Source organism: Lactuca serriola, chromosome 2, assembly GCF_051521515.1.
Source record: "Lactuca serriola cultivar US96UC23 chromosome 2, Lser_US96UC23_V15, whole genome shotgun sequence".
In the NCBI taxonomy this organism is placed as follows: domain Eukaryota; kingdom Viridiplantae; phylum Streptophyta; class Magnoliopsida; order Asterales; family Asteraceae; genus Lactuca; species Lactuca serriola.
In genome coordinates, this window is record NC_136409.1 from 21,825,812 (window position 1) to 21,897,900 (window position 72,089).

Genomic DNA, 72,089 nt, shown 5'->3' on the forward strand with positions numbered 1-72,089 from the left:
GAGTTCCGAATAGACTTGTTGACAGGAATGACACCAATAGCGAAAGCACCATGCCGATTAGCACGGACGGAGATGAAGGAGCTTATGATGCAACTGCAATAGTAGTTGATAATGGTTTCATTCGACCTAGTTCATCACCCTAGGGAGCTCCAGTGTTATTCGTAAAGAAGAAGGATAGAAGCATGAGAATGTGCATAGACTATAGATAGTTGAACATGGAGACGGTAAAGAACAAGTATCTATTGCCAAGGATTGATGACCTATTCGATCAGCTGCAAGGTTCAAGCTATTTCTCAAAGATCGATCTCAAGGAAGGATATCATCAGCAGAAGGTGAGAGAACAAGATATTGAGAAGACCGTATTCAGAGCGAGATACATACACTATGAGTTCTTGGTTATGTCATTTGGACCAACCAATGCTCCAGCAACATTTATGGATTTCATGAATACCGTTTGTAAACCATTCCTCGATAAATCTATAATAGTGTTCATAGATGACATTTTGATTTACTCATAGAGCCAACACGAGCATGGCAAGCACTTACAAGAAGTATTAGAAGTTCTGAAAAAGGAGAAGTTGTATGAAAAGTTCTCCACATGTGATTTATGGATTTGGGAAGTACAATTCTTGGTTCATGTGGTTAACCAATAAGGGATAATGGTTGATCCAGCAAAGGTTGAAGCTATGATGAAATGGGAACGATCAAAAAGTCCCATAGAGATTTGAAGATTTCTAGGATTAGTTGGATATTACCAAGTATTTATCTAAGGATTTTCTTCGATAGCTGCTCCATTGACAACTTTAACCCATAAAGGAGCTACATATACATGGAGTGAAAAACATGAAGAAGCATTCAAGATATTAAAGAAGAAGTTGTATGAAGCACCGATTCTTTCTTTACCTGATGGAGTTGAAGACTTCAGAGTCTATATCGATGCATCTGGAGTTGGGTTAGGTTGTGTTCTAAGGCAAAGAGATAAATTGAAAGCATATGTATCTCGACAATTGAAAGAGCATGAGAAGAACTACCCCACGCATGATCTGTAGTTGGCAGCAGTAGTATTTGCATTAAAGATATGGTGGCTTTATCTTTATGGCATGAAGTGCAAGATCTTCACTGATCATAAAAGTCTACTGTATCTTTTTGATCAAAAGGAATTTAGTATGAGGCAATGATGCTAGCTAGAGTTGCTCAACGCGTTAAGAATTGAAGTTGTCTCAACGATTATGGAAAGCGTCAAGAATGCTCAGGAAGAAGCTTTGGGGAAAACTGACCGAAATGAAGAACAACGTTGGTATTCGGTACAAATAGTCAAGGATTGAAGGTATTCCAAGATAGGAATTGGGTACCTAAGATGGGAGGAATGAGAGATCTTATGATAGAAGAAGCTCACTAGACCGTGTACTCAATTCACCCTGACATCACTAAGATGTATAGGGATCTGAAACCCTACTATAAGTGGCCGACAATGAAGCTCGCTGTTGCAAAGTATATGGTAGAGTGTGTAACATGTGCGAGAGTTAAAGCACAACATTAGAAACCGTATGGGAGTTTAGAACCTTTACCTATACCCATGGGTAAACGGGAAGACATCACCATGGATTTTGTGACTACACTGCCTAGGAAGAAGAACGATCATGACATGATTTGGGTAGTCATGGATTGGTTCACATGGAGTGCACACTTCATAGCCGCCAATGAGAGATGGTCTATGGATAAGCTTGCAAATGCTTACATGAAAGAGGTAGTAAGACTTCATGGTGTTCCCTCAACAATTGTATCATATCGTGATAGTCGTTTCACATCAAGATTTTGGAAGAGTCTACAATAGGACATAGGTACGAAGTTGTGTCTGAGTACAACCTACCATCTACAAACTGATGGTCAGAGCGAAAGAACGATTCAAACCTTGGAAGATATGCTAAGAGCATGTAGAGTAGAATTCCAACATAATTGGGATGAGCATTTACCCTTGGTAGAGTATTCCTACAACAATAGTTACCATTCGAGCATTAATATGGCACCTTATCAAGCTTTGTATGGACAGAAGTTTCGTACATCGTCTTGTTAGATTGAGGCTGGAGAGAAGCAGTTTATGGGCCCCGAGATAGTCCATCATACTGCTAAAAAGTTAAGAGTAATTAGAGAAAGGATGTTAGCAGCTCAAGATCACCAAAGGAGCTATGTTGATACAAAAAGCGACCCTCTTTAGCTACAGGAACCGCAGTCTGATAAGTTATTGATACTGCAGTGAAAAGTGATACAGCAGTCTTGTTAATTTGTCTACCGTAGTTGAAGAAGTTGTTTTTTGAACCGCAATGAACTGCAACCACTATTGCAGAAATGCATGATGAAGACTTTTTAGTTACGTTACTGGCTTAGCGTGTTAGCTTAGCTTTATCTAGTAAACCTTGCATGGTCACTGAAGTCACTAGGATATTACTTGTTTATTTCATATGTAACTTTTTGGAACTCTATTAATAGAGTATCCGACTTCATGCAATACACATCTTCAAGATATTTCTGAACTTTCATTGAAATACAAAGATCACTTTTCTCTATCTTTTTATCTTCTGAATTCCCAAGTTCCTCTTCCCCTTAAGTTGTTTACATTTACTAACTTGTGTTTGAATGCAAACCTTGTTACGAAACAACTTGGTGTATACTTGATATAACTTGTTGTCACTTATATTTCCTTTACATTTTTGCAATTTACAATCTAACACATCTAACTTATTATTGTTAAGCTAACTTGATCCTTGAGATTAACTAATTCCGCAACTATTATCTTGTTCTTGATGGGTTTTGGTCATAAGAACATCCTATGTGCTCATACAATCCCTAATGCTTGGATCTAGGTTTCTCTATTGTATATGCAATTTATCCAATACTATAAACCCTAGATCTAACATATGATAATCAATATAACATATAATTAGGGTTTAGATCATACCTTGATTGTTATGTAGCAATAACAATCCCAAATCCTTCTTGTATTGACTTTAGAAAGCTTAGAGTCACAAATGTCACTCCTCTAATGGTTCACAAACACCAAGAGCAAGAGGATGAAGAGGAGAGGTGAAGGAGGCTGCCCAAAACGTGTACAAACCCTAGAAGGAGTCTTCCCCGCGTTTTTGGGGCATAAGGGCTCTATATATAGTGAGGCTATTAGGGTTATCTAACAAGGAAACCCTAATTTGGATGCTTAAGCCCTAAGCAACACATGGACTCCTTTCCTTAAAGGCCTTGGACGATTTCTAATGGGTTTCCCCATAGAATTCGTCCACTCCTTAATATAAAGCAATCCATAGCCCAAATTGCAATTATCTTATAATTACAATTCCAGTCCCTTAAGATTAATTAATCTCTTTTAGTCACAAACTTAATTCTTATTAATTCTTGACTAATATTAATTAAACAATATGATTTCTCCTTTAATATATTATTCTCATAATATATTAATAAATCATATTTAATCCTTTCTCTCCATAATTCATCCTATCAAGTTACTTTGGTGAAGGCAACCCAAAAGGACCATGCACCATCGGGTCAAGTACATACCAAAATAGTTATGGACTTAGACACTAATACAACAGTCTCCCACTTGAATAAGTCTAATAACTATTATGTGTATAACTTCAGATCGTGATCTGCAATCGTAGCTTTCCAAAGCCGCTGTCAACTCTGATCCTATCAGATACGTGTGTCCTTTAGATAAGGGATCATATATTCCTCCATTATAGATATCGTATGAGACATGATTTCTAATCATTCTCTTTGTACTATTTCTCGACTTCCGATTTATGACGACTGACTAATTGAACAAATCAAATTAGCCCTAGCCCGACCGAGCATTTACGTTTGTCATAACTAAATCATCGAGGGGCCCAAAGATATCGCTTTTATCCTACTTTGGATAAAAGGAACGTATAAACTGTGATTCAATGCTTGCTTGCACTCACTCACCGAATCACACACAATAATATGTTTTATGACACCAAGTTACTGGTGCGTTTATATATTATCAATGTGCAACCGATTTGCAAGATACAACTCACACATCTCAGTTTCAAGAATATACGACGTTATCGTCTTACCAATCACTTGTGATACAATTCATGGAGTGATCCAAGTGAGCACGGGTTTAATCCAATGCTCAAATCATATTCATAAGTACTCATGAACGTTGCAGCAAACATTTGCTTATGTCTAATACTCTTTAGACAATCCACACACCAATTCACGACAGTCTTCATTCATACCTACTTCCAACATATGAACGACTGTGGCCCTTTCGAATAATTTGACTGTTCTAAACCATTTAAATTATTCAGGAAGTCAAAACATGCAAAGTGAAACACAAGAATAATACTAATCACATATGGCCTCAAACCTTTGAGCATAAATAAAACACCTTTTATTTATCACCATATCGATTACTCATTATTTGTTGTTTCGGGTAATCAACTTCTTGCTTGAATTATTACACTTGTCCCATGCTCTTAGCATGCACACAATGTTTACCTATGGTTCTTACTTTGTGAAGTAGATCAAATGAACACATTTCCAATCATACTCATTTCACAACTCCTAATCCTTTTTCACAAGTGAAAGAATATCAAATTCTTGCCACTTATAGAATATGTTAGATTCTAACATTTTATGCAATGATCCTTTCGTAATGTCATAGCACAAAAGTCACATTGACTATTACCAATGATATTACGAAGTCCTCTATCATATATTGTTACAATACAATTCCTTAGATATGATGTCTCTCACTCAAAGCACATTCCTTTGAACATCCTTTTGCATTTGCAATCGATCTTATACCCAAAGCATATGTGACACGATGCATAATGTCTTACATAAAGATTTGATACTTTATCAATCTTCTGCCATAATATTTTATTTGCTATGTTCTCAAAATTCGAATTGTGAAGAGGAATGTCGTAATCATAATCGAAATTAGAGAACATACTATGTACCTTTGACTAATATTATTAACATTCCACAACCTAAGCCTTTAAATTTGAAATGAAGCATAATATTCTCTCCCTTAATTATAGCAAAACAACTATTCAACCTTTACAACTTTGCAAAGTATGACTCTTGTTTTGTATAATTAATATTGCTAACTTGCAATTCTTTCTTTAATAATCATACAATCATAACATTTATGCTCCCACTATCATGATGATTATTATAAACATAACACTTATGCTCCCACCAGCTTTGACATGTATTCAGAAATAGCTTAACTTCCAGAAAAACAATACTTATTGAATTTCTTAAGTTCATGTTTCTAATACCTAGTGCTTTGATAATCCTTTATCAAGGCTTCTTGAACTTATACACCTTTTTCTAAGATAGCTCATATGTGTGTCTAAACAATTCAGACTAATTGTCAAACCTCACAATTCAAATCATGGAAAGGGATACCGCAACCATAATCGAATTCGAGAATACAATTTCACAATCACTATCTTATTACAATCTTTCTTGGTGAAAGCATTTCCTCATAGTCACTTTGATGAAGGAGGGAATCTTGCGACACTTAGATTTTAATGGTGTATGTGTTCCTATCCATGTGAATTTGTCAAAACTAAAGTTTACGACAAATTCAAACTCATATGGACCGAACTTTCTTAATCTTGATTTCTTGCCTTATGGTAACACAGCTGCGCACCATGTCTTCCAAGTAGTTAAGCAGGTCACCTTTTCCTATCAATGTACTTTTCATTGATCAAGGTACCTGCCTTTTGTGACAACCATCAAATTCTGGTCAATTCAATGTCAAATAAAGTCAACAAGTCAAACCGGTGAACTCAACTAACCCTTGTGTACTAGGGATTACGTTATGTATTTACTAAACAACTCGCTATTCTGATGAGAAATCATAAATCGAAAAGTACGTACAACTAGATCTCCTTAACCTAAAACTGTGGTAAGTGGCAAGCAAAACCGATAAAACAATGTTGCATACCCTCTCTCCTCTCGGTCTCTGTCTCTCTCCCTTCTCTTCTCTCGGTCTCTCTTCCTCTCTCGGTTTCTACCCTCTCTCCTCTCGGTTCCAACATCAGAAGACCGAAACTCGGTCAGATTTTGGAATTTTGTCACTTTTAGCCCATTTTTGATATTTTTAACATTTTAAGCCCGTTTTTCGTGATTTTAAAGCGGGATTTTCTCCAGAAATTATATTTTAACATAATACACCCTAAATATTCATAATTTGATCATATTTTTATGAAAATCATTATCTAAATGATAAAAATCAAATGGGTGATTTATTAAAGGTGGAGTGTTGACTTTGTCTTAACTTATGACACAAGTAACCACCCCACACCCACTCTATGACCAGCCATACCTCCCCACCTTACCTAGGTCACTTCAATGTCCCTTACACTCAATTTACACTCATTCCCATGTTTTTAGAGCTGGAACAAAACACCATCTCTCCTCATTTCTCTTATTTGCTCTCATTTCACTAAGTATCAAACACCACTTTTCTCTCAAACTTTTTCTCCACCAAACTCGAGATTCAAGGCTGATTATCAAGTGTTCTTCCACATTTGGTAAGCATAATCCATTCTCCTTATGATTATCTCACTTATTTCCACACAAATCAAGGATATCTTACACAAACTCCATCATATTTGTGTTAGATCTTCAAGTCTTCAAGCAATCTTCCCAAGTGTTCTTCAGTTGAACACCTCTTCTCTCCATCATCCATCCACTGAAATAACTCAAGGTGAGTTCATACCCCTCTATTATCATGTTTTCTTAAGTTTTAAGGGGGAGAATACAAGTTAAAACACCAAGAACATAACTAAAATTTCCTAACAGCTTTCATCAGAAAAGTTGGACTCCATTCACGGACTGTTTTGGTCAACTTAAACATTTTAGTTTTTAAAACTGTTTTAGGTGCATGTAGTTCAAGTTTCTAGCTTTAAAATGTCTACTTGCACATCTACATACGATTTTTCTATAATTTATGGTGAATTTTACAAAACTGCCTATCATTTCAAGCACCAATCCGGACCAGTCTGTGATTTTGGACTTATTCGCCCAAGTTTGAGGTCATTAAAAATCGTGATAAAAATTATGAGTAAACTAGACACATTTTGTGAACTCTCAGAAATTACGGATCTAGTTTTCGACTTCGTATGATTTTTCTATGATTTATCTAAAACAGTGCAGAAAGATTGAGAATTAGTTAACAGCTTCTAACTATCAAACCACTTTGTAACATGTTGAGCATAGTGTTAAATCTTTGATAACTCCATATATTACATGTATTTCTTGTTATGATATATTTATATAATAGGAAATTACTTACTGAATTTATAAGAATCCTCCATCATAATCAGTAGTACAAAACAAAGCAAGTTAATCATAGCTATATCGTACTATACGTTTGACTTACATAGGATGGGATTCTTAAACACCACAAAGAAATATACTAAACTATAATAGGTATAGTTAGGGTACATATACATTTCAAACATTTTAATAAACTATAATAGGTATAGTTTATGATCATTTACATAACACACTCGTACAAAAAGAAAGGGTACAAATACAAAGTACCGGGTTTTTATACAAAAGGGGTACAAATACAAAGTGCCGGGTTTATATACAAAAAGGGGTACAAATACAAAGTACCGGGTTGTTATACAAAGGGGGTGCAAATACAAAGTGTCGGGTTTAAATACAAAAAGGGGTATAAATACAAAGTGCCGGGTTTTTATACAAAAGGGGCACAAATACAAAGTGTCGGGTTTATACAAAAAGTGCTACAAATACAAAGTACCGGGTTGTTATACAAAAGGGGCACAAATACAAAGTGTCGGGTTTATATACAAAAGGGGTACAAATACAAAGTACCGGGTTTTTATACAAAAGGGGCACAAATACAAAGTGTCGGGTTTATACAAAAAGGGGTACAAATACAAAGTACCAGGTTCACTAAGATAGTTATTATGATATTAAAACTATATTTCATCTAGAATTGTTAGACTTCAACTATAATAGCTGAGCGTATATGTTTGAGTCGTATAAGAATTCAGTCTCGATTGGGTTAGAATTGGTGGGGCCCGCCTTATCTCCTGTTCCTTGTTGGGTTGTGGACCTAGGGCAGACCCACTATATTCAACGTTTTATCTAACTTAAATCTTATATAACTTATATACGCTGGACGATTATATGGGAAATCTACGAGTCATTCTAAGGTTCATTAACACGTCATATAGGAATATTTTGCTCATACTTAACTAAGAAAATATTGAATTATCTGGAAATCAAACTCTATCGATTTTACAAGGAAAACGGTTTCTACTGCAAACAAAACTCTTATGAACTCACCAAATTAATTGTTGACACTTTTCAAAACTACTTGTAATCTCAGGAAATTAGTGAAACAGGAAAACTTCATGCGCTTTGAGGATGGGACGTTAAACCGTCAACAATTTATTTTTGTCATCATAATGTAATTGATTTTGAAACATGTAAACATATACTTTGGTGTAACTTTTTCAATTATATTTATGATGGTTGTATTTACTTTGAGCACTATTATACACGTTGTTGTGATACTATACATGAAGTCCTCCACCCCCGGACGTTTCCGCCATCCTTGGTCTGGGGGTGTGACAGATTAGTATCAAAGCATTGCTTATAGTGAGCTAAGTGTATCGAACTACATAAGATATACAAACTATAAATGCATTGGGACTAAGGTCTCTGATTTAAAGTTTTCAAAACAACTATACCTTTAGAAATAAATAGCTTTTTGTTAAAAGTATACATGCATGCATACATACTAAGATCAACATCATTTTAGGACAAAACAAAAGTAATGATTGTTGGATATCACAGGTAAGCTTGGGGATGTATGGTCAGTCTTGGGAGTGGCATAGCCTGATCAACTATGCTGGTCCGAGGAGTGATTAGCATATGCCCAAGAATGGTTGTGATGTGGCAACAAGTCTAAAAACTTACCAACACTACCACAATGAAATACCATAGGGGTATTTTGGCATTATTATAATTACTTATCTGAGAACTAAATAGATTTTTATCAATAAGTCAATAATTGCTTAGGGGATACATTAAAATTATATGTATCCAGGACGTCATAGACTTAGAATCTGTGGATCTTTGCTTTACTTCCTATTCTCGTTGGATTGGGGATTTAGAGTTAGGGTCGCTTATTCGAAGGTCTATCCTGTCCCGAATACATATGACTAGTATGCACTAAGCAATGCGTTGAAGTACCTGATAAAGATCATCATATAATTATCTAATTAGTACGTCTACTTAGTTATTTCTTATATCCCCATTTCTCGCATGGATATCATGGCTGAATTTCCTTCCCCACGATGACCCGTGTTCCAAATCCCAACCCTTGACCGGCTTTTCAAGGCCCGATGCCTCCATGGGTAGATTGCTTGGAAACCTAGAGCAAAGAGCAAGACCAACCTATGCCGTTTAATGAAGACCGAAGCTTCTACAACATAAACGAAGGAAACTTAGCAGATAGAATTTTTCCAATCCTGGTCCGTAGAGTTGCCCGAAACGAGATTCAGGGCAGAACAACTCTCCATAGTATCGCAGAGGTTGATGCAAATGCAAGAATACGTACAATCCGCACCAATCGCCTTGAGCACACTCGTGAAAAGTCTGAGAGAGACCATAAAACCTTGCTGCAAGCACTGGTTGAAACACGAACCGAAGTCATAGAACTCCGAGTATGCTAGAGGGTGTACGAAAGGCCCATGCTTGATGTGGAGCGGCAACTAGCTGAACTGAGGGTTCACCAAAGGGATGACCGCCTCCAGTAGTAGATGCCTTACTTTCTTCCCTGTTAAAAAAAAAGAATCGTTTTTCCTATCTATGTCCTGTCTGGCACCCTCTATGAAACCAACTTGTACTGTAAGTACTTTTAGTTAGGCCTTTAGGCGGCCAAAACTCTCCTGCTCTAGATGTGATGTAAGACCCTCTACAAAGTCAATTTTTCCCAAGCCTGTTACATTTTAAACATCAATGACGTTGTCAGTCAGATAAATTCTGTGACACTCTTTGTTCGAATACCTCCTTATGAGTCTATCTGAAACCCACTTTAGTCAAGTTGTTGGACTAGAGTAATTTAGCTCCGGGATCGTCCCCAATTTCTTTCCAAGGTTGGATCATGTTATTCACCTACCAATGGAACCCGACTTTGAAACGACAAACGTCATAAGATCATTCTCCGAACTTACTCCTACTCTGATATAAGACTGCATCATAGGGATGTGGGTCAAACCCTCGAGAACATACTTCAATTGGTTATAATAAGGACCTAGCCTGGGTCAAGTATAAGGCTTCACTTGGATACAAAACCTACTAAACTAATGAAGTTCATTCATATGGACTTCCTTTATGAATTACATATAAGGCATTCTTAAATCGGAGAATAATGCAGAAAAATCTAATTCTATAACAACTGACTTGTCTTTGCTAGTAGGAACTTACCATATGATCATTTTTTTGCAAACTCATGACAGAACGATGCCACCAAGGAAAAGACCCAGACCTTCCGGCAGCACAACGCCACCACCTCCAACGCCACCTCCTCAGTTTGATCCCGAAATGTTCCAAGCTGTAGTAACAGCAGCCGTGGTAGCTACAATGTCAAAAATTGGTACAAATAGCACTGGTGGTGCTGGATCTGGAGCCACAAACTCTAACCACGGAGATAGTACAGGACGCACAAAGGAATGCACTTACAAGGACTTCACAAATGGCAAACCCGATTCCTTCGATGGAAGTGGGGGTGTCCTCGCACTAATTCAATGGTTCGAGAGAACCGAAGCAATCTTTGAGATTTGTGCTTGCCTCGAAACGAGCAAAGTCAAGTACGTGGCATTCACCTTCATCGGAAGAGCTCTCACTTGGTGGAACGGCAGAGTTAAGTCGCTTACGCTTGCAGTGGCTAACACGTTAAGTTGGGAGGACTTAAAGAAGATGATGCTGAAGGAATATTGCTCAAGAGGTGAAGTGCAAAAGAAGGAGCAAGAACTGTGGAATCTCAGAATGGCAGGCTCCGACCTTACAACTTACACCAACCGATTTTGTGATCTAGCACTCCTTTGTCCCGCTATGGTCACCCCGGAAGACAAAAAGTTGGAGCGATACCTCTAGGGATTGTCCCCCGAAATTCAAGATAGCGTGCTGGCCTCAAGACCAACTACCTTCGACAGCGCCAAGGAGTTGGCACAACAACTCATTGACCATCATGCCAACCATGACCCTATGACAACCACCCTTACACAAGCAAGAGGAGGGAACAACGAAAGAAAGTTTTGGGACAACAAGAAGGACCAATCAGCCCAGGGCCTCGCTAAGAAGCAACAGATCTTTGCTGTTCATGCTGCCACAACCCTCACCACGCCAACTCCCATGAAACCATACGTTGGAACCCTTCCGAAATGCAACAAGTGTAACTTCCATCACACTAGGGCTTGCCGGAAGATGCATTGCAAAAACTGCGACAAAGAGGAGCACACTGTTCGTTTCTGGAAGGCACCAGCACGACCCATCAACCAGGTCCCTGGCTTTGGAGTAAGCCCAACCTGTTACAAGTGTGGAGAAAAGGGACACTTTAAAAGGGACTGCCCAAGAACAAGAGATGCCGGTGGTGGTGGAAGGGTGCTTGCAATCACAGAAGGAGAAACCACCCCGGAACTGCCCGCAAATATCAGTACGTGTTTCTAATATCGACATTTAAATTCTAAATTTCTTTATATGTTAAATCTGGCATCGATTAAAGCACGCATAGTAGTAATCATGTGATATCGGGCGAGTTATTCCTCACCAAAATCAATTTCTTGTACTACGAACAGTTTCCCCCATCTTTCCTCTAAATTCTTGGATCCCCATTCGAAGTGCAAATTTCGGGACGAAATTCCCTCTAACAGGGGGATGATGTGACAACCGTCAAATTCTGGTCAATTCAAAGTCAAATAAAGTCAACAAGTCAAACCGGTGAACTCAACTAACCCTTGTGTACTAGGGATTACGTTATGTATTTACTAAACAACTCGCTATTCTGATGAGAAATCATAAATCGAAAAGTACGTACAACTAGATCTCCTTAACCTAAAACTGTGGTAAGTGGCAAGCCAAACCGATAAAACAATGTTGCATACTCATCGGGAGTGTGTAAGATCCTTAAACAAGGCTTAACAGGGTTTACAAACCTTGCATTGTGAAGCCGGACACTCACAATTGTCTCACATGGAACCTCTCTCAATCGTTGTCACTCTATCTCTCTCAAATATCTCTTTGTAAGAGAAATCTCTCTAAGAATGTCAAATCTCTCCCAAATCTCTCCAAGTATGTGAAATCTCTCTCAAATATCTCTTTGTATGAGAAATCTCTCCAAGAATGTCAAATCTCTCCAAGTATGTGAAATCTCTCTCAAATATCTCTTTGTATGAGAAATCTCTCTAAGAATGTCAAATCTCTCCCAAATCTCTCCAAGTATGTGAAATCTCTCTCAAATATCTCTTTGTATGAAAAATCTCTCCAAGAATGTCAAATCTCTCCCAAATCTCTCCAAGTATGTAAAATCTCTCCCAAATCTCTCTCAAAAGTTTCCCGTAACTTTTTAGAATCATTTGGGTCATTCCGACCCTTAACCGGGTCAAAAACGGCTTAAAATAGGGTAAAAACGAGAAAAATGGACCAAAGGAACCGAAACCCTTCTTAGGAACCGAAACCAAGAAGAGAGGCCTCTCGGGCCGAAACTCGCGAGGACAGAGCCTTTGTTCTCGGTCTCTGTCCCTTCTCAAGACCGAGCCTCTGTTGGCTGAAGCTGAAGAACCGAGCCCCTGTAGCTGAGACCGAGTCTCGGTCTCTGTCGCCTTCCTCGCGCCTCTCTGCTCCGTCTCTCGGTTCCCTTGCCCTGCTCTCGGTCTCTGTCTCTCTCCCTTCTCTTCTCTCGGTCTCTCTTCCTCTCTCGGTTTCTGCTCTCTCTCTCTCTTCCTCTCTCGGTTTCTACCCTCTCTCCTCTCGGTTCCAACATCAGAAGACCGAAACTCGGTCAGATTTCGGAATTTTGTCACTTCTAGCCCATTTTTGATATTTTTAACATTTTAAGCCCGTTTTTCGTGATTTTAAAGCGGGATTTTCTCCAGAAATTATATTTTAACATAATACACCCTAAATATTCATAATTTGATCATATTTTTATGAAAATCATTATCTAAATGATAAAAATCAAATGGGTGATTTATTAAAGGTGGAGTGTTGACTTTGTCTTAACTTATGACACAAGTAACCACCCCACACCCACTCTATGACCAGCCATACCTCCCCACCTTACCTAGGTCACTTCAATGTCCCTTACACTCAATTTACACTCATTCCCATGTTTTTAGAGCTGGAACAAAACACCATCTCTCCTCATTTCTCTTATTTGCTCTCATTTCACTAAGTATCAAACACCACTTTTCTCTCAAACTTTTTCTCCACCAAACTCGAGATTCAAGGCTGATTATCAAGTGTTCTTCCACATTTGGTAAGCATAATCCATTCTCCTTATGATTATCTCACTTATTTCCACACAAATCAAGGATATCTTACACAAACTCCATCATATTTGTGTTAGATCTTCAAGTCTTCAAGCAATCTTCCCAAGTGTTCTTCAGTTGAAAACCTCTTCTCTCCATCATCCATCCACTGAAATAGCTCAAGGTGAGTTCATACCCCTCTATTATCATGTTTTCTTAAGTTTTAAGGGGGAGAATACAAGTTAAAAGACCAAGAACATAACTAAAATTTCCTAACAGCTTTCATCAGAAAAGTTGGACTCCATTCACGGACTGTTTTGGTCAACTTAAGCATTTTAGTTTTTAAAACTGTTTTAGGTGCATGTAGGTCAAGTTTCTAGCTTTAAAATGGCTACTTGCACATCTCCATACGATTTTTCTATAATTTATGGTGAATTTTACAAAACTGCCTATCATTTCAAGCACCAATCCGGACCAGTCTGTGATTTTGGACTTATTCGCCCAAGTTTGAGGTCATTAAAAATCATGATAAAAATTATGAGTAAACTAGACACATTTTGTGAACTCTCATAAATTACGGATCTAGTTTTCGACTTCGTATGATTTTTCTATGATTTCTCTAAAACAGTGCAGAAAGATTGAGAATTAGTTAACAGCTTCTAACTATCAAACCACTTTGTAACATGTTGAGCATAGTGTTAAATCTTTGATAACTCCATATATTACATGTATTTCTTGTTATGATATATTTATATAATAGGAAATTACTTACTGAATTTATAAGAATCCTCCATCATAATCAGTAGTACAAAACAAAGCAAGTTAATCATAGCTATATCGTACTATACGTTTGACTTACATAGGATGGGATTCTTAAACACCACAAAGAAATATACTAAAATATAATAGGTATAGTTAGGGTACATATACATTTCAAACATTTTAATAAACTATAATAGGTATAGTTTATGATCATTTACATAACACACTCGTACAAAAAGAAAGGGTACAAATACAAAGTACCGGGTTTTTATACAAAAGGGGTACAAATACAAACTGCCGGGTTTATATACAAAAAGGGGTACAAATACAAAGTACCGGGTTGTGATACAAAAGGGGTACAAATACAAAGTGCCGGGTTTATATACAAAAAGGGGTACAAATACAAAGTACCGGGTTTTTATACAAAATGGGTACAAATACAAAGTACCGGGTTTTTATACAAAAGGGGCACAAATACAAAGTGTCGGGTTTATACAAAAAGGGGTACAAATACAAAGTACCAGGTTCACTAAGATAGTTATTATGATATTAAAACTATATTTCATCTAGAATTGTTAGACTTCAACTATAATAGCTGAGCGTATATGTTTGAGTCGTATAAGAATTCAGTCTCGATTGGCTTAGAATTGGTGGGGCCCGCCTTATCTCCTGTTCCTTGTTGGGTTGTGGACCTAGGGCAGACCCACTATATTCAACGTTTTATCTAACTTAAATCTTATATAACTTATATACGCTGGACAATTATATGGGAAATCTACGAGTCATTCTAAGGTTCATTAACACGTCATATAGGAATATTTTGCTCATACTTAACTAAGAAAATATTGAATTTTCTGGAAATCAAACTCTATCGATTTTACAAGGAAAACGGTTTCTACTGCAAACAAAACTCTTATGAACTCACCAACTTAATTGTTGACACTTTTCAAAACTACTTGTAATCTCAGGAAATCAGTGAAACAGGAAAACTGTTGGATTAATGTCTAAGTCCATAACTATAATTGGTAAGACTTGACCCGACCCAGCATGGTCCATTTGGGTTGCATACCATCATGCACTTGGATAGACTATAATGAGAGAAATAAGACACTTATGGTTATTAATATATTATAAGTTCTAGTATATTAATAATAAGAATAATAAGATTATTTAATTAGTATTGATCAAGAATTAATATAGGATTAATTAAGTGATCAAAAGAAGACTAATTAAATATATGGGTTGATTGTGTAAATCATCCATACTTGTATAGTGGGCTAATGCTCCATGGATAATCAAGTTGGGCTAAAACCCATATGATGGTCCATGGATGCTCCATGGTGTATTTGTACCCATGGAGCATGGAAATGAAAGGGCATGTCAATTAGGGCTTACATGGTGTAACCCTAACTATATAAGCATCTTATTCTTGACCAAAATCGGCCACTAGTGTGTGAAGTAAAAGGGCTAGCCGATTTCATGAGTTGTAGAATTCTCTCAAGTTATTCTAAGTGTTTTGGTGATTGTGATTCCATTTGAGGCTTCCACACTATTGGGGCTAGGCACTCAAGCTTCATGAAGACTTTCTACATCAAAGAGGTATGTATTCTATCTTGTTACACTCATTGTTTTTGTATGCTAGATTAGGATTATACCTTGGATGTTCTTATTTGTATGTATAATAGAGAAAACATAGATCCAAGGTATTTAGGGTTGCATGTACTCTTAGGAGTGTTAGAATGCTCAAAACCCAACAGTGGTATCAGAGCCTAGGCTTGTTTTCTTGTTATACTTGCAAAACTGCTTAAAAAAATTGAATTTCTTGCTGTCTGATCATCAGACTCGGCGAGTCCATCAGGAGACTCGGCGAGTCCATGCCTAAAAAGTGATGAATTCGATCCAACTCGCCGAGTTGGTTCATGCACTCGACGAGTTGGACCCCCAGACAGCATAAACTCGACTTTTTTGGCTGGAATTGGACTAGGAACATTACCCAAAGATGTTTTGGACTTATAAACTTGTTTTTGATGTGGTAATGTTCATGCTAATCCAATTTTAAAGATAATTGTCAATAGATTCATGTTTTGTATTAGTTTAGTGATTAGGCTAATTACATGGAAAAGTTTGATTTGGATTATCTTGTTCTTATGAGTTGCTTAGATTAATAGAAAAGTTAATTGATTATGTGTTTTCAATCCAAATTAATCTAAGAGTTGATTCTAAAATGTGTTTTTGTAACTTGTCCTCAAGTTATATGAAAAGTCACATTTAAGTTTCATAAAACTCATAAAAGTTGGCAAAGGTTACAAAAGATGAAGAGTCTTGTCCTTAAGTTATGGAGGTTCAAGAGTCACTTCATTAATAAATAAATAAATAAAGTGTAACCTTAATTAATTTCATAAGTTATAAAATAAAGGAAAGTTAATTCTTTTATTAGTTTAAAGTCTTCCATAACTTGTCCTCAAGTTATGGAATTAATTAGTTTTGAATAGTTTCAAAACTTGCCCTCAAGTTTTGGAATTTGAAAAATTTTCACTTATGAATACTTTAATTCCAAGTTAGCCCTTAGAATTTTAAAGAGTTAAAATTCAACCCTTATACTTTATAATATTATAAGTCAATAATATATATATATATATATATATATATATATATATATATATATATATATGTATAAGAGTAAAGTCAGTCTTACCGCTAGTACGCCTCATTCACGAAGCCGGTCTATAAGGTGGGTATAAGGTTGTTGCCTATAAAATGGCAACTTAATGGGTGTCCACTCTCACCCACCGCTTGCTTGACTGGTGGAGGGTCGTTAGCCGAACGGGTTTGACAAGACTATAATTCTCCCTTCATTAAAAGTATTAATGATAAATACTAAGTAACTAAACTCTTAATAATACCCAATCTTAGTTACTTAGGAAAAATGTGAATTTGGTGCTAGCCCATGGAATTCACACTTTGTACCTTACCAAGTCGTTGGTGGAGCGTGTGTGGTTAACCGACACACTAACTTGGACTAGTAAGGATCACGAAGGGTGACTTAATGTTTGTCATAGATCAATGGAGCGTGTGTGGTTAACCGGCACATTGATTGGGTGATAATATTAAGGGTACCAAGTGAATTGGTATGGTTATTCACACCTTGTTTTGTGATCCTCGGCATCACAGTCACAAAATTTGAGAGGGCACACTCGAGATTGAAACATGCCATTGAACAGTTTAATGAATCTCAAAGATCTAGGAGTTTCAAAACCAATTAAAACCTAATAATACATTTCGTTTATCTTGGTGGAAATTGGTGAATCGTCATTCACCTACCTTCAAATATTTTATAGCTTGGATTACGGCATCCCTCTTCTAAGTTATAAAATAGTTTGTAGGGTCCTAGCCTTAATATTTCAAATTGGGTGTTATATTAAGGACTTAAGATCAACTATCTTGAATATCTCCCAAAAGATGTCTGGTTTAGACATCTATCATCTTCCCAAATCTCTTGAAACAATCTTTCCTAAATGAAGATGATGTCCCATGGAAATCATACTTCTTTCACCTCCTTCAATTATTCTCCCTAACCCACAAGTTCAAGGTCACTCAAGTCCTATTGGCAAGGCAAGGTCTAGGTGTGATCACATCTTGGAGATGTAGTCACATATTGACAAGCCGGGAGAGTTGGGTGTCAAAGTCTTGAGAAAGTTGGTGGTTCAACTACTTTCTAATTCACATAGTGAGTTCTTTTGGAACACCTATGAAATAGACTATGACAAGACCCTTAATGATCTTATCTATTTGATAAGATCAACTTCCTAAAACTTTATGGACATTGACAATGATGACATTGGGTATCTAGTAAAGCATTCTCTTCCCAATGGAGAGGGATCGGCCATAGTCAACTCGGTTGACCAAATGGTAAAGAGAAGAGCTAAGTCTATGATAGTCTCGTGTACCATTATCAAAGGGTCCATATGTTTATATTGCCAAAGGAAGGGGCATTGGTTGCGAAGCTGCCAAAATTTACCTAAGGATGTTAAAGTCAATAAGTTTGACTCTACTTCAGGTAAAGTCCACTATCTAACTCTGCTAAGTTTCTATTCTGAGATTCTTGATACATGATGTGACTGGGTCACATGGTGATGTTTTAAGAATCAAAGAAAAGTGAAGAAACTTAAAGAAAGAATATGCTGAATCTGATCGCGTAGATGGATTTCTAACGCATAGTTTGAAGATCGGATTCTTGAGCTACTTCTTAGGAGTTATGATATATTGCTTAGGAATAGATAACAACAAGTTTTCATATGGATTGTAAGGATAAGTTTTCCGCAAAGTTTTAAAATAAAAGAAAATTTTTGATTTTATTTATTTTAAAATATCCTTACAATGGCATTTGAGGAAAAATTGTTGCTTATATGATTCCATTAATAGCAAGAGTGGAAATATGAAATTGATTCTTTCATTTGTGGTAATGTCTAAATTTACCAAATAAGGAACGATTCTCATCACCCAAGTTTCAATTGGACCGGAACTTGGAATCATGCAAGTTGTATAGCATGATGAATGAGAACTTTCAAGTATTGGAAAAATTAAGACTAATTACTCGTTCACATGGATGTGTGAGTCAAGTAATGGACTAAGGGATCGAGTACATAGTCTTGTGCATTGATTAAGTCCACCACAAAAGATTGATAAGACTATTCGTCATGATTTACTTAAGTTCAGTAAATATGATTATACTTACAAGCTTAAGTGTAACTCTGAGACATTGGAAAAGGTTTCAATGTACGGCAGAGCGAATAAGAAGAATCAAATTAGGCAGAAGGATAAAAGTTTCTCAAATCTGAAAAGATGGGAGAGTACTTTAGTATCAGTTTTGTGATCATCTTAATGATTAAGAAACCATATCAAAATTAGTTCTCTAAGGAAAATCTTAGTGCATTTTTATGTCTAAGAAAAGGAACTTGAATTGTTGAAATGGTTAAATCAAGAAGATGAGTCATACTTCGTTCCAATACAATTCTTAGAGTCATACTCCAAGATTGTAATTTGAGTGACATGTCTTAAAGAAGGTTTAAAACACTTATCAAATGTAAGAGTAAAAGTTTTATACTCTTGTACATTTGAAATTGGTAAGTTGTGATGTTTTGGATAAAACAAAGACCAACTTAGGCCAATTGTGTGAAGTGTTTGTCTTGATAAGAATCCACACTATCTCTTGGATGTTTGACAAGGGAGTCTTATAGGTCAAGAGGACAGTGGGAGTCTTAAAGGTCTTGAAAGTCTCAAGAACTAATCAAGAATAAAACCTAAAGTTCTTCTCTAGCACACAATTTGAGGTTTATAATCTATTGTGTTGACATATTCTGTGCCAATTCCAGTTAAAGTTGGCTTTGCATATGAGTTCTTAGAGTTCTCAATTGGTTGCACAACAACTTGGAAGCAATGGTAGGCGCTTGAGCTGCGAGGTGGCAAGAAATTAAGATTGAGTTCAATCCATATGGTTTTGGATTTGTCATTATCTTTGTCTTGTGTCTATGGTTTTGACAATTCACATGGATAAGAACTCATACACCATATAAATCTAAGTGTCATAAGGTTTCTCTCCGATTCATGAAAATGATGGTGAGGAAACACTTTCACTAAGTAGATTTTATCTAGATAGCAATTGTGATATTTGCATTCTCAAAGTCGTTAGTGGAGCGTGTGTGGTTTACCGGCACACTAACCTGGACTTGTGAGAAATGGCAAAAAGGTCTAACCATTATGATTACGGCATACCTCTTCATAATTGTTTAGACACACAAGTGTGCTATCTAAGGGAAGGTGTATGATTTTGATAAAGTCTTATCAAAAAAATCTAGTATCAGAAATTTGAACTTTGGTAAGAAAGTCAATGAAGTATTGATTTCTATAAGTCCAGCTGATTTCTGAGTACATGTCAAAGCTAGTGGGAGCATAAGTGTTATGCTAATAATCATCATGTTAGTGGGAGCATGATAATTATGATAAGTATTGCAAGTTAGCAATGTTAATTATAGAAAACAAAAGTTTCAATTGGGAAAGAGTTGTTTTGCTATAATTAAGGGAGAGGAAATTATACTTCATCTCAAATCTATAAGCTTAGATCGTGAGGTTTTAATCATTTAGTCAAAGAAATATATATGAATTTCATGTTGGAATGGCTCAACATAAGGAAATTCTGTATATGGGTCCATTATTTGCGTTCTAAAATTTGATTATGATTACGGCATCCCTTTTCATAATCTGAATTATGAGAACTTGGCAAATTGAAATGGAAATGTTGTAGCAAAAGACTGGTTTAGTCTTTATGTGAGACATCATGAATTGATTCCCATATGCTTCGGATATAGGATCGATTACATGTGCTATATTCATCCTTTCTAAAATTTTCCAAATGCCTGGGGCATTAAGAAGGGAAAAGGTTTAGAACTGGATATGACTAAAAGGATTAAACAATTGTCGAGAACAATCTAAGGTTTACCAAAGATTGGTTGCTCAAGGACAGTTGGAAGTATAGTGATAATTCTGAAAGTACCATATTGACATAGTCTGTAAGGAGGCAATTCTTGTTCAGAAGTGATAGTCAAAATGGAATCTGGAAATGTTTCAAAGTTAGAATTCTCAATCTGTTTAAGATTAGGAAACTTAATGCAAGAAGGATGTTTCCAAGGAGTTGATCTCCTTTGGAATGCTCTGTAATGATTGTTGTCAAGTCTTTCTGACTTTGTGCATAATCATTACAAGTAGATCAGTGCATATAAGTTTAGAATCTAATAGATTTCAGTAAATGGCATGAATTTGGAATTCTTGCATTTGCAGTAAGGATTTGGGAGTGTGAAAAGAGAATCATTGAAGTTATGTTCAATTGATCTAGTTCACAAAGTAAAGATCATAGACAAACATAGTATGCATACTTGGTGTGTGGCATGACTAGTGTTTTGAAAAAAACGTAGTGTACATGATTGGAGCATGGGACAACTATTGTTTTAAATTCAAGAATAAAGTTGATAGCTGAAACAGTATACAATGAATAATGTGTAATCATATGGTGATAAATAAAAGGTGTTTTATTTATGTTCATAGGGTTTGATACCATATTGGATTCATATATTATTGTGTTTCACTTTGCATGTTTTGACTTCCCGAATAAACTAGGTTATTCTTCCGGAATGACTAAGTTATTCAAACCATCCACAGTCGGTCATATGTTGGAAGTAGATATGAATTAAGACTGTCATGGGTTGGCTTGTAGAGGTCTAAGGTGTTGGACAAAGGGCTACAACACTCATGAGTGCTCATAAGTTCTGAGTATTGGATTCAACCCGCGCTCATTGGAATCACTTCATGGATTTTATCACGAGTGATCATGAGACGATAATATATTATATTCTTCAAACCTAGAGATATGAGTTGTTACTATGAGTTGATAGTACATTGATTGCACGAAAACGCATTTGGTAACTCGGTGCTATAAAACGTGCCTTTGTGTATGATTCAACAAGTAGTAGAACAAGCCATATGAGTCGAAGTTTATCCATTCCTTTTACCTTCGGGATAAAAGCGATATCTGTGGGCCCCTCGATGATTTGATGATGACAAATGGAAGTGCTCGGCCGGGCCATGACTGATTTGATTTGTTCAATTAGTCAGTCGTCATAAATCGGAAATCGGGAAACAACAAATGGATAGAGAGAATGATTATAATCCATGTCTCAGTCCATATGATATCTAGAATGGAGGAATATATGATCCCTTATCTAATGGACAAGTCATTGACAAAGGTCAGAGTTCATCTACAAGGTCAGAGTTCGACAGAAGCTTTTGAGAGCTACGATTGCCAGTTGGTTCCTGAAGTCATACGCAATAATATTTTTAGACTTATCCAAGTGGGAGACTGTTGGATTAATGTCTAAGTCCATAACTATAATTGGTAAGACTTGACCCGACCCGGCATGGTCCATTTGGGTTGCATACCATCATGCACTTGGATAGACTATAATGAGAGAAATAAGACACTTATGGTTATTAATATATTATAAGTTCTAGTATATTAATAATAAGAATAATAAGATTATTTAATTAGTATTGATCAAGAATTAATCTAGGATTAATTAAGTGATCAAAAGAAGACTAATTAAATATATGGGTTGATTGTGTAAAACATCCATACTTGTATAGTGGGCTAATGCTCCATGGATAATCAAGTTGGGATAAAACCCATAGGATGGTCCATGGATGCTGCATGGTGTATTTGTACTCATGGATCATGGAAATGAAAGGGCATGTCAATTAGGTCTTACATGGTGTAACCCTAACTATATAAGCATCTTATTCTTGACCAAAATCGGCCACTAGTGTGTGAAGTAAAAGGGCTAGCCGATTTCATGAGTTGTAGAATTCTCTCAAGTTATTCTAAGTGTTTTGGTGATTGTGATTCCATTTGAGGCTTCCACACTATTGGGGCTAGGCACTCAAGCTTCATGAAGACTTTCTACATCAAAGAGGTATGTATTCTATCTTGTTACACTCATTGTTTTTGTATGCTAGATTAGGATTATACCTTGGATGTTCTTATTTGTATGTATAATAGAGAAAACATAGATCCAAGGTATTTAGGGTTGCATGTACTCTTAGGAGTGTTAGAATGCTCAAAACCCAACAAAAACTTCATGCGCTTTGAGGATGGGACGTTAAACCGTCAACAATTTATTTTTGTCATCATAATGTAATTGATTTTGAAACATGTAAACATATACTTTGGTGTAACTTTTTCAATTATATTTATGATGGTTGTATTTACTTTGAGCACTATTATACACGTTGTTGTGATACTGTACATGAAGTCCTCCACCCCCGGACGTTTCCGCCATCCTTGGTCTGGGGGTGTGACACCTTTTATGAATTCAAATGAGAACTCATAGGGCTCACATGCATAATTAACTCAATTGGAACGGCACAGAAACAAAATAATGTCAACACGATAGGTTGTAAACCTCAACTCGTGTGCTAGTGATGATCGATAAGTTTTATTTGATTTGTTCTTGAAACCTTTCAAGACCATTAAGACTCCCACTGACTCCTTGACATGTAAGATTCTCTTGTCAATAACCATTTCTTGACAAACAAATATTCAAGAGTTAGTGTAGCTTTTATCAAAACACTTCATAAATTGGTCCTAGTTGGTCCTTGTCTTATCCAAGACATCACAACTTTCCACATTTGATGATTGTTATAAACCTTCTTAATACTTTTTCACTCAATGTCAAAATCTTAACTCTAAGACTTGTTTTGGAACGAAGTATGATTGACTTCTTGATTTAACCATTTCTTCAATTCTTGATTCCTCTTCTTAGACATACAATTGTACTAAGACTTACTTAGAGGATCAATTGAGATATGGTTCTTAATCATTAAGACCTATCATAAAGCATTAAAGCTACTCTCCCTTCTTCTTAGAATGGAGAAACTTTTATCTTTCTGCCTACTTGATTCTTCTTATTCGTTTTGCTATTGATTTAAACCTTTTTAATCAATTCCGAATTACACTTAATCTTATAAGTATAATCATATTTACTAAACTTTTAGTAAATTATGATGAATATCTTTGTTACTCTTATGGTGGACTTGATCAACACGCAACTTTGTATATTCAATCTCCTAGTCCTTCACTTGACACTTTGTCAATGAATTAGTCCAATTTCCAAATATGAAATTTCTCATTCATCGTGCAACCAAGTTGCATGATTCCAAGCTTCTGACCAACTGAAACTTGGGCGATGAGAAACTTTACTTATTTCGTAAATTCTCGACATTTCCATAATTAACATAAATAATAATCATATCCATTCGTTGTAGAAATATGCAAACAACAATTTTCATAACGATTTCATTGCAAGGAAATAAACAAATAAATATGTCAAACAAAAATTTATTTTATTCTTAAAAGCAGCGGAAAACATTTCTCCTTACAATGCAAAATCCATTGAAAACTATGTAGTCAAATATTCCTAACAATTCTATCATAATTATCTAAGCTCAAAATCTAATCTTCAAGTCCATGCGATCAAGATCCATTTCTTTGTGATTAGACTTATCTTGCTCTTTCATCAAGCTTCCTTTCTTTTCACCGATCCTGCAAAACATTCAATGCAATCTTATCACATCATGTATTAAGAATCAACGAATAGGAACTTAATGGAGTTCGATAGTTGATTTTACCTGAAGCACAACCATACTCTTTGACTCTCCCATCTTCTGGAATCTTCATGCTCTTAGGGCAGACTTCTATCCAATGCCCTTTCTCTTGGCAACAAACGTAGGTCGCTTCTCCTAGAACGTCCTCGGAAGAATGGTTGGTTGACTTTCCCAACAAATACGCTCCATTGCTTTGCCAAATCATTTATGATTCAACAGCAATGAGCATGTAAGTTAGGTCAATGAGGTTATCGTCATGATCCATCATATAATACTTTCTTTTGAACTCATTATATGATTCAGGAAGCGACTGCAGAACCCAGTTCACAGCCAACTTATCGGGGAATGACGCACCCAACATTATCAACCTATCGATGTGTGATTTCATTCCTAGAACGTGGGCACACACGTGTTTACCATCTTCATGTTTCATTTCCAATAGGGCTTTAGTGATATTGAACCTTTCAATTCTTTGATCTTGTGGGTTAGGGAGAACAATTGGAGGAGGTGGAGGAAGTGAAGCATTATTTCTTGTTCCTCGATCAAATCATGGAATACCATCTTCATGTGGAATGCTTGTTCCACGAGATTTGGGAAGACCATAGTTCTCAAACTTTGACATCTACAAAACGGGAGAAACAAATTCAAGTTAGTTGATTGATTGAGTCCTTAGTAAATCACCCAAATGAGATACTAAGGCTAGGATCCAACACAATACGCTACAACCTAGAAAAGGGATGCCGTAAGCTAGTTGCAGAATATTTGAAGGTAAGTGAATGACGATTCACTAATTTCCACCATGAAAAACGAAAAAGAAATTTTTGTTTTAAATCTATGAAAACTCCTAGATCCTTTGAGATTCATTGAACATTTCAATGGCATGTTTAAATCTCGATATGCCCCTCTCGTTTGTGACTGGGATGCCGAGGATCACAAAGCGGGTGTGAATAACCATGCAAACTTACATGGTGCCCTCACATGTTACAGTCACCTATTCGATGTGCCGGTAAACCACACACACTCCACCGAACTATGACAAACATTGAGTCACCCTTTGCTACCTTTGCTTAGAGCCATTTGTGACATCCCCATTTTTATGGCCAGAAAAGACCGATTTTGTTTATGCTTTATAAAAAAATCAGAGTACTTCTTTAATAAAAGTGTTGCGGAATTTATCCCCAGAAAAGCATGATAAATACGTTATTAAAACATTTTCGAAGAAACGTATTTTATTCATTTTAAAACGTTTGGGATGTCATCGTCAATACAGGAACATAAGCATAAACATAACTTACATTTATTTACACTAATGATTTACATCTCCTTTATTCTCTCAGTGAATTATGTCTTCGTATTGATACATGTGATACAAAGAAAACTGAGTGGGTCAGGCTTGGGAGCCTGGTGAGCATATAGGGTTTTCAACCCACAATAATACATTTATTATATTCAATTATCAACAATCCACCCAAATACCCATCCCCATTATCTTCTTTATGGTTTTACCCTAAGAATCGATTATACTTTCTTCATTCATTCCTAAGGGTTTACCTGAGGAACTGGCACACAGTCCATTTTCTACCACAGTTTATACAATAGGTACTACGTCGCATAGTCACCAGGGTTCATACAATTGGCACTACGTCTCATAGTCACCAGGGTTTACACAATAGGCACTACGTCTCATAGTCACCAGGGTTTACACAATAGGCACTACGTCTCATAGTCGCCAGGGTTTAAACAATAGGCACTACGTCTCATAGTCACCTGGGCTTACTCATTAGGCACATCGTCACCAAGGTTTATCAAATAGGCACGAAGTCGCATCGTCACCAAGGCTTACTCAATAGGCACGAAGTCGCATCGTCACCAACTATTCCATCTACCCATGTTCTACCTAATATTAGTGTAGATATAAATACAAACACAATTTAAATCATTTAACACCCGTATAAAAACATCAATTCCGAATCCATCTCAAATAGATAACTAATATATAACACCTAGCACGTATTTCATAGCTAATACTTTATATTTATGTATTAGGAGAAAGTACTATGCACTCACGCATATAAACAACAATATATATATATATATATATATATATATATATATATATATATATATATGTATACACATAACACGTATTTTATAAAATACTTCATATTTATGTGTAAGATGAAAGTGACTATACACTCACTTGATCAGAAGATGATCCGACAGCACTACGGCTTGCAGAAGTAGTGTCTCTTCGTAGATCTGGAAGATTTTCACAAAAAAACCGGCTCCTCGCGGGTAGGGCTTCGGCTCGGGAATAATGCTCTTCGGGATTCTCGGGGCTTCGGATCTCGCTTCGGGGCTCGGGAATATTACCGGGGCTTCGGGGTGCAAACGGCACGCAAAACGAGGCAAAGGACTAGAGAGAAGGATGAGATTGTGTGTGAAGAAAGAGCTGCCTTCGGATCCCCTTTTATAGGCTGACCCTCGCACGTACGCGGGGCGTAACTTCGGGGTACGCGGGGCGTACGCCTCGGAGGTCGTCAGCGCTTACGTCATCGACCCTCATACGTCATTGCATACGACTTCAGAATACTCGAGTGCCCCTCGCTGTACGCGGGGCGTACAGCAGTACGCGCTGCGTACTTCGGATAGACCGACTGATCTCTCTTCGGATAATATCGGATGTTAATTAAAAATAAATATTAAATATTTATTAAACTTCAAAAATTCATATCTCCTTCATACGAACTCCGTTTTCGACGTTCTTTATATCCACGCGAAGGTGAGACTACGCTCTACAATTTTCGTTTAGACTTTGTCGGCTAATTTTGACTTTCATTTTTATTAATTATTTTTAGAAGGCCCGGACAGGAAAACTTCGTTATAAAATCATAACTTCTTCGTCCGATGTCCGTTCTCGCCTATCTTTTCATCGTTTCGCTACTAACAATGAGATCTTCAATTCTCATTTAGATTGTTTCGGCTAAAAACCGCTCGATCTCAAATCGAGTATTCGGGCTGCATACTGCTAAGTCGAAACTTAGAAAAATCATAACTTCCTCATACGAAGTCAGATTTGGGCGTTCCTTTTATGCACGCTCTCGGTTTAACGAAACTACGACTTTCGTTTAGATCGTTAAGGCTAAATATCGCTCTAACATAAATTCACTTTTTACGTCATTCAGCGTCGTGCCGGTTCTGTCGCGAAACTTCGACAGGTCATAACTTCTTCGTTATAATTCGGATTTCGACGTTCTTTATATGTACGGAATCCTTGCAACATATACTATAACCTAGTTAAGATTATTCATTCTAAATAATCTTCTATCAAATACTCATTTTTGACGCTTATCGTCTTTAAGTTGACTAGCCCTGATCTACGGGCGTTACAATTATCTCCCCCTTAGGATGATTACGTCCCGGAGTCATCAATGAAATAGGGCTTGTATAATGATTCCATATGTCATCCTTCCATCCTAAGTAATCACCGTGATGCTTAATTTTGCACCTGCTCTTCGTACTATGTTGGGCTTTCAATCGTAACCTTCGAGTTACAAAATAGGTCCTTATTGAGGACTCCTTCTTCTTCTCAGGATAAATACTTTCCCTTATCTATTTTAACAGACCGATGGGTCGTGCTCTACCGACCTCTCATCGCACGATGCAACGCTTAGACTCGGTCTTTAATAAAGTTATATTCCATAATGGAATATACCTTCCTTCATATTCTAATGTGATATAATCACATTTCAGCATGTAGCATTTCTACCTACAAACTTCTTTCAACAACGAGCGCGACACTATCAACCGCATTAACTTCAACCCTCTGACTTAAGTCAGATGTTACATCTAACTTGGTCCTCTAGACCACGTAACATATTCCTCGTAGTCGAACTCAAATTTAAACAGGACCACTTGGGTCGGAACAAGAACCATCTTACTAGTCATTACCGAAACAATGGTAATGACATACCAGAATAAAATGGAATCAATCACTAGCTTCTTGGTAACCTTGTGACTTTCCCTGATCCAAGTGCGAGTCATGTTCTTCCGGGAGTATATGCATCTACTACCTTTCACACCTACTCATACTCGTCCCAAGTATTGTCTCTCAGTCGAACCAAGTCACTATACAAAAATCACACAATCATTTAACACATCAGGTACTAAAACCATAAATATCAAAACCAGGGTTTACAATATAACTTGAAATGATTACACAAAAGTTCAAGTTCACCCTATACTATGCCTTTAATTGGCTACATCATAATTTGATCCTTGGATATAAATTCCTCATTCTTGATTCGCTTCGTCGAGGATCATGTGGAATGCCTTTGGCTGTGGTGGTGCGTTTTTCTTTGGGCAGTCTCTAGAAATATGCCCTTCCTCGTTACATCCGTAGCACACCCTTTTGTTGGATGCACACTTGTTGGCGTAATGCCTCGTCTTCCCACATTTGTAGCAAGTCATATCCTCGCTACACTTCCCGAAGTGTTTCTTTTTACACTTCTTGCACCACTTAGCTTCATCTCTTCCTCCAGATTTCGAGAATTTGGTTTCTTTGTTGATTATTGAAGATCCTTCATGTTTCCTTTTCTCTCCAACTTCAGCTCTCTCCAGACCGTTTTCTTTTATTTGGGTTTCAATATTTTTGGCTGCCCAGATGGCGGCTTTCAAAGTGGTTGCTTGCTTGACTATCGGACCGAAGTCCGCTGGTAATCCATTGGCAAACTTGTTGACCTTGGAAAGTTCAGTTGGAACTAGGTATGGAATAAGCTTCATCTTTTCCGTAAAGCTTGTGGCATATTCAGTGATGCTCAATTTTCCCTTCTTCAGATTCTAGAACTCATTGTTGATTTCCAGGAGATCCTGCTCAGAGCAGTATTGCATTTTCAATTGTACCACGAACTCTTCCCAAGACATCTTGCTAGCTTCCCCCTTGGGCATTGAACCGGCCAGTAACTTCCACCAGCTCAGTACTCCATATTTTAATAGAGGAATTGCAAGAGCGGTCTTCTGTCTGTTACTACACTCGCAACTTTCAAACATAGTCTTCATTTCGAAGACCCAGTCCATAACTTGTACCAGCGTCAGGCTTCCGGATAGACATGGTGGTTCGGATGCCATGAAATCCTTATACTTGCACCCACGACCATCATTTCCTCCATACTGGTTATTGCGTCTAACCACTGGTTGTTCGTCTTGACCAATGATTCCACTAAAGTTTTCTCCTTCAGACTGCCCTCCATTCTCCTCGGGCTCTTCTGCTTGAATTGACGGTTCTTCACGATTCTGCCTAAGCTGGCGTCTTGTTTCTTCCATCTGACGATCCAACATCATTTGGATCATCATTTGTACACCAGCCATTGTTATCGGCTCAGGTGCATCAGCTACGACAGGTACTTGTTGAATTACAGGCGGTTGATTCCTATTTTCATCAGCATTTCCAACTCCGCTTCTTGTTCTCACCATTTTTGATCTACACACCGAATAATTTCACTTTATTACTCCCAACGATTACATGCTAGTTCTAATATCGTATACATACGCTTAGAATCCTAAACACATAAGGTCTCCAGATCTGGTCGGCAACAGACCATAGATCCGAAAAAATAATAGCACCAATATAGCTATCACACAAAACATTTAGCACATAAAAGCATTTTAGGCATCATTCCTAAAATAAACTAGTGCTTGTGTCAATTTAGGTGTACTACCTAACATATTTTAGACACACTCCTCACAATCATTACTTAGCATTCTAAGTTTAAGTCTAGAAATTTCCTACAAATTCCTAGTTCGCTTAAACTAATGCTCTGATACCAACTGTGGCATCCCCATTTTTATGGCCAGAAAAGACCAATTTTGTTTATGCTTTATAAAAAAATCAGAGTACTTCTTTAATAAAAGTGTTGCGGAATTTATCCCCAGAAAAGCATGATAAATACGTTATTAAAACATTTTCGAAGAAACGTATTTTATTCATTTTAAAACGTTTGGGATGTCATCTTCAATACAGGAACATAAGCATAAACATAACTTACATTTATTTACACTAATGATTTACATCTCCTTTATTCTCTCAGTGAATTATGTCTTCGTATTGATACCTGTGATACAAAGAAAACTGAGTGGGTCAGGCTTGGGAGCCTGGTGAGCATATAGGGTTTTCAACCCACAATAATACATTTATTATATTCAATTATCAACAATCCACCCAAATACCCATCCCCATTATCTTCTTTATGGTTTTACCCTAAGAATCGATTATACTTTCTTCATTCATTCCTAAGGGTTTACCTGAGGAACTGGCACACAGTCCATTTTCTACCACAGTTTATACAATAGGTACTACGTCGCATAGTCACCAGGGTTCATACAATTGGCACTACGTCTCATAGTCACCAGGGTTTACACAATAGGCACTACGTCTCATAGTCACCAGGGTTTACACAATAGGCACTACGTCTCATAGTCGCCAGGGTTTAAACAATAGGCACTACGTCTCATAGTCACCTGGGCTTACTCATTAGGCACATCGTCACCAAGGTTTATCAAATAGGCACGAAGTCGCATCGTCACCAAGGCTTACTCAATAGGCACGAAGTCGCATCGTCACCAACTATTCCATCTACCCATGTTCTACCTAATATTATTGTAGATATAAATACAAACACAATTTAAATCATTTAACACCCGTATAAAAACATCAATTCCGAATCCATCTCAAATAGATAACTAATATATAACACCTAGCACGTATTTCATAGCTAATACTTTATATTTATGTATTAAGAGAAAGTACTATGCACTCACGCATATAAACAACAATATATATATATATATATATATATATATATATATATATATATATGTATACACATAACACGTATTTTATAAAATACTTCATATTTATGTGTAAGATGAAAGTGACTATACACTCACTTGATCAGAAGATGATCCGACAGCACTACGGCTTGCAGAAGTAGTGTCTCTTCGTAGATCTGGAAGATTTTCACAAAAAAACCGGCTCCTCGCGGGCAGGGCTTCGGCTCGGGAATAATGCTCTTCGGGATTCTCGGGGCTTCGGATCTCGCTTCGGGGCTCGGGAATATTACCGGGGCTTCAGGGTGCAAACGGCACGCAAAACGAGGCAAAGGACTAGAGAGAAGGATGAGATTGTGTGTGAAGAAAGAGCTGCCTTCGGATCCCCTTTTATAGGCTGACCCTCGCACGTACGCGGGGCGTAACTTCGGGGTATGCGGGGCGTACGCCTCGGAGGTCGTCAGCGCTTACGTCATCGACCCTCATACGTCATTGCATACGACTTCGGAATACTCGAGTGCCCCTCGCTGTACGCGGGGCGTACAGCAGTACGCGCTGCGTACTTCGGATAGACCGACTGATCTCTCTTCGGATAATATCGGATGTTAATTAAAAATAAATATTAAATATTTATTAAACTTCAAAAATTCATATCTCCTTCATACGAACTCCGTTTTCGACGTTCTTTATATCCACGCGAAGGTGAGACTACGCTCTACAACTTTCGTTTAGACTCCGTCGGCTAATTTTGAATGTAATTTTTATTAATTATTTTTAGAAGGCCCGGACAGGAAAACTTCGTTATAAAATCATAACTTCTTCGTCCGATGTCCGTTCTTGTCTATCTTTTCATCGTTTCGCTACTAACAACGAGATCTTCGATTCTCATTTAGATTGTTTCGGCTAAAAACCGCTCGATCTCAAATCGAGTATTCGGGCTGCATACTGCTAAGTCGAAACTTAGAAAAATCATAACTTCCTCATACGAAGTCAGATTTGGGCGTTCCTTTTATGCACGCTCTCGGTTGAACGAAACCTACGACTTTCGTTTAGATCGTTAAGGCTAAATATCGCTCTAACATAAATTCACTTTTTACGTCATTCAGCGTCGTGCCGGTTCTATCGCAAAACTTCGACAGGTCATAACTTCTTCGTTATAATTCGGATTTCGACGTTCTTTATATGTACGGAATCCTTGCAACATATACTATAACCTAGTTAAGATTATTCATTCTAAATAATATTCTATCAAAAACTCATTTTTGACGCTTATCGTCTTTAAGTTGACTCGCCCTGATCTACGGGCGTTACACCATTTAGTGTGCCAGTAAACCACACACGCTCCACTAACGTCTTCCCAAGGGCACAAAGTGTAATTTCATGGAATTGAATCAATTCACTTTTGCCTAAGTAACTAAGATTTGGAATTTGTAAAACATTTAGTTACTTTTGTACTTCATTATACTTATAATGGAAGGTTTCGTCCTATCCTACCCGTTCGGCTAACGACCCTCCACTAGTCAAGAGTGCGGTGGGTAAGAGTTGATACCCATTCAATCGCCATATTATAGGCAATTTCCTTAAACACCCCTTATGGACCAACTTCGTGAATGAGGCCTACTAATGGTAAGACAAACATTTACTCATACATATATATAATGTTAGACTTTTAATGTTATATATAGTATAGGGTGTATTTTACATTTTTAAAATACTAGGTGGTTAAATTTAACAATTATACTTTTAATTCAATTAAATTGTAAACCAAAAATTTTATGGATTTATTAAACCTCTTTTAATTATACACCTCAATTAATTAATAAAACCATAAGGGTGTGATTTGAACTTTTCAAAACACTACTAGGGTTTTGGAATTTAACATTCCTAATTAAACCTTTAATCAACTTTTAAATTCCAAAACTTGAGGTCAAGTTTTGCATCATTTCAAAACATTTACGTTTAGAATTTAAACATACATCAAAATTAAACTTTTAATCAAAATTTAAATTCCAAAACTTGAGGGAAAGTTTTGAAACATTTCAAAACATTTGGGTTTCAACTATTTAAATTTCAAAACTAAACTTTTGAGTTCAAATTTAAACTATAAAACCTAAAGGGGAAAGTTGAAACTTTTCATAACACAAGGATCAAATAACAAATAATCTATATTAACATTTAATCACATAATTATCCATATATGATTTATTTAATCATTTTTTGCAAAACAATTTACCAATTTAATCAAAATAATTAATCAATTATCATATAAGGAAATAAATATTTTAATAAATGATAAATATCTTCAATTAGATCAAGAATATACTGATATATATATCATAAAATCGGATTTATATTGATCTAATATGATAAAGGCAAGTATCTCAAAGATAAACAACAAGAAATCCCGAAAATAGCTCTGTCTGACGCACCAACTCGCCGAGTCACATTGTGGAACTCGCCGAGTAGGGCTGACTCGCCGAGTCCAAGAGTGACTCGCCGAGTCAGGTTGAACAGTGAGGCCAAAAAACGATTTTCAGCAACATAAAGCATCAATACAATAGAAACCAATCAAGGCTCTGATACCACTGATGGGTTTTGGTTATAAGAATATCCTATGTGCTCAGAGAAACCCTAATGCTTGGATCTAGGTTTCTCTATTGTACATGCAATTTATCCAAGACTATAAACCCTAGATCTAAATATGATAATCAATATAACATATAATTAGGGTTTAGATCATACCTTGATTGTTATGTAGCAATAACAATCCTAAATCCTTCTTGTATTGACTTTAGAAAGCTTAGAGTCACAAATGTCACTCCTCTAATGGTTCACAAACACCAAGAGCAAGAGGATGAAGAGGAGAGGTGAAGGAGGCTGCCCAAAACGTGTACAAACCCTAGAAGGAGTCTTCCCCACGTTTTTAGCGCATAAGGGCTCTATATATAGTGAGGCTATTAGGGTTATCTAACAAGGAAACCCTAATTTGGATGCTTAACCCCTAAGCAACCCATGGACTCCTTTCCTTAAAGGCCTTGGACGATTTCTAATGGGTTTCCCCATAGAATTCGTCCACTCCTTAATATAAAGCAATCCATAGCCCAAATTGCAATTATCTTATAATTAGAATTCCAGTCCCTTAAGATTAATTAATCTCTTTTAGTCACAAACTTAATTCTTATTAATTCTTGACTAATATTAATTAAACAATATGATTTCTCCTTTAATATATTATTCTCACAATATATTAATAAGTCATATTTAATCCTTTCTCTCCATAATTCATCCTATCAAGTTGCTTTGGTGAAGGCAACCCAAAAGGACCATGCACCATCAGGTCAAGTACATACCAAAATAGGTATGGACTTAGACACTAATCCAACAGTACTAACATTTGTTCAAGTGTTTTTCAAAAGTTTTTCTCTCAAAAATTTGTATCAGAGCCAAAGTGATTGCTTTTTAAACAAAACTCTGATTTTGAAAAGCCTTCTATACCACTAAAGCTCGTTCTTGAAAATCAAAAAAGGAAATATGGCACAAGCTTTATCATTGAATGTTTCCAACAATGTTGGAGGCTCTAATAGAGCACCAATACTTGTTGCAGGTGAGTACCACCATTGGCCACAAAGAATGGAATGGTATCACAAGAGGCTTGGTAGAGATATATGGAGGTCTGTTAAAGAAGGACCCCATGTCCCTGTTATCACTCTTGTTCAAGCAGATGGTACTCAGGAATGACTAGGTGGAGGTCAACCAGCAATGAATCGACCAACAAAAGATGATCTTGACAAAATGGAGAATGATGCCATAGCCTTTTATGAAATCTCTTGCTGTGTGGCTCCAGACAACTTTGACATCATAATCAACTGTAAATCTACCAATGAGATCTGGGATGTGCTAAAAATTTTTTATCAAGGGTCTGAAGAAGCTCAAGACAAGAAACTCATCATAACACTAAATGAGTTCAACAACTTTAAAGCTCTTCCTGGTCAAAGTCCTAAATATCGCTTCAAAAGGTTCAACCTCATCATTATAAAGCTATCAAATGATGTTACGGTTCGAAGCAATCATGAGACAAATCTACAATTACTAAATGGTTTGGGTAGACATTGGACCAAAACAAAGATGATACTCCAAGGAGATAGAAAGATCCACACTCTTTCATTTTTCAAACTCTACGGTGAATTGCAAGCACAAGAATCTACTATGCTAAAAGATTGTGCTGGCCTTGGTGGACTACTTGCCCTGATAGCTTAAACTCCACAAGTCAAAACTCGACAGTATTCATATCTCACGAAGTCATCCTATCAACTTCTGTATGACAACCCACCGTAGTCATATGAACCTGATGCTGAAATCAATCAGAAGAAGAATTTCAAAATGTCGTTGCCTTGGTTAGCCAACAATTCAACATGCTACCACCATCATCATTTTGTAAAATTCACCAGTTTACCAAACCACCTTTTAACCAAAACTTTAACCCACCGAATAACCACTCAATATATCCCTGAAACACTCACCATCCACGTCAACCATAGAATGCAAATCACACCAGAGAGGCAGCAGAGTCCAACAAACCATCATACTCCGGTACCTCAACTGAAGAGAAAAATGAAGTCATTATTTGCCACAAGTGCCATAAAGAAAATTGTTTCACCAAATATTACAAAGCAAATATGGTTAAGGACAAGGCATTATATCTTAGAATAGCCCAACAAATGGAAGAAAAAGAAAAGGCAAGAGCGTATGTTGCCCAATTGAAGAGTGATCATCAAGTGTGGTCATCCAGATATGAAGATGAAGATTTTGACAACAACAAGAGAAAACGAAAGATCTGCATGGTTGCAACTACTGAAGAGGATGTATCAAAGAATTTTCAAAAGAATTACTGCTATATGGCTAAAGATGGCACTCTCAGCATCGTTGAGCAGGTAAAATTCATGATCCAGTCTAATAATTTCAACATGCATGACTATGAACCATACTTAGAAAGACATAATGACACATGTGTTGTCGTCCTTTCAGACTACAACAAAGCACTAGATGAAAATAATATAGCTTCCTAAGAGCTATATCATGTGAGAGGAAGGCCTTAGGATAAGAGACTTAAGGTTGCCATGCTAGAAAATGATTTGTTGTTAGGAAAGGATGCTAAGATGTTGAATGAAACTCAGGTAGATATTGCTTTAAATCAATGGAATCTTACCCGGAAAGAAATTGTAGGTTTAAATCAATTAATAGAATTTTTTTTAATGAGACTGAAGCAATTGAAAATTTTGTTAACAATAGGAACGTAGAAAACACTTATAACTGGCGATGGTACATTGGGTACTCAAATGATGATAACTCTACTTCCTGGAACAATGCTGATCGTCCATATGTTCCACTGGGTCGTGAGTTTCATTACCCAGTCAATGAAATAACATTCCCCCAATACATAAGGTGTCACTTTGGTAGACTTCATGAACTAAGTAACAACTGTGTTATTGAGGAAATTCTTCCTGAATCCTCGGGTAATCCAAGTGTTCAATTACCCATCATTGGCACAATTTGTCTCGATTTACAGTCCACTTCAGATATATATGAAGAAATTATTACGGAAAGACCAGAGTTAGTAGTAGATTACCCATCCTTTCCTTCCATAATGTGTCCCAACAAAAAATCATCCTTAACATATTCTGCAGTAGTAGAGTCATCTGGACCGCATACCCTAGTGAAAAGCACAGTGACTATTCTACCCATTATACATGAATTACCAATTGAAAACTTTGAATTTGGCCAATGTTCACAGACTCCTGAACTTTCTAGTTTGGATGACTCAAGTCCTCATTCTTCCAGCTCATTCAAAGGTTTTCAAGAAACCGTAGTTGAATATTTCTGATTGCGGTTCTCCAAAGACTCAAGAAAAATTGGCTTTCAAAGAGGAACTCAGATCCCGAGGTAAAAAATAGGATACTGATCTCAAAAACAAAACTTTCAAACAAGCCAAATTTTCAAATCAAAAGAACTTCGAAAAACCCACTGCTGCCAAAAATCTTTCAAAAAATACGGCAGTCAAATGATCAAACAAAAATGAATGTACAATGACAAAATTATTTTCAAGCACTCCTGCAAAATTCCAAAAGAAAGTCACGTCCTTTAAAAAATACTCCTTAAATGATCCAAAGTGTTACAGTATTTTACCAACTCCTAAACATTCGAAAACACATTAATCTATCATAGGTCAAAACCTAGGAGCAGTGCACGTGCCAAAACTTTTTCAAGTCCTAAGAGCACCACAAAGATCCGACTCCTTGGTCTTCTCCTGAACACCATAAAGATCCAACCCTTCCTTCTTCACCGTAAAAATCTCCATAAGAAACCCCACCGCAACAAGATCCTCATCAATCTCCACAACAGACTCCTCCTCATTTCAGAAATTGAGAGCCCACAATGTCTTCGGACCATTCCAGTGACTCCTTGGCTACTCTTCAAAGAAAACGTGACTGGAGGGCTGCAAGGTTTGTTGAACAAATATGGAGGGCACATGGATTTGATATAACCGTGGATGAGTCTTTAATAAACTCTTGGGTAAACCCTACCCACAAGCTTCTAGATGATGATTATAGGCCAATCTTAACTTATGTTGAACCTCCTTCTGATGGATATTGAGACATACCAATCTCTCTAAACTCTAAATTTTTTCGTGTTTTTGAGCAATACAATCTCAGCCTTCCGGATGATCAAAGACTCCCCCCTGAATTCAAATGTTTAAATATGTTTCATGCCAAGCATGGTACTGACTTTGAAAAGATCTGGTCCAATGACAGACTAGTAGGGATTAAGAATTATAAATTGAGGAAGTTAATGAAGACTGCTTTTGTTCAATATACCCTCACCAGGAGAGGAGATGACTACATCAAAACACAGACTTATTTCGTTTGCATGAACCCATAAGAGATTTTTCTGATTATAAGGGTTTTTCAAATCAAATATGAAAAACATCCAAAGAAGAAGACGGCGTGTGAAAAAGCTTGTGAATGTCTGAAGGTTTTCAAGACATGTCACTTGGAGCAACAAATTATCCATAGTTAGGAGTTGTATATAAGAAAGCCAACAATGATCTCAAGTACTTCATACCTGTAACCGCAATGCATTGGTTAACCAAGAAGCAACTGGATACCACCTTGGCTTCGGTTCAAAGATCCAAGAATACAACAGATGAAGTCAAGTCTGAGATGACAAGGACAATCTAGTGGCTATGTGAAGTAACAAGTTTCTGGTGGATCATTATCAAATTCCTAAAACTCAAAAAGTTAAGAAGAAAGCTGAGATGTCACTTTGGGGGAAATTGTTGACACACAAAGTGACCCTCTTTAGCTAAAGGAACCGCAGTCTGATAAGTGGTTGATACCGTATTAAGAAGTGATACAGTAGACTTGTTTGTCTCCCGCAAATGGAGATGCTATCACAATTGAAGTTTTTCTACCGCATATGAAGAGGTTGTTTTTTGAACCGCAGTGAACCGCAACCACTATCTCAGAAATGCATGATGAAGACTTTTTATTTACATTACTGACTTAGCATGTTAGCTTAGCTTTGTCCACGAACCTTGCATGGTCACTGAAGTCAGTAGGATATTATTTGTTTATTTCATATGTAACTTTTTGGAACTCTATAAATAGAGTATTTAACTTCATGCAATACACACCTTTAAGATCTTTTTGAACTTTCATTGAAATACAAATATCTCTTTTCTTTATCTTATTATCTTCTGAATTCACGAGTTCCTCTTCACCTTAAGTTGTTCACATTTACTAAGTTGTTCATAGATGACATTCTGATTTACTCAAAGAGCTAGGAAGATCATGTCAAGCACCTGTGAGAAGTGTTGCAAGTTTTGAAAAAGGATAAGTTGTATGCAGATTTCTCCAAATGTGATTTTTGGATACGAGAAGTCCAATTCTTGGGTCATGTGATTAACCAATAAGGGATAATGGTTGACCCAGCAAAGATTGAAGTTGTGATGAAGTGAGAACGACCGAAAAGTCCCAAGGAGATTCGAAGCTTTTTGGGAATAGCTTAATATTACCGAAGGTTTATCCAAGGCTTTTCTTCAATAGTTGTTCCATTGACAACTCTGACCCATAAAGGATCTACATATACATGGAGTGAAAAACATGAAGAAGCATTCGAGAAGATAAAGAAGAAGTTGTGTGAAGCACCGATTCTTTCTTTACCGAACGGAATTGAAGACTTTGTAGTTTATAGTGATGCATTTGGAGTTGGGTTAGGTTGTGTTCTGAACCAAAGAGAAAAGGTGATATCATATGCATCTCGGCAATTGAAGGAGCAGGAGAAGAACTACCCCACTCATAATCTGGAGTTGGCAGCGGTAGTATTTTCCCTAAAGATATGGAGGCATTATCTATATGGCACGAAGTACAAACTTTTCACTGATCATTAGAGTCTCCAGTACCTCTTTAATCAGAAGGAATTGAACATGAGAAAACGACGTTGGCTAGAGTTACTCAGGGACTACGACTGTGAGACACTTTATGTAATGCCGTGTTCTGAATCAATTCCTAGTCTGAGGATATGGCTTGAAAGTTGGTCATTATAAAGATTATGGCTTTTGGGAAGGTAAGATCTAGGCCCATTTGGGTGTGGGTGATGTATTAGAAGTGATCTGGGTGTTCGATTCATGTTTTGGAGCCTAGGGGTATTTCGGTAAAGTGGCAGTTCGAGCTTTTGTGGAAAATGGATTTTGTTTGGAAGGTCTTAAGAAAGGTTGAGTTGTTAGAAGTTTAGGGCTTCTCGCCATCTTTACGTGGATATAAATTTTATCAAAAACGAACTTAGAACGAGGAAGTTATAGTACTTTGAAGTTGTTGGCAGAATTGGTCCTTAAATGGAAATGTTTCGCAAGGAAGACCATGCATACAAGGTGATAGATGCACGAGTATGCCGAGCGTAGTAGAGTAAATGATCGCGGGTGTGGGAGGAGTACATCCAGCGTACTCTTTGAGTCCCTAAACCCTAATTTTAGGGTTGGCACACTATTCAAAGCACCTTAAGTCTAGGGGTGAGCATAGGCGGCTACCCGCCCTAATTGTATGGAACCGGAACCGGAACCAGAACTGCTGGTTCATGAAACTTTGGAACCGGAACTGACTACATCGGTTCCTTAGATTTTGGAACCGGAACCGGAACCTCCGGGACCAGTTCCGATACCGGGTACCCGGTATCTAATTAAGTTTCATAAAATTTAATCATTACAATCCCTAAAACTAACCATCCTTTAAATTTTATTAATAATCATTATTATTCACGGACATAACATATTAAAATTTAAGTTTAGTATTATTGTTGTACTCGTCAATATGTCTCTTTTGGCAGCATACTTCAAATATGAACAATACGAGAAAGAAAGGTAATTGTTTAAAAAACTTGCTGTAATGATTTGATGCTTGACATATAACATTAGAAATAATAACATAAGAACCAAGTATTATCCATTTTTTCAATTTTACACACGTGAATGCAAAGTGTTAATTATTTAAATGTGGTTTATAACACATTGAAATTAAATTTATTATTTAACATAAATTCATGATTATACGAGTTAGTTAATATATAAATCGGTTCCGGCGGTTACTCGGCGGGTAACAATTCCGAAAAAACGAGAACCGGAACCGGAACCGCTTAAGGAGGTTCGAAAACTTTAGAAACCGGAACCGGAACCACTTAAGGCGGTTCCGGTTCTGGTACCAGCAGTTCCGATGCGGTTTCGGTTCCGAAAGCGGGTACCCTATTCCGATGCTCACGCCTACTTAAGTCCAAGGGGGTGCGCTTCTCTTTCATTTTAAAATCCTTAAACCCTAATTTTGAGTGGTAGCTTCATCCAAGATTGTTGTGAGCTTTGTAGGTGCATTTTGGGAGGAGTATTGTATTGTTCATTCCTCGGGCGCTTCATTCCCTTAATGGGTTTTATAATCATTTTTTGAGTATAAAAAGGGGGAGAATGATGGGTATTCGAAGTGGGTTCCTTGGATATTCATTTGCGGATTTGAAGATCGGTGTTAATTCAAGGGGGAGTTTTGGTCTTGATCGTGCTAGCTCGTTGGAGACTGAAGCCGAGGCATCCAATCCTAACTTTGAGGGGGAAAATGTTAGGTTCCAAAGGTACGCTTGGATGAGGCTTTACCCACATGTATGCGTAATGAGTTGCCTTTCCTTTATATGGAAGTGAGTGACACTCATTTTATGTAAGGAACCATTTTGGAGTGTTAGACTAGAGAGAGAAACGTTGTACAAACCCATTTGTATATTCTTTGTAGATCTAATATGAGCTTACAAAGATTTATTTAATCCTTGTTGTGTTCTTGATTTTATATGATGATTCACTAGATCTTTCTAATTCCACACATGCCATCATAATCTACACCACTACAGGTTTTGGTGCATTTCAAGAAGATGGAACTTGTTGCAAAGATGGGAATCAAGGAGCAGCTTATGGATCTAGCTTTTGGAACTCATTCTCAGCTTGATGAAGGTATAAAGTTCTGAACTTGATCATTCATCTCTTAGATCTATTATTGTGAATTTTAGTTCATTTTGGTCCCAAGGATGGAACTGTTGGATATAGTGTCTAAGTCCATAACTATATTTAGTATGTACTTGACCCGACCCGGCATGGTCCATTTGTGTTGCACTTCACCCGAACAATTTATGGATAATCTTTTGAGGATAGTATAAATTATGATTTATTAATATATTATAAGTTGTAATATATTAATATAAAATCATATTATTTAATTAGTGTTGATCTATAATTAATTTAGAATTAATTTAGAGATCAAAAGTATGACTAATTAAATATGAGCTCTTGTATTTATATAGTGTGGGATAATGCTTATTTGGAATGGGCTATGCTTGCATGGAATGTCCATGGATACTCCATGGAGCTTTAACCCATGGATCTCACGGAAATGAAACGATATGGGTATTAGGGTTTACATGGATGTAACCCTAATCCACCACACTATATAAAGGAGGCTTTGGTTCTTGAAATGGTACGGGTTGATGTGTGTAAACTAAGAGGGCCAATTTCAAGAAGGTTGTAGCTATTCTCTCAAGTTTTCAGGTTTGTGGTGATTTGTGACTTCCATTTGAGGCATCCACATTATTGGTGCTAGGCTCTCAAACTTCAAGCAATCAACTACTACTACAAGGTAAGTAATTCTACTAGCTTTATTTGATTCAAGTACCCGATGCCATGCTAGTTAGGATAAGAACCTTGGACAAATAACTATTAGCATGTATCTTAGTCAAACATAGATCCAAGGTTTCTAGGGTTGAATGTACACCATAGGAGTGTTAGAATGCTCAAACCCCATGTAACGATCCAATTTTTGATGCCAAAAAAATCATTTTTGAATTAACAATTCCATAAACATTTTTACCAACATGTTGTCAAATAAACAACACGTCACAAAATCATGTTGTTGTGTCCCAAACCATAACATCAAAAGTAATGAAAATGATAGTACAATCCCAAAAACTCCTTGCGGAAACCATGTGTGTGTGTGTGATGCGCTGCTACACCGCCGGCTCCTTCCCCTTCGATGAAGAGGTACCTAAAACCAATACAAAACTTTAAGCACAAAGCTTAGTGAGTTCTCCCATCATACCACATACCATACAATATCATCGGTATCTTTCAACCGGTAACCTTCATCGGTATCTTTCAACCAGTAACCATCATCGGTATCTTTCAGCCGGTAATAAACATCGGTATCTTTCAACCGGTATCCGTCATCGGTATCTTTCAACAAGTAACTGGGGACTATTTCACCCCCTACCACTAGTATACAATCAACGGATATAAGCATACAGTCAGGCATATCCGGGTACTGACTTACCCTTGGGTCCTAAGGACCACTGTCAGGGAACCTAATCCCTACTATATACATAACATATCATCCAGATAAATCTCATAACCGATACATAACCAGACCAAGATAATTATCACAAAGACCATTATCTTCCAAATACCCCTTTTTGGGGGGCCGACATTGTGGCCTTAGACCCACCCCCACTGGAAGGTAACTCACCTCAATGTCGTGCAACTTTTGAATTATCCTCGGCGCACAAGTCGACTCCCTACGACTCCTTGATCCCTACAAGACAACCTTCAAGTCAACACACAGCACGTACAACCCTAAAAAGGGTTAGTCCAAGTCCAGTCAAAGTCAACTTCAAGTTGACCCGACTCGCCGAGTTGGGCCATCAACTCGCCGAGTCCCTCACCCTTTACTCATCCTTATCCACGTCTTGACTCGTCAAGTTTGGCATCGACTCAACGAGTTCCTCTCTCATATGAAATTGCATGAAACTCATCTGACTCGCCGAGTTGTATGAACACTCGTCGAGTCCATGTTCATCTGATGAACAAATCCTGTCCTCGACTCGCCGAGTCGTATGAACAACTCGTCGAGTTCATCTTCAATCTTAAGAAGATTGCCTTGGACTCGCCAGGTCTGTTCTAGTACTCGTCGAGTCCCATGAACTCCAGGTCTAAAATCACGTCCAATGCGTTGGGTCACTCTTTTTGTCCGGTTACAACCTTTCTAATACTCAACTAGGTTCCTTTGACCCTCAACAGATATGTGACTCAAAGCCTCGGACTCGTCGAGTCCCAGGAATGGACTCGCCGAGTCGGTCACGTCCACACTCTAAATCCTCGATTTCTGATGTACAACCTTTGATCAAAAGATAGATCCAAGCTTTTACAATTGATCTAGCACGTAAAGTTAAAAACCTTACATGCTTGCATGGGACTTTGAGCTCAAAAAGACATAAAACAAGCTCCTATGATGCATGGGACCTTTCATGGGTGCAAAAGCAACCCAAATCTGCCTAGTGACCCCTTTAATGATGTAATTCAGAAGCTTTAACCCCCAACCATGTTTGCAAACATGGTTGGCCACCAAAAATGGCTTATAAAAGCCCTAAATCTCCCTAAAGAGGGATCTAACAAATGAGTGAGCAAGTTAACAACATTTTACCTTCAATGAACTGCAAATGAAGAACCAAACTCGAATCCTTCAGTCCCCTCTTGATCCTTCTATGCTCTTCCTTCTTCTTTGAGGTCAAAACCCACAACAATCTCTCACAAGCTTTAGATCTTGCACCAAAACGTTTAGGGTTTACTATGGAGGGTTCCTGGGAGCAATAGGGACGAGTGGTGGCTGAAAGAGATTATTAAATAGGGTGCAAACCCTCAGATTAAGGTTTTTGTCCAGACAACGTCTACTCATCGAGTCTGGGGTCCGACTCATCGAGTCCATCGCTTAAATCCCGTGTCCCATCCCGCTTCTACTCGGTGAGTTGGTCCTTCAACTCGCCGAGTCCAAAGACAAAATACAAGATTTAGTATAATTAATAAAAAGAAATACGTACCAAGAACAAGGTGCTACAAATCTACCCCACTTATTTTAGATTTCGTCCTCGAAGTCTGCTGCTCTATCCTGAAACAGCTCTGGATAGTGTTCCATCATCTCGTCCACCAGCTCCCAAGTCCATTTTGAGCCCTTCCGGTGCTGCCATTGCACCTTCACGAGGTCCACTCTCTTGTTCCTCAGATCCTTCGACTTCCGGTTGAGGATCGCCATGGGCCGCTCGATGTAATTCAGCCTGTCATCAACCTAAATGTCCTCCAAGGGTACCACTGCTGAGTCTTCCACCAGGAACTTTTGCAGCTGGGAAACATGGAAAGTGTTGTGTATCTGACTGAGTTTGGCTGGCAGATCCAGCCTATACACCACCTTGCCCACCCGGGCTATAACCCTGAACGATCCAATGTACTTAGGGCCCAACATGCCCTATTTCTTGAATCGGATAACGCCTTTCCATGGCGACACCTTCAAAAGACTCATATCCCTGACCTAGAACTCCAGGTCTGATCGGCGCTTATCAACATAGCTTTTCTGCCGACTCTGAGCAGTCTGAACCCTGCTCCGGGCCTGCTGAATCTTCTCTGTCGTCTTGAGCACTACCTCAGTGCTCCCCATTACCCTCTGGCCAACCTCTCCCCAACATATCGGGGTCCTGCACCTCCTCCCATACAGCATCTCGAAGGGAGGGCGGTCAATGCTCGCATGATAACTATTGTTGTAGGAGAACTCTGTAATGGAAGGTAGTTATCCTAATTACCTCCAAAGTCCAACACGCATGCTCGTAGCATATCTTCCAAAGTCTAGATGGTCCGGTCGCTCTGACCATCCGTCTGCGGGTGAAAGGTCGCGCTAAAATGCAGACGAGTACCCAGCTTGTCATGAAACTTCTTCCAAAACTTGGAAGTGAACCGCACATCCCTGTCTGAAACTACCGAAACTGGCACCCCGTGCCATGCCACCACCTCCAGGATATAGATGTCAGCCAACTTCTCGGCCGAGATACTCTTCTAAATCGGGATAAAATGGGTGCTCTTGGTCAATCGATCGATGATGACCCAGATCGAATCCACTCCCCGCGCGGTCCTGGGAAGCTTTGTGATAAAATCCATCGTGATGTCTTCCCATTTCCACTGCGAAATATCCAACAGTTGCATCTTGCCGTGAGGTCTCTGATGCTTGGCCTTGACCTTCCTACAATTCAAGCACCACTCCACATACCATTCCACATCTCACTTCATGCAGGGCAACCAATAGTCCAAGACGAAGATCCTTATACATCTTCGTCGCCCCAGGATGACTGGAGAATTGAGATTTTCGCGCCTCCTCCATCAGAACCTGGTGCACTCTCTCAAGGTAAGACACCTACACCCTACGGTGTAGTGTCAATAGCCCTCGGTTATCATAGTCGAAGGAGGAAACTTGCCCTACTATCCTCTCACTCTTCCAATGTTCCTCCTTCATGGCTTCCTGTTGGGCCTGCCGAATCCGCTTCAACAACGGAGTCACCACTGTCATCCTCAGACAGACATCCCTAATCGGCGCTGCCTTACGGCTAAGCGCGTCGGCCACCACCTTGGCCTTCCCCGGATGCTAGAGGATCTCACAATTGTAATCCTTCACCATGTCCAACCACCGACGTTGCCTCATGTTTAAATTTGGCTGATCCATAAGGTACCTCAAACATTTATGGTCCGTGTAGATGGTACACCGAACCCCATAAAGGTAATGACGCCAAATCTTGAGGGAGAATACAACAACCCCAGCTCCAAATCATGTGTCGGGTAGTTCGCCTCGTGAGGCTTCAGCTGCCTCGAAGCGTAAGCAATGACATGCCCTATTTGCATCAATACTACGCCCAAACCCGAGATGGACGCATCGCAGTACACAACAAAATCCTCCATGCCCTCCGGCAGGGCTAAGATTGGCGCCTTGCACAATCTCTGTCTCAGTGTCTCGAACGCAGTCTGCTGCTCAGGCCCCCAACGAAAGACCACCACCTTCCTTGTTAGCCTGGTCAGGGGCACAACTATCTTGGAGAAATCTTGGATGAATCTCTGATAGTAGCCGGCTAATCCTAGAAAACTACAAATCTCAGATGGAGACTTCGGAACCTCCCACCTCATCACGGCCTCCACCTTGGTCGGATGTACAAAAATTCCATCCAGGTTAACGAGGTGGCCAACAAATTGCACCTCGCGCAACCAGAACTCACACTTGGAGAACTTAGCATACAAGTTCTCCCTCCTCAAGGTCTCCAGAACCTCCCGCAGATGCTCCTCGTGCTCCCTCTACGTCATGGAATAAACCAAGATATCATCAATAAACACTATCACCAACCGGTCTAACATTGGTCTACACACGCGGGTCATGAGGTCCATGAATGCGACAGGAGCATTGGTGAGCCCGAAGGGCATCAACACAAACACGTAATGGCCATAGCGCGTCCGGAACGCAATCTTCTGTACATCCTCCTTTCTGACCCTCATCTGATGGTATCTTGATGGCAAATCGATCTTGGAGAACCAAGATGCTCCCTATAGCTGGTCAAAGAGGTATCAATCCTCGGGAGTGGGTAACGGTGCTTCACCGTCACCTTATTCAGCTCCCGATAATCTATGCACATCCGATGCGACCCATCCTTCTTCTTTACAAACAAAATTGGGGCTCCCCAGGGTGAACTGCTCGGTCTAATGAACCCATTGTCTAACAGCTCCAGCAGCTGTGTAGACAACTCTTGCATCTCAGGAGGAGCCAGCCGATATGGTGCCTTGGCTATCGGAGCCGCACCAAGGACTAGGTCGATCCTGAACTCCACCTGCCTCTCCGAAGGTATTCCAGGGAACTCCTTGGGGAATACGTCCGTAAACTCAAGCACCATGGGCACATCGCCCACCGTCACCTTACCCGCCTCCCGAGTGTCCATAACATAGGCGACATATCCTGCGCAACCTTGCCAAAGGTAACGCCTAGCTCTCGCTGCTGAACATACCACTAGTCCTTGATGTGGCCTCTCACCCTGAACTACCAACTCTCTCCCACTTGGGGTTCTGATCTGAACCAACTGATGTGCGCAATCTATCACTCTCCCATTGGGGCTTAACCAATCCATGCCTATAATCACCTTGTTCCCCTTAATGGAATAGGAACCAGGTCTACCAGGTAACGTTCCTCTAACAACCTGAAAACACAATCCTGATAGACCTCTGACGGTCGTACTGACCAGTCGTCCGCAACCCTCTAGAGGGCAATCCAACATGCCCGAAGACTCCAGATACTTCTTGCTAAGCGCAAGAGAGACAAATGATCGGGTGGCACCCGAATCAAACAAAACTTGAATTGGGATACCGTTCACATGGAACGATCCTAAACAAGGCACATAATATATCAAAATCACCGTGACATAATATAAAAGCATAAAGATAAGAAATCATACCCATCACCACATCGGGTGCAGCGCGTGCCTCCTCAGTTGTCAACTGAAATGCTCGGCTCCAAACCATTGGTGCCTCCAACTTGGCCTTCCGGCCATCCACAACCCGTCCTGTCACTAGAGTCGGCGCCACTATTGGCGCCGCTGCAGCTGTCAATCTAGGGAAATTGGCCTTTTTATGGCCCTTCTGATTGAAATGAAAGCAAATAAGGTCTGACATCTGTATCACTGGAGTAGGGGAAGTAAAATCCCTGCCAAAATGCCCAACCTTTCCGCACTTATAGCAGCCTAAACCCGACCCAGTGCGACAAGCTCCCTCATGTGACCGACCGCATTTCCCGCAGCGTGTTGGATAAGGTGTCTAAGTCCATAACTATTTCGGGCTTGTACTTGACCCGACCCGGCATGGTCCATTTGGGTTGCATGGCACCATGCAATTGGATAGACTAAATGAGAGAAATAACACTTGGAGATTATTAATATATTATAAGTTCTAATATATTAATAATATTATTTAATTAGTTGATCAAAGAATTAATTTGGAATTAATTAAGTGATCAAAGAATAACTAATTAAATATATGGGTTGATTATGTAAATCATCCATATCTTGTATAGTGGGCTAAGAGGCTCCATGGATTATCAAGTTGGGTTCTACCCATAGGATGCTCCATGGATGCTCCATGGGAGTTACAAACCCATGGGTCATGGAAATGAAGAGTCATGACACATTAGGGTTTACATGGTGTAACCCTAGATGTGCCAACACTATATAAGAGTCCCATTCTCCACAAAATTGGCTACACAAGTGAGACATAAGAAACTAGAGGGCTTGGCCGATTTTGAGAAGTGTGTGTTATCTCAAGAGTCTTTCCAAGAGCATTTGGTGTTGTGTGAAGCATTTGAGGCATCACACTTGGGGTGCTAGGCTCACAGGGTTTCAAGGAACACAATCAACAACAAGGTAAGTTATTCTATCTATGATTCAAGTTAAAATTGTTCCCCATGTATGCTAGATAGGAATATAACCTTGGAATTCAACTTTGCATGATAATTAGACAAACATAGATCCAAGGTTATTAGGGTTGCATGTACACTTAGGAAGTGTTAGAATGCTCAAAACCCATCAGTGGTATCAGAGCCTAGGCTTGTTTGTTTGTTATTTGTGCTTAAAAGTTGAAGAAAGTCGAAAATCTTGATGTCTGACTGATGGACTCGGCGAGTCCATGGGGAGGACTCGTCGAGTTCATGTGTATCTTCAACCTACTCGGCGAGTAGGTTTATGCACTCGGCGAGTAGGGTCGACAGAGTGCAGAATTTCGACTTAAGTTGCTGGAAATGAATTAGAATCATTACCCTAAAATGTTTTGGTACTTGAAAACTTGTTTTAGAAGGTGTAATGTCTTTTCTAACTCATTTACAACAACTAGTTATCAAAATTACAAAGATTAAATGTGATTTTGATTCTTGAAAGTGTTCATATTCATATTCTTGTTCTTATGATGTTTAGATGATCATAGGAATTATTTGTAACCTATGTGGTAGATTAATTCATGATCATAATGTGTTTTAATGGAGTCCATAACTTGTCCTCAAGTTATGGAAAACCAAAAGTCTCTTGGATTAAAAACCATTAAAAGAACACAAGAGTTAGGAAAAATGAAAAGTCCTCATTTTATTACTCTATTAAACTCATAAGTTACAAGAAATGAAAAGTTTTGAAAGTTTACAAAACTTGCCCTCAAGTTTTGGAACAAGTAAAGTTAAGTTAAAACTTTAGTTCCAACCCCTAGAATTTTAAAAGTTAAAATTCAACCCTTATACTTATATTATTATGATTTAATAATTATATATATATATATATATATATATATATATATATATATATATATATATATATGTATAAGAACAAAGTCGTCTTACCGCTAGTACGCCTCATTCACGAAGCCGGTCTATAAGGTGGGTATAAGGTTGTTGCCTATAAAATGGTGACTTAATGGGTGTCCACTCTCACCCACCGCTTGCTTGATCGGTGGAGGGTCGTTAGCCGAACGGGTAAGACAAGGACTTATTAATTCTCATTCAGAGTATGATGAATATTATAAAGTAACTAAATGTTTTATTAAATTCCCAATCTTAGTTACTTTAGGAAAAATGTGAATAAGGTGCTATTCCATGAAATTACACTTTACACTTTGATTAAGTCGTTGGTGGAGCGTGTGTGGTTAACCGGCACACTAACTTGGACTTAACAAGGTAGGTAAAGGGTGACTTAGGGTTTATTATAGTATCGATGGAGCGTGTGTGGTTAACCGGCACATCGATTGAGTGATAAACTTTAAGGGTACCAAGTGATTTGCATGGTTACTTCACACCTCGTTTTGTGATCCTCGGTATCCCAGTCACAAAACTTGGAGGGCACACTCGAGATTGAAACATGCCTTTGAAAAGTTCATTGAATCTCAAAGAATCTAGGAATTTCTAATAACCATTCAAAAACCTAATACTAAAATATTGCGGTTTTCGTGGTGGAAATTGGTGAATCGTCATTCACCTACCTTTCAAATATGATATAGCTTAGATTACAGCATACCTCTTCTAAGTTATATTATATTGTGATTGGATCCTAGCCTTAATACTACATTTGGGTGTTTTATTAAGGACTCTCTTATATCTAAACTAATCTTGTCCTCTTCCCTTCAGATGTCTTTCAACAATGCTTCTGGCTCTAATCCTAATGGCTCCTTTACCCTTATGAACTTGTGTGGGAAAGTCACCTTTGATGGATCCAACTTCATGAGTGGATCAGAAACATCAGGATGATTACCCGCTACGAGGACAAAGAATATGTCCTTGACAAGGAGCTTAAGGAGATTGATGAGTCCACTGCAACTCCTCAGGAGATCGCTGAATTTCGGGCACATGAAAGGGATGCTACGAAAGTGGCGTGCATCATGACGGCCACGATGACAGCGGAACTCCAAAAGTCTTATGAGGATTTCTACCCTTATGACATGCACCAAGATTTGATGGAAAGATACCATCAAAGTGCAAGACAAGAGAGGTATGAAATCATCTGCTCCATGATAACAACCATGATGAAGGACGGGGAATCCGTCACGAGCCACATGCAGAAAATGCAAAGGTATGTGGATCGTTTGCTGAAGCTTAATGTGAACTTCCCGGAGGATCTTGCAATAGATATTATTTTGCATTCCTTACCATCGTGCTATGATCAATTCCGCATGACATATCACATGAACAAGGAAGAAGTCACTCTCAGCAAACTTCAGGGACTTCTCAAGACCGCAGAATCAGGTCTTAAGGGGAAGTCGGTTGCTATCACTCCTACTCAAAACTCTACTCCGGTTTTGGCAATTGGGAAGAATCGATGGAGGAAGAGAAAGAGATCCTCGAAGGGTACCAAGGCTCAGACCCTTGATGGCTCTTTTTCAAGTGGAACCAAGAAAGGTTTCATTACTCCTTCTTCTGACCCAAAAGAGGCTGAATGCTTCTATTGCCATGAAAAAGCTCATTGGAAGCGGAACTGCCCAAAATACCAGCAAGATGTGAAGGATGGGAAAGTTAAACCCAACCATGCAGGTATTTACACTATCATTTCTAATAACTTACCCCATTCTAATTCTTGGGTCCTTGATACCGGGTGTGGTATTCACATTTGTTGTGACTTGCAGGGACTAAGAAGAAGTGAGGATGTGGAGCAAGGAAGGATAAACTTGATCATGGGGAATAGGAAAGCTATACCTGTTACCAAGATTGGAGTTTATACTTTATCGCTAAGTAGTGGGTTTAGTTTAGATTTGAATAAGTGTTGTTATTCGCCAGGAATGGCAAGAAATATTATTTCCTTCCATGCTTTGTACAAACAAGGGTTTACCTTTTCATTTAATAATGAAGTTGGTTCTATTGATGCTTTCTTTAATAATATTCTTTATTTTAAAGCATTACCTTGTGATGGTGTGTATGAAGCTGTATCTGTTGTTGATAACTTAGGAAATAATGTTTTGTGTATTGATTCTACTAATAATAACTTGGATAAAGCATCATTATGGCATTGTCGTCTTGGACATATAAGCAAGAAGCGCATAGGCCAACTCCAAAAGGATGGATTCTTGGAGTCGTTTGACCTAAAGTCAGATGATAGTTGCGAATCATGCTTACTTGGAAAAATGACAAAGTCACCCTTCACAGGTTCGTGTGAGAGGGGTGAAGGTTTGTTGGACCTTATACACACGGATGTGTGTGGACCATTCAAACATGCCACAAGGGATGTTAATCGTTATTATTTGACTTTTACTGATGATTATAGTAGATATGGATATGTCTACTTGATCAAGCATAAGTCAGAGACTTTCGAGAAGTTTAAGGAATTTAAACAGGAAGTCGAGAATCAATTGGGCAGGAACATTAAGATGCTTCGATCCGATCGTGGTGGTGAGTATCTTAGTTCAGAGTTCCTCGACTATCTAAGGGAATGTGGGATAGTCTCACAATTGACACCTCCCAGGACACCACAGTTGAATGGTGTGGCTGAGAGGCGTAATCGAACCTTGTTAGATATGGTTCGTTCCATGATGAGTCGAGCTACGCTACCAATCTCATTCTGGGGGTATGCCTTGGAGACTGCCGCCCATATTCTTAATCTAGTCCCTACAAAGAAAGTTGCCAAAACTCCTCACGAGATGTGGACTGGTAAAGTACCTAAACTAGACCACATCAAGATTTGGGGTTGCGAGGCTTTCGTGAGACGCAAGACTCATGATAAGCTCGAACCTCAAAGCGAGAGGTGTATTTTCATCGGTTACCCACAGCGATCCTTTGGTTACCTCTTCTACAGACCTAGTGACAATGTGGTCTTTGTAGCAAGAAGAGGAGTCTTTCGAGAGAGAGAATTTATAAGCCAAGGAGACATTGGGAGGCAAATTGATCTTGAAGAAATTCAAGAATCAAGCGGTGAAGGAACTTCAAACTCTAGCCTCAACTTGAGGAGGAAACTCCTGTTGAGCCAATTGACAAATCTGTACCTCTGAGACGTTCCACGAGAGTTAGGAGTGCACCTGAGCATTACTATGGATTCCATATTACTGCAGAAGGTGAGACACTTATTAGTGATGGGACACTAGTAAGTCAAGATGACCCTAACAGCTACGAGGAAGCCATGGCAGGCCCCGAGTCTGCTAAATGGAAAGAGGCTATGGATAGCGAGATACAATCCATGTATGACAATCAAGTTTGGAACTTGGTTGAAAATGTACCAGGTCGTAAGACAGTAGGGTGCAAATGGGTCTTCAAGAAGAAGACCCACATGGATGGTAAAGTACACACTTATAAGGCTAGACTGGTTGCAAAGGGCTTCTCTCAAATTCCTGGAGTGGATTATGATGAGACCTTTTCTCCGGTAGCCAAGATTAAGTCTATTCGGGTTCTGTTAGCCATAGCTGCATTTCATGACTATGAAATATGGCAGATGGATGTCAAAACCGCTTTCCTTAATGGAAAGTTGGCTGAAGATGTTTACATGAGTCAGCCAGAGGGTTTTCTCAGCAACGAGTACCCTAATAGAGTGTGTAAGCTTGAGAAATCCATTTATGGATTGAAGCAAGCACCTCGCCGATGGAATCTTTGCTTTGATGAAAAGGTCAAGGAATTTGGCTTTTCTAGGAGTGAAGATGAATCTTGTGTGTATGTCAAGGCTAGTGGGAGTATAGTTAGCTTTTTGGTATTGTATGTGGATGACATACTACTCATAGGAAACGACATTCCAACCCTGCAGGAAGTAAAGTCCTGGCTTGGGAAGTGTTTCGCTATGAAGGACCTTGGTGAAGCTGCATATATTCTAGGGATAAGAATCTTGAGAGATCGGAGTAAAAGACTAATTGGACTTAGTCAAAGTACCTACTTGGATAAGGTGCTGAAGAGATTCAGCATGCAGGATTCCAAGAAAGGAGAGTTACCCATCCAGAGTAACACAAGATTGAGTAAGACACAAAGCCCTAGCACTGAGGCTGAGATAGCAGAAATGAGTCGAACACCTTACGCTTCGGCTGTAGGATCGATCATGTATGCTATGACGTGTACTCGACCCGATGTAGCTTTTGCCTTGAGCATGGTTAGCAGGTATCAGGCGAACCCTGGCAAGGCACACTGGACTGCGGTAAAGAATATCCTCAAGTACCTACGAAGGACTAAGGACTGGGTCCTTACCCTCGGTGGGAGTGATGACTTGAGAGTTGTTGGGTATAGTGATGCTAGCTTCCAGACTGATAGGGATAATTTCCGCTCTCAGTCGGGCTGGGTCTTTACCCTAAATGGAGGAGCAATTTCTTGGAAGAGTTCCAAGCAAGAGACAGTGGCAGATTCTACTTGTGAATCAGAGTATATTGCAGCTAGTGAAGCAGCAAAGGAGGCGATATGGCTGAAGAACTTCATTGGAGACCTTGGAGTTGTACCAGCTATTAAAGAGCCAATGGAAATTTTCTATGATAGTGAAAGTGCTGTTGCCTTAGCCAAGGAACCAAGGGATCACGGGAGATCCAGACACATCGACAGAAAATACCATTTCATCAGACATCGGATCGATGAAGGACTCCTCGTGACAAAGAGGGTATCATCGGATGAGAACCCAGCAGATCCCCTCACGAAGGGACTGAGTAGGGTTAAGCATCTTCAGCATGCTCGGAGCATAGGGCTGAAGGATGATATAAGTTTTAGTAGTTAGATAACCCGGAAATTTGTAAAGTGTAATTGACATTTGATGATGAATAAAAGGTGTTTTATTCATGAGTAAAGTGTTGCTATCTCTTGTCAATCGTTTACTATATTTCTTTTGCATGTTTTGACTTCCAGAATAATTTTGTTTGGTATAACATATTATTCAAACCTCCACAGTCGGTCATATGTTGGAAGTAGATATGAATCAAGACTGTCATGTTCGGTTGTAGAGGTCTTGGACAAGGCTACAACAATCATGAGTGCTCATAAGTGCTGAGCATTGGACACAACCCACGCTCACTGGAATCACTTCATGGAATTTTATCTCGAGTGATCGTGAGACGGTAATATCATATAAGTCTTCAAACCTAGAGATATGATTTGTTACTTACAAGTTGGTTATGCATTGACTGTACGAAACCGCATTGGTAACTCGATGTTATAAAACGTACTTTTGTGTGTAATTCAATAAGTGGTAGAACAAACATATGAGTCGAAGTTTATCTGTTCCTTCTTGGATTAGAAGCTGGTATCTGGGCCCCTCGATGATTTTGTTTTGACCCATGTACCGGGCCCGGTCAGAACTAAGTTGATGTGTTTAATTAAGTTCTATGTCAAACAAATCGGAAATCGGGAAACAAATGCTGGACAATAAGCAAGACAATGTTCCATGTATTTGTCCGGCTAATATCTAGAACAGAGGATTATATGATCACTTATCTTAAATGGCGTATCATCATCTTCTCAGTTCCGAGAGACCTTGAAAGAGCTACGATTGCCGGTCGGTTCCTGAAGTACTAGAGATATATTAGACTTATTCAAGTGGGAGACTGTTGGATAAGGTGTCTAAGTCCATAACTATTTCGGGCTTGTACTTGACCCGACCCGGCATGGTCCATTTGGGTTGCATGGCACCATGCAATTAGATAGACTAAATGAGAGAAATAACACTTGGAGATTATTAATATATTATAAGTTCCAATATATTAATAATATTATTTAATTAGTTGATCAAAGAATTAATTTGGAATTAATTAAGTGATCAAAGAATAACTAATTAAATATATGGGTTGATTATGTAAATCATCCATATCTTGTATAGTGGGCTAAGAGGCTCCATGGATTATCAAGTTAGGTTCTACCCATAGGATGCTCCATGGATGCTCCATGGGAGTTACAAACCCATGGGTCATGGAAATGAAGAGTCATGACACATTAGGGTTTACATGGTGTAACCCTAGATGTGCCAACACTATATAAGAGTCCCATTCTCCACAAAATTGGCTACACAAGTGAGACATAAGAAACTAGAGGGCTTGGCCGATTTTGAGAAGTGTGTGTTATCTCAAGAGTCTTTCCAAGAGCATTTGGTGTTGTGTGAAGCATTTGAGGCATCACACTTGGGGTGCTAGGCTCACAAGGTTTCAAGGAACACAATCAACAACAAGGTAAGTTATTCTATCTATGATTCAAGTTAAAATTGTTCCCCATGTATGCTAGATAGGAATATAACCTTGGAATTCAACTTTGCATGATAATTAGACAAACATAGATCCAAGGTTATTAGGGTTGCATGTACACTTAGGAAGTGTTAGAATGCTCAAAACCCATCACAGCGGTCCCGTCCTGACTGGCCTTTTGGCCTACCATCGGGTCCCTTGGGCTTCTTCCCCAAAGCCCCCGTCGTCAGCCCTTCCGATGCCTTCCTCTTCTATATGTGCTCCAAATCAATGTCCCTCTCCCTAGCCCTGGCAATCATGGAATCCAGGGTAGGGCAAGCCGAGAAATTAGGATGCTCCCGGATGTCAGCTTGTAGCATATCATGGTAGTGAGTCCTCTTCATGTCTTCATCACCCGCATACTGGGGCACCAGCAGTGCCCTCTCCTGGAACTTGGCGGTGATCTCTGCCACACTCTCCGTAGTCTGTCTCATATCCAAGAAAATCCTGGCCAGCCACTGAAGCTCCACAGATGGCGCAAACTCCACCATAAACCTGGTCACAATGTCCGAACAGGTCATAGCCTCAACAGTCGAGGCTCCCAGAGAGTCACAAACTGACTCCCACCAATCTCTGGCCCTGTCTCTCAAACACCCTGCAACAAAATGAACCTTCGACCTTCCAGGCAGAAGCTCGTTAGCTGAACAGACTCGATGTCCGCGATCCATCTCCTAGCAGCAATGGGGTCCTTCACCCCATGGAAATCTGGCGCACCACTCCCTCTGAAGTCCTTAAAGGACAGTGTGCGTGGTCCTGACTGGCTGGTCGCCATGTCACTCTGGAACGCCCTGAGGAGATCCTCCACCAGCTCAATCATCCCATCCTTGATCGACCCGAAGATAACCAGCATCGCATTAAGGATACCCCTCATGATCTCGAACGCGATAAACTCACGCAACCCATCATCCACATGCTCGGATCCTACCCCCGAGCCCGATCCTGACACAAATCATGAACCCCCTGCTCCATGTCGCGTGACCACCATTCTGAAAAATAAATATACGAATGTCAGGGTCACATATACTTTAAGAGGTCTCACACACTTTCCAAGTTCCCCGGTTCCATGTAGGCCCTCCTTAATTCGAGTACGGATCCTCTACTTTTAGTAGTACGAGCCCATACTACCTTTCACATCTATCCGCACTTTCCTCAAGGACTACTTTGACTTCACCAAGTCCCTTTTACTGATACCCTTTCCACTGACCTCATCCTAGGCTTCCCTCTCTACCATCAGCTGCATCAGTTGCACTAGGAGTCCCCACCACCTCCCCCTAACTAGCTTGCGGATACTGTTGCATATCCACTCCTTAGTTAATTGTAGCTGCCCAGAACCCCCATAGCACAAAGCAAGCAGCATTCGTGCATTGAGTAACCAAACCAGGCATAACCTACACAAGCCATCCTACTGCTGACTAAACAGTCCGAGCATACAATTCATACAACAAGCACATAAGGCATCTTTCCTAGATCCTTAGCCCTAACTAGCATGCATTTTCAAAATCATATATCAGGCACACAAGGCATCTTGCTAGATCCTTAGTCCTATTCTAGCATGCAGTTATATGAATCAAACCATATAACATAACATAACAAGTATAGGTATCGTGGGGAAAACTTAGTTAAGCCCGGCCGGTCGCACGCATCACACACTTCATCTTTCTTAAAATTTCTCAATTTGGATTTTAAAAAACCATTTTTCTGGTAAAAATCTTTCAGTCCCTCGGTTTGAGTCCAGACACCCCGAGGGTGTGTCCGAATCCCTCAAACCAGGGCTCTGATACCAACTTGTAACGACCCAATTTCCGAGGCCAAAAATTTCATTTTTTAATTAACAATTCCATAAACATTTTTACCAAAATATTGTCAAATAAACAACACGTCACAAAATCATAATGTTGTGTCCCAAACCATAACATCAAAAGTAATGAAAATCAGAGTACAGTCCCAAAAACTCCTTGCGGAAACCATGTGTGTGTGATGCGCTGCTACACCGCCAACTTCTTCCCCTTCGACGAAGAGGTACCTGAAACCAAAACCAAAACTGTAAGCACAAAGCTTAGTGAGTTCCCTCATCATACCACATACCATACAATATCATGGGTATCTTCAACCGGTAACCTTAATCGGTATCTTTCAGTCGGTAACCTTCATCGGTATCTTTCAATCGGTAATCAACATCGGTATTCGTCATCGGTATCTTTCAACCGGTAACTGGGGACTACTTCACCCCTATCACTAGCGTACAATCAACGAATATAAGCATACAGTCAGGCATATCCGGGTACTGACCTACCCTTGGGTCCAAAGGACCACCGTCAGGGAAACTAATCCCTACTATACACATAACATATCATCCAGATAAATCTCATAACCAACATATAACCAGACCAAGATAATTATCACAAAGACCATTATGTTCTAAATACCCCTTTTTGGTGGGCCAACATTGTGGCCTTAGACCCACCCCCACTAGAAGGTAACTCACCTCAATGTCGTGCAGCTTTTGAATTATTCTCGGCGCACAAGTCGACTCCCTACGACTCCTCGATCCCTACACGACAACCTTCAAGTCAACACACAGCACGTACAACCCTAAACAGGTTTAGTCCAAGTCTAGTCAAAGTCAACTTCAAGTTGACCCGACTCGCCGAGTTGGGCCGTCAACTCGCCGAGTCCCTGACCCTTTACATATCCTTATCAACGTCTTGACTCGTCGAGTTTGGCATCAACTCGACGAGTTCTTCTCTCATGTGAACATTGCATGAAACTCATCCAACTCGCCGAGTTTTATGAACACTCATTGAGTCCACCTTCATCTGATGAAAAAATCCTTTCCTCGACTCGCTGAGTCATATGAACTATTCGTCGAGTTCATCTTGAATCTTAAGAACATTGCCTTGGACTCGCCAAGTCTGTTCTAGTACTCGTTGAGTCCCATGAACTCTAGGTCTAAAATCACGTCCAATGCGTTGGGTCACTCTTTCTGTCCGGTTACAACCTTTCTAACACTCAATTGGGTTCCTTTGACCCTTAACAAATATGGGACTCAAAGCCTCGGACTCGTCGAGTCCCAAGAATGGACTCACCGAGACGGTCACATACACACTCTAAATCCTCGATTTCTGATGTACAACCTTTGATCAAAAGATAGATCCAAGCTTCTACAATCGATCTAGCACGTAAAGTTACAGACTTTACGTTCTTGCATGGGACTTTGAGCTAAAAAAGACATAAAACAAGCTCCTATGATGCATGGGACCTTTCATGGGTGCAAAAGCAACCCAAATCTGCCTAGTGACTCTTTTAATGATGTGATTCAGAATCTTTAACCCCCAACCATGTTTGTAAACATGGTTAGCCACCAAAAATGGCTTATAAAAGCCCTAAATCTCCCCAAAGAGGGATCTAACAAATGAATGAGCAAGTTAACAGATTTTTACCTTCAATAAACTGCAAATGAAGAACCAAAATTGAATCCTTTAGTCGCTTCTTGATCCTTCTATGCTCTTCCTTCTTCCTTGAGGTCAAAACCCACAACAATCACTCAAAAGCTTTAGATCATGCACATGCACCAAAACATCTAGGGTCTGCTATGGAGGATTCCTGGGAGCAACAGGGATGAGTAGTGGCTGAAAGAGATGATTAAATAAGGTTGAAACCCTCATATTAGGGTTTTTGTTCAGACAGCCTCTACTCGTCAAGTCTGGGGTCCGACTCGTCGAGTCCATCGCTTAAATTCCACGTCCCATCCCACTTCTACTCGGCGAGTTGGTCCTTCAACTCGTCGAGTCCAAGGCCAAAATACAAGATTTAATATAATTAATAAAAAGAAATACATACCAAGAACAAGGTGCTACAACCCATCAGTGGTATCAGAGCCTAGGCTTGTTTACTTGATACTAGATGCAAATAGCTTGAAAAACGAAAGTTTGATTCACTGCTCGTATGAACTCGCCGATTCCATGGGGGGACTCAACGTGTCCATGAATAAATGCATGCTACTCATCGAGTCTGTTCATGAACTCAACGAGTAGAGGCTGTAGTGTCCGGATTTTTGATTTTGCTGCTGGAAATGGACTAGAAACATTACCCTAAACTGTGTTGGTGTTATAAAAAATTGTTTTAGATGGTTTAATGTTTATGCTAATCCATTTAAAATGGCTATTATCAAAAATTACAAGTTTTATATAAGTTTTTTATGATTCATGAAATTATTGATAATCATGTTCTTAAACATATGAGATTAGATGATCATAAGAATTATTTGTAACCTCCTTGGTAGTTTAATTCTTGTTTATAATGTGTTTTAATGGAGTCCATAACTTTTCCTCAAGTTATGGAAAACCAATGGTCACACTTTAATTAAAAACCATCATAAGAACACATGAGTTAAAAAATCGAAGAGTCTTCATTTTAATACTCAATTAACTCATCGGTTATGAGAAATGTAAAGTTTTGAATGTTTACAAAACTTGCCCTCAAGTTTTGGAACAAGTAAAGTCATATTAAAACTTTAGTTCCAACCCTTAGAATTTTAATTGTTAAAATTCAACCATTATACTTTATAATATTATAAGTTAATAATATATATATATATATATATATATATATATATATATATGTGTGTGTGTGTGTGTGTGTGTGTGTATAATAGCAAAGTCGTCTTACCATTAGTAGACCTCATTCACGAAGCCGGTCTATAAGGGGGTATAAGGTTGTTGCCTATAAAATGGCGACTTAATGGGTGTTTATTCTTAGCCACCGCTTCATTGATCAGTGGAGGGTCGTTAGCCGAAAAGGTAGGACAAGGACTATAATTCTCAGTTAAGTATGATGAATATACTAAAGTAACTAAACGTTTATTAAATTCCCAATCTTAGTTACTTTAGGAAAATGTGAATAAGGTGCTAATCTATGAAATTACACTTTGCACTTTGATTAAGTCATTAGTGGAGCGTGTGTGGTTAACTGACACACTAACCTGGACTTATCAGGGTAGGAAAAGGGTGACTTAATGTTTATCATAATATTGATGGAGCGTGTGTGGTTAACCGGCACATTGATTGAGGGTAGTACATTAAGGGTACCAAGTAATTTGCATGGTCACTTCACACCTTGTTTTGTGATCATCGACATCCTAGTCACAAAACTTGAAGGGCGCACTCGAGATTGAAACATGTCATTGAAAAGATTAATGAATCACAAAGAATATAGGAGTTTATAAACCAATTAAAACCTAATGAAATATTTTGTTTTTCATGGTGGAAATTGGTGAATCGTCATTCAACTACCTTCAAATATCTTATAGCTTAGATTACAGCATCGCTCTTCTAAGTTATAAAATATTGTGTTGGGTCCTACCCTTAATATTACATTTGTGTTTTTTATTAAGGACCGTCTCTATATCTAATCTAACCTACTCTTTCTTCTTTTCAGATGTCTTCCAATAACAATGCTTTTGGCTCAAACCCTATTAGCTCCTTCTCTCCCATGAATCTTTGTGGGAGAGTCATCTTTGATGGATCCAACTTTATGGATTGGATCAGAAACATCAGGATGGTCACTCGTTATGAGGACAAAGATTATGTCCTTGATAAGGAGCTAAAGGAGACTAATGAGTCAACCGCTACTCCAGAGGAGATTACTGCATTTCAGGCACATGAAAGGGATGCTACTAAGGTAGCATGCATCATGGTGGCCACTATGACAGCTAAGCTCCAAAAGTCCTATGAGGACCACTACCCTTTTGAGATGTACATGGACTTGATGGACCGCTACCATCAAACTGTGCATCAAGAAAGGTATGATATTATCTCCTTCATGATAACTACCCGAATGAAGGATGTTGAGACCATCACGGCCCACATGTAGAAAATGCAAAGGTTTGTGGATCGTTTGAAGAAACTAAATCTTTCCTGAGGAGATGCCAATAGATATCATTTTTCACTCCTTACCTTCATGTTATGATGAATTTAGAATGACATACCACATGAACGAGGAAGAAGTTACACTTAGTAAACTCCAACTGCGGCGAATGTCTTGGCAATCGGGCATGGCAAAGGGAAGAAGAGAAAGAACCCTTCTAAGGGTACCAAGGGTAAGGCCCTTGAAGGCTCCTCTGCTAGCCCTAATGAGGCCGAATGATTCTATTGCCATGAAAAGGCGCACTGGAAGTGAAACTGGCCAAAGTACCAGCAAGATGTGAAGGATGGGAAAGTAAAACCCAACCATGTAGGTATATACACTATATTGTCTAATAACTCACTTCATTTTAAGTCTTGGGTCCTTGATACAGGTTGTGGTATTCACATCTGTTCTGATTTGCAGGGACTAAGAAGAAGTGAGAATGTGGAGCAGGGAAATATAAACTTGATAATGGGGAACAGGAAAGCTTCACCTGTCACGAAGATAGGAGTTTATTCCTTATTGCTAAATAGTGGGTTTACATTATATTTGAATAAATGTTATAATTCGCCAGAAATGACAAGAAATGTTATTTAAAGCATTGTACAAACAAGTTTTTACCTTTTATTTTGATAATAAAAATGGTGGTATTAATGCTTTCTTTAATAATGTTCTTTATTTTAAAGCATTACCTTGTGATGGTGTGTATGAAATTGTATCTGTCGTAGATAACCTAGGAAATAATGTATTGTGTATTGACTCTTCCACTAACATAGATAAAGCATCTTTATGGCATTTTCGTCTCGGACATGTAAGCAAGAAACGCATAGGCCAACTCCAAAAGGATGGATTGTTGGAGTCATTTGACCTAAAGTCGGATGACAGTTGTGAATCTTGTTTACTTGGTAAAATGACAAAGTCAACTTTTACTGGCACTTGTGCTAGGGGTGAAGGTTTGTTGGACCTCATACACACAGATGTGTGTGGACCATTCAGAATTGCCACAAGAGATGCTAATCGCTTCTATGTGACTTTTACTGATGACTTTAGTAGATATGGATATGTCTACTTAATCAAGCATAAGTTAGAAACCTTTGAAAAATTCAAAGATTTTAAGCAAGAAGTGGAGAATCAGTTGGGAAGGAACATTAAGATGCTTCGATCCGATCGAGGTGGTGAATATCTTAGTATTGAGTTCCTTGACTATCTTAAGGATTGTGGGATTGTCTCACAATTGACACCTCCTAGGACACCATAGTTGAATGGTGTAGCTGAGAGGCGCAATCGGACCTTGTTGGACATGGTTCGTTCCATGATGAGTCGAGCTTCACTACCAATCTTATTTTGTGGGTATGCCTTAGAGACTGCCGCCCATATCCATAATCTAGTCCCTACAAAGAAGGTTGCCAAAAAACTCACGAGATGTGGACTAGAAAATTTCCCAATCTATACGACATCAAGATTTGGGGTTGTGAGGCTTTCGTGAGACGCGAGACTCACGATAAGCTCGAACCTCGAAGTGACAGGTGTATTTTCATCGACTACCCACATAAATCCTTTGGTTACATCTTCTACAGACCCAGTTATAATGTGGCCTTTGTAGCAAGAAGAGGAGTCTTTCGAGAGAATTCATAAGCCAAGGAGACAGTGGGAGGCAAATTGACCTTGAGGAAATTCAAGAGTTAAGTGGCGAAGGAACCTCAACCCCTTGCCCTCAACCTAATGAGGAAACTCCTATTGAGCCAACTGAAGAATTTGTACCTATGAGGCGTTTCACCAGAGTTAGGAATGCACCTAAGCATTATTTTGGTTTCCATATTACTAGAGAAGGTGATACACTTATTAGTGATAACACACTAGTAAATTTGGATGAGTCTAACAGCTACACGGAAGCCATGGCAGGCCCTAAGGCTGCTAAATGGAAAGAGGCTATGGATAGCGAGATACAGTCCATCTATGACAATCAAGTTTGGAACTTGGTTGACAATGTACCTGATCGTAAGACAGTTGGGTGCAAATGGATCTTCAAGAAGAAGACCGACATGGATGCTAATGTACACACTTACAAGGCACGACTGGTTGCAAAGGGTTATTCTCAAACTCCGGGAGTTGATTATGATAAGACCTTTTCACCAGTGGCCAAGATTAAGTCTATTAGGTTTCTGTTAGCCATTGCTACATTTCATGACTATGAAATATGGAAAATGGATGTCAAAACCGCTTTCCTTAATGGAAAGTTGGCTGAAGATGTTTACATGGTTTAGCCAGAGGGTTTTGTTAGTACAGAGTACCCTAATAGAGTGTGTAAGCTTGATAAATCCATTTATGGATTGAAACAAGCACCCCGCAAATGGAATCTTTGTTTTGATGAGAAAGTCAAAGAGTTTGGCTTTTCGAGATGTGAAGGTGAATCTTGTGTATATATCAAGGCTAGTGGGAGTATAGTTAGCTTTTTGGTCTTATATGTGGATGACATACTACTCATAGGAAATGGCATCCCAACCTTGCTAGAAGTAAAGTCCTAGCTTGGGAAGTGTTTCGCTATGAAGGACCCTTGAGAAGGTGCCGCTATCCTAGGGATAAGGTTTTTGAGAAACAGGAGTAAAAGACTAATTGGACTTAGTCAAAGCACCTATGTGGACAAAGTGTTGAAAAGGTTTAACATGCACAACTCCAAGAAAGTTGACTTACATATCCAGTGTAATGCCAGACTGAGTAAAACTCAGTGTCTGAGTATAGAGGCTGAGATAGCTGAGATGAGTCGAGAATCATATGCTTCTGCTGTAGGCTCGATCATGTATGCTATGACTTGTACTCGTCCTGATGTTGCCTTTGCTTTGAGCATGGTCAACAAATATCAGGGGAATCCTGGCAAGGCTCACAGGACAACGGTAAAGAATATTATCAAGTTCCTGCAAAGGACTAAGGACTGGGTCCTTACTCTTGGTGGGAGTGATGACTTGAAAGTAGCAGGGTATAGTGATGCTAGCTTTTAGACTGACAGGGATAATTTCTGCTCTCAGTCGGACTGGGTCTTTACCCTAAATGGAAAGACAATTACTTGGAAAAGTTCCAATCAAGATATGGTGATGGATTCCACTTGTGAATCAGAGTATATAGCAGCAAGCGAGGCAACAAAGGAGGCTATATGGCTAAAGAACATCATCGGAGACCTTGGAGATGTACCAGCTATAAAGGAGCCAATGGAGATTTTCTGTGACAGCAATAGTGCGGTTGCCTTATCCAAGGAACCAAGAGATCATGGGAGATCCAGACATATTGACAGAAAATATCACTTCATCAGACATCGAAGAGAAGAATGAATCCTCATGGTAAAGAGGGTATCATCGGATGAGAACCCGACAGATCCCCTCACGAAGGGACCGGGTAGGGTAAAGCATCTCAAACATGCTCGGAGCATAGGCTGAAGGATGATATTAGTTTTAGTATTTAGATAATTTTGAAATTTGTAAAGTGTAATTGACATTTGATGATAAATAAAAGTTGTTATTTATGAGTGAAGTGTTGCTATCTCTTGTCAATCATTTACTATTATTTCTTTTTTCATGTTTTGACTTCCAGAGTAATTATGTTATGGTATATATCATATTATTCAAACTCACCACAGTTGGTCATATGTTGGAAGTAGATATGAATCAAGAATGTCATGGGTTGTCTTGTAGAGGTCTAAGATGTTAGACAAAGCAGGGCTACAAAACTCATGAGTGCTCATAAGTTCTAAGTATTGGATTCAACACACGCTCACTGGTATCACTTCATGGAATTTATCTCGAGTTATCGCGAGACGGTAATATCATATAAGTCTTCAAACCTAGAGATATGATTTTTTGCCTATGAGTTGCTTATGCATTGATTGCACGAAAGTGCATTGGTAACTCGATGTTATACACTGTGCCTTTGTGTGTAATTCAAAAAGTAGTAGAGCAAACATATGAGTCGAAGTTTATCTGTTCCTTCTAGGATTAGAAGCGATATCTGGGCCCCTCGATGATTTGGTTTTGACCTATGTACCAGGCCCAGTCATAACTAAATTGATGTGTTTAGTTAAGTTCTATGTCAAACAAATCAGAAATCGGGAAACAAATGTTGGACAATAAGCAAGACCGTGTTCTATGTATTTATCCGGCTGATATCTAGAACATAGGATTATATGATCACTTATCTAAAATGGCGCTTCATAGTTTAGTATAGTTTTAAGAGCTATGATTGCTGATTGGTTCCTGAAGTCGTACTTACAACTATAGTTACTAGACTTATCCAAGTGGTAGACTGTTGGATATAGTGTGTAAGTCCATAACTATATTTAGGATGTACTTGACCCAACCCGACATGGTCGAATGGTCATTTTACCCCCATGCAGGGATTAAGGATTATGGTATGGAACCCAATTGCTAATGGGCATATTGATCGGTATTGATAGTTTAGGAAGTGGACAGTGCAACATCTAAGGATTCCTTCAAGGGGCTTCTTCATTCGAGGTGAGTCTTCTTACCATACCCATGGGTCTAAGGCACCAAGGCCGGCCGATTTTATGATAGTTGGTATACATGTTGTGTAGAGGTGTGTGGCATATTTATGCATTCATATGTGGTAGAGATAGCTTTTATAGCTAATGGTAGAGATAGTCTTCAAGGCTAATGGTAGAGATAGCCTTTGTAGCTGATGGTAGAGATAGCCTTTACAGCTAATGGTAGAGATAGCCTTTACGGCTAATGGTAGAGATAGCTTTTTAGTTAATTGATATGCGATATGTGGTAGAGTTAGCTTTTATAGCTAATTGATATGTGCTATGTGGTAGAGGTAGCTTTTATAGCTAATTGTTATGTATTATGTGGTAGATGTAGCTTTTATGGCTAATTGATATGTGTTATGTGGTAGAGATAGCTTTTATAGCTAATATGATATGTGGATTACGTGTGGGGTATGCTCTAGGGAACTCACTAAGCTTCGTGCTTACAGGTTTGTTGATGGTTTCGGTTATCATCGTTTTGGAAAGGAAGGGCTTGGAAGGATTGTAGCGCACACACCTATGAATTCCACAATAAATGATTTTGGGACGAACTCTGATAAATGTTATACTTAATGATGATTTGAAATGTTTGAAATAAATGGCATCAATGTTTGATTATATTAAAAATTAAAATATTTAACCTTAATATTTGGGTCGTTACACTTACCACCCCAGTAAAGCAAATGTTGTAGCCGATGCTCTAAGTCGAAAAGTAAACTTTGAAAGAAAAAGGCCAAGTGCATTGAGAATAGATTGTATTGACAATTGTGGAAAGCATTAAGAAAGCTCATGAAGAAGCTTCGGAGAAAATTGATCGAAAGGAAGAACGTTTGGTGAAAACTTTAGTGTTCGGTACAAACAGTCAAGGATTGAAGGTATTCCAAGAGAGAATTTAGTTACCTAAGACGGGAGGAGTAAGAGATCTTCTGATGGAAGAAGCTTACAAGACCATGTACTCGATTCATCCCAGTAGAAATAAAATATATAGGGATCTAAAACCCTATTACTAGTGGCCGAAGATGAAGCTCGATGTTGCATAGTATGTGGCTGAGTGTGTAACATGTGCAAGAGTTAAGGCATAACATCAGAAACTGTATAGGAGTTTAGAACCTTTAGTTGTACCCATGTGTAAATGGGAAGACATCACCATGGATTTTGTGACTAAACTACCCAGGACGAATAACGGTCACGGCATGAGTTGGGTAGTCGTCGATTGGTTCAGAAAGAGTGCACACTTCATAGCAGCCAATGAGAGATGGTCTATGGATAAGCATGCAAATACTTACGTGAAGTAAGTTGTGAGACTTTACGGTGTTCCTCTAATGATTGTATCAGATCATGATAGTCATTTCACCTCAAGGTTTTGGAGGAGTCTACAAGTGGAAATGGGTACGAAGTTGTGTTGTACACCTTACCATCCGCATACTAATGGTCAAAGCGAAAGAACGATTCAAACACTGGATGATATGCTGAGAGCATGTATCCTGGAATTCCAAGGTAATTGGGATGAGCATTTACCTCTTGTAGAGTTTTCCGAATATAATAGTTTTCACTCGAGAATCAAGATAACACCTTATCAAGCTTTGTATAGACAGGAGTGTCGTACACCGTCTTGTCGGCTAGAGGCTGGAGAAAGCAGCTTATGGGCCCCGAGATAGTCAATCATACTGCTGAAAAGTTGAAGCTAATTAGGGAAAGGATGTTAGCAACTCAGGATCGTCAAAAGAGCTATGCTGATAAGAAAAGATGACTGGTGACATTCGAAGTTAGAGATTCGGTTTTGCTTAAAGTCTCACCTTGGAAGGGACTTATAAGATTCGAAAAAAGGGGAAAGTTAATTCCAAGGTTTATTGGACCGTTCAAAGTTCTTTAGAGGATTGGGAACCAAGCTTACAAGCTGGAATTACCGGAAGAACTAGATGTTATTCATAACACTTTCCATGTATGTTAGATGTTCATGGGAGAAGTTCTTGACATAATTCCTATTTCATAATTAAGGATGGATGAAAATAATAGGCTAATCAAAGAGCCTGAGGCAATTGTTGGCTGTAAGAATAAGAAGTTATGATGCAAGATGGTCGACTTAGTGCTTGTGTGTTGGAAACATACGAATGAGTCGAACCTTACTTAGGAAACAGAGACTGACATGATGAGTCGCTATCCACATCTATTTGTTGATGCATGATTCCTGGATGGAATCATCCTAAGGGGGGAGAATTGTAACGTCTGTGTTTCTAGGCTAAGCATTTGTAATATGATGTATTAGTTAAGATCAACCATTGTAACTCATTTTGAAGTAATAAAGATGAATTACTTTAGTATTGTAAGTCCCAAAATTGCTATGATGTATCAATCGGATTCACTTGATGGTGCGGAATCCCAATCAAGAGAATGATGCAAGATATAATATGTAATAAGAACACAAATAGTTAATCTTCGATGCACACTATTAGATTGAATAATCGAGTACATAAGATGTTGATTACACACTATTCTCTCTTGGTTTTCTCTAAACGCACGTCCAAAGCGATATAACAACCCCTAGAACGTCCCACACACACATCTAACCCTTTTTCAAGCCTAAATAACACTATATATGCCTAGGCCTAATAACCAAGCCCAAGCCCAAGCCCAAAACCTAAACAAAACAATATAAAGCATGATCGTAATCACACACGATTTCGGTCCAATTACAAGAAACTCAAGGGGATTTCGGCCCTATACCGAAAACCATAAAGGCTTATGAAAAGCAAAGTATAAACCATAAATTATGACCTAACAATCTCCCCCTTGGTTTATAGCTTTCTTTTCTTATATCCTTACAAACTCCCCTTGGTATTGTAACTGTCTTTTTCTTTTTAATCCTCGTTTTGTTCTTGGCTTCAGCTTTTATCTTCGATTTCTTCACAACTTCAAGATGAACATATGAATCTTCATGAATAACTTCATCTTTAGAAGTTGGACTTCCTTCTAAGAATTTGACTTTCAAAGCACATTGGGTGTGGAGGCTTCTTGTATAGATACTTGAAAATTAGCACTTGCAGTTTCGAGAAACTTTAGAGATAATAACAGAGAGACCGATTCTTCGGGATCACTTCAGCAGGTACATAGATAACAACAAATTGATTGAGGAGGCTTCAATGCAACTTGTCACATAGCTTCAATTACAGCTTCACCTTGCTTCTGGGGTTGAAAGATTGAGGGTTGAAAGATGATCTTCACTTCTTGTTCCTTCAAATGAATGTTCTTCGTCAATCATAGATGTGTCTTGAATAGTAACCATTGACTAAAAAGTCCCTATGGATCACAGAATCATAAAGACCCTTCTCACCATAGTTGTTCAAGGACCCAACATTGGCTCAGAGGGAGACTACTCGCAGTATATGTGTGAACTCGGAGGAACGCACTGCGATATGTTGAGTATTGGAGAACTACCCATGGCTAGTTTTGATGTTAGCCCCTATATATCCTAGATCAAAGATCTCAATACAGTTTTCCAAGTTAACAAGTTAACTTGGCCCTTGGCGAGACATTCACCGATATCTGTTTCCCTATTGGGTGAATCGCCCTGGTGCCGTGACAATTCTTAGATAAAGAAAGCTGACAAGACCAATTTGACAAACTGTATAGTTTCAGACTTCCAATTACTTAAATACGACAATTCTTAGAAAGAAATTGCCTAACTGACATTTTGTATAGTTTCATACCAGGTATGAACCATTATCCGCCAATTTCATGGGTGAAAATATCTAGAACATTAAAATGTTCACCGCCAATTTAGAAATTGATGGGTTTCGGATTTTGGGTTTCACTTAGAATCATGGTGACAATGACTTCTAAGATCATCAACACATGTTTTTTGGTAACCGTCAACCGAGTTGTTTTGTACTCGAACCTCAAGGGGTACCGATACATGGAAATGATTTTAATGGAAAATTTTAGATATCGGTGGAGAATGGTTGGGTGTTTCACCTTAGTCATGGTTAAAATGACTATTAAGACTGGTATATGTCTCAATATGGAAGAGTCTATCATTTGCATTCGAAACCTCCGTCAATTCCTTTTCAAATCTCTTCTCCTTACTCAGAAAATTCAGATATAGTCTCCTTGAGTATCTTCTTCTTAAGAATTCACATTTCAAGACAAAAGAAATTTTGAGATAAACATAAAAAATAAATATAAACTTAACACACAATAGAAATAACTAACAAATAAAAATTAAAATTAAAATACGCTCAAAACAATGTTTTTAAAATTTTGATTTTTCTGAAAAAGAAATAACATCATAAATAAACATATTTTTGTATTTTAGAATTTTATGATAAATAAAATCAGAAATAAACATATTTTTGCATTTTTGAATTTTATGATAAAAAAAAAACAAAAATAAACATATTTTTTTATTTTTGAAATTTTATGTTTTTTTATTATTTTTTTAATTCTCCCTCTAATTTTATGCATATAATAAATATGAACAAATTTACCAAAAACAAAATTAAAATACAAAATATACAAAACCGAAACCTTTGGAATCAAAGTTGTCAAGCAATTTAACTTGCCATTTATTACCAAGTCTCGTATCACTTCCCAATAATACTTACGAAAGAATACATCTTTTTGAATTTTTGATTTTCTAATTTTTTTTAATTTTTAGATTCTACCCCTAAATTTGTGCATGGGGAAGAAATAGAACGAATGCACAAATATAAACAAAGAAAAATAAAAATTTGTCTTTGAAATAAATCATTTGAATAAAAACTCAGGAGTATTGAAGGAATTCAAACCGTAAGTCAACCATTGAAGACGCATTATGATTTGATAACATCAAGCAAATACAGCAACATATTCATCCTTAGTTGAGTTTCAACTCTGGAACGAAGTAAGCAAACTCAAAAATTCTTCACACCATTAAGTACGACCCCCATTTGTGATCCTCTTCTTTCTTCCTTTCCCGTAAAGAACACATACCCTCAATTAAATTTTTGAATGTTTTAGAGTTGGGAGATGTCTCCTATCATGTGCTTGGAACAACTACTATCAACAAACCAAGGTCTGATGATATTCCTCCATGACTGCTCCAGCACAGAGTGCAGGATTCGTTGGTCTTTGGAACCCAATCTATTTTGAAGCTTGGTTGACCTTTATCATCTACGCAAGATACTCTCTCCCATGACATATCCTGTTTATCAGACATAGAAGACGA

General features: G+C 38.6%; 1 protein-coding gene across 1 annotated transcript; it reads left to right on the forward strand.

The window, feature by feature from the left end:
- The first annotated feature begins 35,111 nt into the window (after positions 1 to 35,111).
- Positions 35,112 to 35,609, forward strand: LOC145089055 (uncharacterized). The gene has a single exon (XM_079027553.1). The coding sequence runs from the start codon at positions 35,112 to 35,114 to the stop codon at positions 35,607 to 35,609; it is 498 nt and encodes a 165-aa protein (XP_078883679.1).
- Positions 35,610 to 72,089: the final 36,480 nt, after the last annotated feature.

Coding starts and splice junctions, on each gene's coding strand:
- LOC145089055 (XM_079027553.1), top strand. CDS start 35,112: ATGAATCGACCAACAAAAGATGATCTTGACAAAATGGAGAATGATGCC.